The sequence below is a fragment of the Physcomitrium patens genome, chromosome 12 (genome assembly GCF_059467195.1).
Source record: "Physcomitrium patens ecotype Gransden chromosome 12, ASM5946719v1, whole genome shotgun sequence".
NCBI classification, from domain to species: Eukaryota; Viridiplantae; Streptophyta; class Bryopsida; order Funariales; family Funariaceae; genus Physcomitrium; species Physcomitrium patens.
Window position 1 is genome coordinate 17,561,190 of NC_143421.1, and position 71,574 is coordinate 17,632,763.

The 71,574-nt window shown below is 33.9% G+C and overlaps 5 protein-coding genes across 13 annotated transcripts; 3 read left to right on the forward strand and 2 right to left on the reverse strand.

The window, feature by feature from the left end:
* Positions 1 to 2,097: 2,097 nt before the first annotated feature.
* Positions 2,098 to 6,683, forward strand: LOC112289505 (U1 small nuclear ribonucleoprotein C). 3 transcript variants are annotated; one of them, XM_024534754.3, is made up of 7 exons: positions 2,098 to 2,301; positions 2,475 to 2,611; positions 3,063 to 3,105; positions 3,745 to 3,786; positions 3,970 to 4,222; positions 4,537 to 4,661; positions 5,206 to 6,683. In XM_024534754.3, exons 2-7 carry the CDS (start codon positions 2,604 to 2,606, stop codon positions 5,407 to 5,409), a joined length of 675 nt encoding a protein of 224 aa, XP_024390522.1. In that variant the 5' UTR covers positions 2,098 to 2,301; positions 2,475 to 2,603; the 3' UTR covers positions 5,410 to 6,683. The 3 variants fall into 3 exon arrangements, with proteins under 3 accessions (XP_024390522.1, XP_024390521.1, XP_024390520.1); XM_024534753.3 differs by lacking the exon at positions 2,098 to 2,301 and adding an exon at positions 2,305 to 2,337; XM_024534752.3 differs by lacking the exon at positions 2,098 to 2,301 and having other exon boundaries at positions 2,305 to 2,611.
* A 256-nt stretch (positions 6,684 to 6,939) lies between these two features.
* On the reverse strand, positions 6,940 to 10,834 carry LOC112289503 (putative proteasome inhibitor). Of its 4 annotated transcripts, none has more exons than XR_002971892.3 (8): positions 10,188 to 10,834; positions 9,691 to 9,831; positions 9,376 to 9,465; positions 9,139 to 9,216; positions 8,662 to 8,737; positions 8,463 to 8,535; positions 7,905 to 7,979; positions 6,940 to 7,459 (listed from the first exon to the last, which is right to left on the reverse strand). XR_002971892.3 is itself a non-coding variant. In XM_024534751.3 (8 exons), the coding sequence occupies exons 1-8, from the start codon at positions 10,544 to 10,546 to the stop codon at positions 7,402 to 7,404; spliced, it is 909 nt and encodes a 302-aa protein (XP_024390519.1). In that variant the 5' UTR covers positions 10,547 to 10,834; the 3' UTR covers positions 6,940 to 7,401. The 4 variants fall into 4 exon arrangements, 2 of the variants coding, with proteins under 2 accessions (XP_024390519.1, XP_024390518.1); XR_002971891.3 differs by having other exon boundaries at positions 9,139 to 9,219; XM_024534751.3 differs by having other exon boundaries at positions 8,662 to 8,696.
* Positions 10,835 to 22,798: 11,964 nt separating this feature from the next.
* LOC112289822 (VAN3-binding protein) lies at positions 22,799 to 27,266 on the forward strand. Of its 2 annotated transcripts, none has more exons than XM_024535451.3 (7): positions 22,799 to 23,793; positions 24,778 to 24,876; positions 24,980 to 25,093; positions 25,376 to 25,538; positions 25,789 to 25,989; positions 26,325 to 26,432; positions 26,642 to 27,266. In XM_024535451.3, exons 1-7 carry the CDS (start codon positions 23,257 to 23,259, stop codon positions 26,842 to 26,844), a joined length of 1,425 nt encoding a protein of 474 aa, XP_024391219.1. In that variant the 5' UTR covers positions 22,799 to 23,256; the 3' UTR covers positions 26,845 to 27,266. The 2 variants fall into 2 exon arrangements, with proteins under 2 accessions (XP_024391219.1, XP_024391218.1); XM_024535450.3 differs by having other exon boundaries at positions 22,886 to 23,793; positions 25,376 to 25,634.
* Positions 27,267 to 33,432: 6,166 nt separating this feature from the next.
* LOC112289823 (uncharacterized) lies at positions 33,433 to 36,425 on the reverse strand. 2 transcript variants are annotated; one of them, XM_090255067.1, is made up of 9 exons: positions 36,312 to 36,425; positions 35,746 to 35,831; positions 35,492 to 35,539; positions 35,191 to 35,279; positions 34,985 to 35,038; positions 34,724 to 34,791; positions 34,371 to 34,420; positions 33,919 to 34,016; positions 33,433 to 33,704 (listed from the first exon to the last, which is right to left on the reverse strand). In XM_090255067.1, coding segments are annotated over exons 1-9 (630 nt in total). In that variant the 5' UTR covers positions 36,314 to 36,425; the 3' UTR covers positions 33,433 to 33,569. The 2 variants fall into 2 exon arrangements, with proteins under 2 accessions (XP_090111193.1, XP_024391220.1); XM_024535452.3 differs by having other exon boundaries at positions 36,012 to 36,384.
* A 948-nt stretch (positions 36,426 to 37,373) lies between these two features.
* Positions 37,374 to 41,605, forward strand: LOC112289757 (carboxyl-terminal-processing peptidase 3, chloroplastic). Of its 2 annotated transcripts, none has more exons than XM_090255066.1 (10): positions 37,374 to 37,751; positions 37,891 to 37,972; positions 38,167 to 38,297; positions 38,408 to 38,494; positions 39,203 to 39,281; positions 39,431 to 39,522; positions 39,709 to 39,882; positions 40,133 to 40,219; positions 40,366 to 40,623; positions 41,046 to 41,605. In XM_090255066.1, exons 1-10 carry the CDS (start codon positions 37,431 to 37,433, stop codon positions 41,265 to 41,267), a joined length of 1,533 nt encoding a protein of 510 aa, XP_090111192.1. In that variant the 5' UTR covers positions 37,374 to 37,430; the 3' UTR covers positions 41,268 to 41,605. The 2 variants fall into 2 exon arrangements, with proteins under 2 accessions (XP_090111192.1, XP_024391049.1); XM_024535281.3 differs by having other exon boundaries at positions 39,721 to 39,882.
* Positions 41,606 to 71,574: the final 29,969 nt, after the last annotated feature.

Consider the following 71,574-nt stretch of genomic DNA (forward strand, 5'->3'; position numbering starts at 1 on the left):
TAAGACTAGAACATCTCTCATTTTATTTCTATACTTATATTATAGCAATTAGTCTTCATAGGAGTTTCTATATTAGATTCTACAAATTATAAATCATTTAGATAAATACAAGTATAATAAACTTTTAGACATTATTAAAGGTACTAGAACATTATTAAAAAGTGTAGAAGAATATAAAAGATTATTAAAATCTTTTATAAAACTATATAAAATTTTCAAATTTTATAAAAAAATACATTATATTTTGAGGTTTCTAAAAATTCACAAAAAGTAATACAAATTTCTTCAAGAATTTGAAACATTTATGAACATCTTGTAGATTGCTTCAAATTGTGGTTTATTATACATCTATTACAAAACCTATTGAATTTCATTTTTGGACATAGAAAAATAATAATAGACCTAAGAAAAACCTCAAAGTATGTTTTTATATAAATATGTTATATATACAAAATCTATAAGTTATATTAAAGAATTTAAAAAAGATATAAAATTACAAGTTATATAGAATATATGATTAGCTATGATATAAATTTTAATTACATATCAGCCTAGCAATTTTAGTTAAAATTAGATTTTAAAATAAAATATATTTTAAAAATATAGTAAATAATAACTTAAATTATTTTAATACACATAATTGTTTTGATAAAAAAAAATTATTAATTTTAATTATAATATAAACATAAATTTTATGCTGATGCAAGAATTAATTTTATTTAAAAAAGTAAACAAACATCAACACAATCATAGATAATAGCTATGAATCAAAGAATGATCACTGTGTTTTTAAAAATTTGCAAAATATAACATATAATTTTTAAGTATTTATGTTATTTTTAATTATGTCACAAAATTATTATAATAGGATATTGTGATTTAAGTAAAACAGTAGAATTGTAATGTAAGATAATTAGATGCTACAAATTTTAAAGTTAATAAAGAAATTTATTTGATTTTGATGTTTGTACACAAGAACTAAGCTTCTAAAGCATCAATTGTAAATTCCGAAAATTTACAATTGAAAAATTCTATCAACTTTAAATTCCGAAAGTCTTACAGTGATCATTATCAATAAATTCTATTACCAATTATCCAACTTGTACATACTCAAACTCAGATTCGGTAATTATAAACTATTTTACCAAATTTTATTATTTAAAATATTAAAAATAGATGATTTTGTATCAGGACTAGAAAAAATATTTTCAAAAATAATTATTTGTGTTTTTGAATTTTCAAAATTACCACGTTAAATCACAAAATAAATCTACTTCTAAACATGATTTAAAGTTCTCAATTTAGAATAATTTATAAAAATAATTTTCTTAGTACCAAATAATTGCAATAATGGCAGTTGGTTAAATGATTATGTATATCTATTGAATATAAATGAATAGATATCTTCAATATTTTTTATTCTATAAAACTCAATGTTTTAAATAACTCAATAATATATTAAAATTTCTATAGTACATTTAAATTAAGTTTTTTACTAATTCAAAGTCTATTTTTTTAAATTAAAATATGCCTTTAAAAATAAAATGAAAATTTAGATATTTTTATTTACATCTAATTATTTTATTCGTATACATGTGAAAATATATATTAAAAAAAACTTTCACGTATTTAACAATCACATTTGTTTATTACAAACCAAATGACTCTTGTCAATGTATCTGTTTGCAACTTTACATGGTTAATTTAATTTTTCATCCTAAAAGAACATTTTCATGCCCTAATGCCCTAATCCCTTCAGACAGAAGAGGAACAGACAAAATAAAAGAGAATTTAGTGGGGCATCAAAAAATGAGAGCACAATCCGAACAAGTAGACGTAAAAAGAAACCGTGGGGATCGAGAAGAAGGGAAGGAACCCAACAAGAGAAACAGAGAAAGAAAGGAAGAAAGATGAGAGACGAAGAAAGCCCAGGAGCTGCAGAAGAAAGAGGAGGATGAGTTCATCACGTCGTTCACGTTTCAGCAAAACCCAGTAAGTGGACAAGAAGGCCAAACAAACAAAGATGGTGAGCACTGGATGAGGCAAATGCTAGAACAAAGACTGCGCCGCATCCACAAAAATTGCACAAACAAGACAAGACAATACCTCAAGCCAGACAGACAGACGGACAGACAGACTCTAACAGCACCTTATTACCTTATTTATTACAAACAAACCTAGCTCGAGTTCCCTGTTCCACTGCTCCGACATCTGCCTTTTACTTTTCCCGTTAACTTTACCCACCTCCGCAGAGAGAATATGTGCAAGGAGGAGCCTTCTGCCGGAGCTCTCCCTCCGCTGGTCTCTCACTCTCATTTTGCTGCTGCTGCTGCAATAGTGAGTGTCGTTGTGGGTTGTGGGTTGTGCCGGTAGCTAGCATCAGGGCTTCTTCCACTCCGGGACATTCATTGTGTTGCTGCCACACCCGCGTGCGTCGTCATCAGGAATCGTGACTGACTGACTGTTTTCAACAGGTTTGCGGTGTCTGGAATTTCGGGCTTTCTTCTGCGCTATACCTGGAGCGTGGAGACGGTGCTCGACTTGAGGGAAAAAAAGGGTTTTCGAGTGGGTAGGTGATTGCGATTTAGGTGGAAGGTGTCACCATGCCGAGGTTAGTCTTCTCGAGTCTTGTAAGGCCGGTCTTCTGGTGCACCTATCTCAGTTTCAAGGATACCTATTTTGCATATTTATTTATTTATTTATTTATTTTCCTTTTGTTCGTGGATAGACGACCTAACGTGCTATTCGAAGTGGGTTTTAACTTTTGAAGTCCATCAGCGATTGATAGTTGCATGTCGCAAATCAAAATATAAATTTAGGTTTTAATGATCTTAATCATTTATCCTTCATCGGAGCCTGTTAGTTCTTGAGAAAGTGTTACATTCAGGGTTCTGTAAATCTCTGCTTTGAGTGTCTTTACTTTGATTATGGTAGTGTGTTTGTATAGAAAATCGTCCACGGAAGTAAACGGGGACTAATCCGCTGTCTTTCCTCTCTCATTGGCTTCGGGAACATCTTCAACGAGTTGACGCGGGAAGACACTGTTTCTTGATTTTGTGCAGGTACTACTGTGACTACTGCGACACGCATCTAACTCATGACTCTGTGAGTCTCCTCAAACCTTGTGAAAATGTATCAGATAGTAGCATTTTTTAGTCCAAATCACGTTTGCGATTAATTATTTTAGCAGTAAACTTTTAATCAGATGACGCCGTGCTGATTCATCTGTGCTTTGCAATAATGTACTTTATATGTTAAAGTTGTCTATACCTTGCCAAATCCTTGGCCTTGAACGAAAAGTATTTTTAGACTACTATGCAGGAATGTGTTTTATAATTCGAAGTAGCAGTTAGGCATCCACCTATGTTCAGGAGGTAGTAAACCAAGGTTTGTTGCTGGCCTTTCTGACTAAAAATCTCGTCAGTAAACCGCTGCTCGGCATTAACCATACTTGTAGGGGTGTCTTATAAAAATCGATATTACTACTTTTCAGAAGTTCTTTATTTTTTGTTCTCTGGCAAAATAAATAAATAAATAAATCTCTATATCATTTTTCTGAAATAAACGATTTACAGTATGTTCTTCAAAAATATTAATTTTGATGTTTTCAATATTGTCTTTCAAATACAATAGTTCGAGTTCTAGTTCTCAGAGACTCTTCCTGAATGTTGTGATAATCTATGAACATGCATTCATGCTGAGAATGAGTGTTTTTATGGATGTGGCATGTGTACGCAAATGTAGCCTTCGGTGAGAAAACAACATTGTGCAGGATACAAGCACAAGGTGAGATGATTTCTCCCTTTTTAGCGCAAGTTATACGTATGCGGCTGTACTAAGCTGTCTAGCTCTGAATATGTTTTCATAATAGTAGTACCTTACTATGGGCCATTGCTGCTTGTAGTCGGACACACTGGTTGCAGTAGCCTAGCATGGTCAATCATGTTAATGTTTTCATTTATATTTCAGGCAAATGTGCGGCAATACTACCAGCAATTCGAGGAGCAACAGACACAAAGTCTAATTGATCAAAAAGTGAAAGAACATTTAGGGCAGACAGCAGCTGCATTAGCACAACAACAAGTTGGTGGAGCTGTTTATTCACATTTGGCAACTCTAGGAGGCGGTTACAAGCCAATGGCTGCCCCAGGTCTTTTACGACCTCCCGTGTTGGCAGCTGTACGGCCTCCTGTTCTGCCCCCTCCATCTGGACCTTCTTCAGGTATAATTGACCAGCTGTCTTCATACTAAACATGTGGTGTGTCGTGGTTATTAGACGTTTTCAAGAAGTGAAGTAGACACTTCTGTATCCCGACCACATTTTGTTGCATGTGAAGTCTTACCAAAGGCTGCTACACATCGACCATGGGCCTTTTGTGAGTGGTTTTTTTTTTTTTTTTTTTTTTTTTTTTTTTTTTTTCTCGTCGTATACTGAAGAAGCCTATTTGAAATGCTGGGTAACTCTCCATGTATAGTACATGACTGTATGCTCTATGACAACTGTTCATATAATTTTCTTAATTATGTGCATATCAGGCTATGGAAGTGGAGCATTACCTTCGTACAGACCTCCAGTGGTTCCACCCCCTGGTGGTAGCTCCAATCAGTATTATAATAATAATGGCCCCTCACAGTACTCAACCAGCAATGGTGCTCCACAGGTTAATGCAATCCTCTTCTCGCTTTCCGCCACTCTAAGCTAATTTAAGATTCATAAATCAGTCAAACTGGCCAGTCTTTTCGTTTCTTTTCCTTCCTTTTCTTCCCATTCCTTTTCTTTTTGGTGGACTTAATGCTTAAAAAGCGGTTAGCTGCAGTAGAAAATTGGCTGAAGCATTCTCCTGGACTTGGTTTGGCTCTTGTCTGTCAAGTTGGATGGAGCGGACTATAGATAGAGTTAAATACTGTGTTCGATATCACGCATCTGTTAACTCATTTACTTTCTTGTCACATATACTTTCTTCTCTGGCTTTTTCTTTCATTTTGAACCTTTTGTGGTCATAGAATAGGTGATTTATGGCAACTATTCGTGACTGAAAAACTGAAAGATATTTTTCAAAGTGATCCATAAAATATCCGTTTTTTTAAAATTAATTAATTATTTTTATTTATTATTTCTACTTCTTATTGTATTGTATTTCAGAATTCTATGTCTCTTTCATGTTCCCTTTATAGTCAATGTCTCAACCTTCAATATGGCTGCAGTACTCGGTGAACAACAGCTTGGTGCCACAGTCTTACTCTTCAAGTAGCTCGGGTGCTCAGTCTCAGTATATGTCGAGTGCCAATGGAGGGCAGGCTCAGTATCAAACAAGCAGTGGAGGTACCCAGCAGCAGCAGTATTCTAATGGACCAACCAGACCTCCAATTTCATCGACATACAATCAGGGGCCCATGTATCAAAGGTAGAATGGTGTAAGTGAGGTGAGAACCCTCAGTGTAGAATTGGACTGTTATGGTCTAATTAGTAGACATGCATTTGCCTTGGGACTACTTGGGTCAAATGTGCTCAAAATCACATGCAGCGAATGGCATTCCACGATCTTTCTTCAGTGACGATGAGTTCAAGGCGTTCCTGGCGGGAAGATGTGGTGCAGGTAGTGTTGTCTGGTAAAAATGTACTTGCTAAGTTATAGTCAGGTTAATAGTTTTCCTGATGGGCTGACAAACGTTTCATCTTCTTCAAGTCTTAATTGCGTTATGCGGATGTGTTTGTAAGTGATGCCACATTATCGGGTATTGAGTTATTCCTACCAGGAAGGAAAGTTTGTGGTAATCATACTACGTTATAACTCTTGTAGATAGTTTAGTTGAATGTCTGTCTAACTGGAAAGGTGTGGTCGAGGACAATGGTAACAGATTCGGCACGGAGGTATCTTCGCTTGGTTTCTGTTGAACTTATTTCTGATACTAGCATCTTCATATTTCATTTGAGTGTGTCTAGCTCGTTTCAAATTACTTCATGGTATCTGAATCATATACTGCGTCATCAAGGCGCCTTGTGAAGGTTTGTTCACTTTGTGATTATTGAATTTCGTTTGTAAGGTAAGCAAGGATGTCTTGTGTACCTCGTAAGTTTTAGACCGTTCTAAGTTTATTCTCTGCTAACTTTCACCTCATTACAATTATAACTTTCTCTTGTTCTAGTTTGCCCTTCATGGGAAAAATACCACTTACAGTTGGTGATTAAAATTGCATCCGTTTCAGTTCTTTCTGGATTTTGTATTTTCGCGAAATTTCACAGGTGGTGGTTCAGATTCCTAGCCGGTACAGTTGTTCCACTATCCTCTTCCCCTTTAGATGCAGTTTATCTTCTGAAATATGGCTGTTTTTTCTGGGATTGTGTAAAATGTGTTAAAGATAATCTTGTATGTCGAGCAAGAAGGGTCTACCGGCTCGGTATCAATTAAGCCCTGGAGGTTCTCTGCAGCCGTTATTCCGTTGAACCATACGGTGTCTACTCCATCAACATACAACCAAGGACTTGCTTGTTAAAAGAAGACTGGTGTAAGCAGGATGAGAACTTAGTCCTGAAAATTGTGTCGATTGAAAAGGAAAGAACGAAAGTTGGAGTTCGAAGTCGCTAGACTTAACGATTATCCTAGAATATAGGTCTCAGCATGTGTGAATAATCTCTTTTGTAGCTTCCACATCTGTTGACCAATTTGTGACTTCCACAGTTATCTGGTGACTACTTCCTCGCCTGTGAATTTCTTTACATAAGTTCAATGGTCCACACACAGTGAATTCACTTATCGATACATGTTCAATTAAAATGATTGGAACATTACACTCACGTCGGACATTGTACAGAATGATAAACAATTAATGTAGACTTACAGTTGGAACTGCTCTGTTCAGAGCTGTACCCACAGTTAACAGCATAGAAATTTTCCAGTATCCAAGACTGTACAAGCGCCAATTTCCGAACCAACAATGTATGGTGAAATTGTGTAATCATGCCGTCAATTGCCACAAAGTCCTAAACCATACAATCCAATCTGTTTGTAATGCTATTTTGGAACAAAGGACCCTTCTCCCTCATTTGATACGTACATAAAATACTATCACTAAGAATTACTCTAGAAAAGCCAACCCAAAAACACTCGTGATATGAACAAATAATAAAACTAGATAAACGACGATTATCTATGCTACAAAACCATTGTATTCAGATATCTCTAGTATAACCAACTTGATTTAGATAATATGGAAGTTCTAGAGTTCTCATCCAGTCTATTCAAAATCCAAAAGTGCAAAAATGCAAAATATCACATATGTATAACAACGAAAATGAGGACGTCGAATCTCTTAGATTCACAGCATCTTCGGTCACTTTCGATGCATCATCGCCTAAGACGTCTAGGTCAAAAGGGGTTGTTCATGTACAAGTCCTTTCCTCTAAGAGTCGTGGAAGTGTTCCAAATCGGGGTGACCCCCAGGCGGTCTTCTTGGATTCCTGCAGAACCGATATAAATGCAAACGATTGTGTCCAATTATCTGAACTGGTTAATGATTGAAAATAAGGATTGTCGAGATCGACAAATAATTCCTTCACTTCTACACCGCAAAACCAGATATCATGTTTTTCACATGGATGCATATATCGTATGAAGCAACAAATATCCTCCCGAACAAAACCTACCAACTACTACACGGAGTATTCACACCATATAGGCCAGTTTGAGATAAATTTTGAGTTAAAATCTCCAACCTATCTTCAGGGCGAGCTATTGCAAACATTGCATGGTACAGAATAATTTAGACAACATCGCCCGTATTTTGATCAAGTGAATATTTCCAACTAGTAGCTAGTCACCGGACTCCAACATTGGGGAGGTGTCACTTGTTTCAAACCTCTAAAGAAACTCATGCACATGAAGATATAGAAAATTATACATTACCTGGTAAAGCGGTTTGGTTCAAACCCTGGAACTCCTGGAGGTCCATAAGGATCAAACCTGGCACCCGGTGGCACTCTGCGAAGCAGAAATTTCGTACAGATTCAGAATCAGTTCATTGTGCTGTTCAATTCGGCTTACTTTGATAAGCAGACACAATCACAGATAATTCTCCACAGAAAAGTTAGACAGTAGGATTAAATAGAGATGTATATGTAAAGCCCACTGTGATAATACTTATTGCTTGAACACAAATTAATGACTTCAGGTTGCCTCAAACCATTTGCTAAAGTAGTCGAATGTTAACAACTCTCACATCTAATCAGGGCAACCTGATATCTTTTCAGTGACGATGACCAATTAAAGTAGCGAGCCAAACGTTGCTTTAGATTCATTTCGTTTTGAGGATCATGCAGTACTGCTGGCTAACTATGCTGAACGTTAAATCTAAATATGTTCTGACCAAAGATAAATTGACTTCAGTGTAATCAGATACTGATTATGTATACAAATGTATGAAAATATTTTAAGAGGCCATAAAAGGCAAGAAATGATACGTACGAAAAATCACCACCAAAACCAGGTTGCCCTGGTCGAGGTACTCCCACTGGACCCCATCGCGGGTCATTCGGGCCTGCACAGAGGAACGGCCAGAACCTTATTAGATCATGATCCGTTGGTTGATAGTCATAAGGTCCAACTTAACTTTGTACAAGAAAATAACACAAAATAATATTCTGTTGAGGTTAGAAACACATACCAACTAGCATTCCGGGCCCTCCAAAAGGACTCCCGCTGCAATAACCGAGACAATGTTAAAGCGACGGTTAAGATAACTGCAATAAACATACGACCTAAAAGTGAGGTGGATAGTTCAGATATAATGTGCCTAGAGGACACTGAAAACTGCACATAATAAGATTGTGACTGAAAACAACAGACAATATTCGAAACACATTAATCAAGTTGCTATCCTTAACTGCATTGCACCATCAAAACTTCCTTTATACATAGATATAAATAACAAACTCTAGAGGGTTTCTTCGACATAAAAAGTCATTTTTTGGGATGTTGTGCTGTGATATGGAAAAACGTGCATGGTACTAGAAAGGTCCCGCGAAACAAGTTCGCTTACCAAATTTTTGTGTGCATATATTCGCGCGCATGCACAGAAATCCAACTCAGTTTTATAAGAATTTGAAAACTCAGCAGAAGATAAATCAAGAGAGAATCTCACCCGGGAACGAAGATCCCAGCTCCAGGAGATGGGTAAAGATCGCCCCCATCAAATCCAGGTACTTGAGGATACGAAAACCTGCTTTACAACGTGAAAGTACATCTCAAAAGATCCAAATAATGTTTATTGTTTCTTTTGCAAACTTAATAAATACAATAAAAATACCTCTAATAGTTTTCAACCATGACTAAAAGCTAACAGGACGCATTTATTATGTAAACAAGCTGATTTAAATACCTGTGATCACCAGGTCGCTGCCGGTCATCCCTGAGTGAAGTACTCATTTCGGATGACCGTCTATCTCCTGTGGTTGAGTCTGCGCTAACCCTGCCTTCAAAAGGATTTCATATTGATTAACAAGTGCAAACACAACCAGAACTTGAAACACTTTTCGTAAAACGACAACAGGTGTACAAGAATACCACAGTATCACGATAAGGCATACTTGACATGCTAATGCAAAGAAAATCACCTACGAAACAATGTCCACCACTCTCAGTATAGATAATATGCTAAATTTAGTGCGTGAAGTGGTAAAGGGCGGAAACTAACATTCTTGTAGATGTACTCTCTTTCTTGGGAGAAAGTTTACTCGAAATGGACAAGTTAACAAGATTCACCAAGCCTTCAAGGTTTGTGTACTGCTGGTTATAACTGCCTGCTGCATCTCCATCAGCTGCATAGAGGGTTGTCCTGCGATTAAATCGGAAGCACTTGAATTAGAGAGAACGAGCAAATTATAGCTTACCATAAAAATAATAATAACAGAACTGAAAGATGACTAAGGCGAAAGAGACTTCTGAGAGCCACTTGGATAGAGAAGATTGCAGTAGAAGCTACAAACGTGGGGGGTATATCAACGTTCAAATGTTGTTCACTCAGGTGGCTGGACAAGGAGAAGACAAAAATACGAAATTGGCAAGAATCTGTAGAGTTGAATAGCAGAAGGAAAAAAAAAAAAACAAAACAAAACAAAACAAAACAAGACAAAAACGAAAAAAAAAGACGGAACAAAAAACAAAGAGAAGAGGAGGAGGCCAATTGCTAACTTGATCTCGGCATGCACGGGAGTATCCAATCCCGATGACACTGCATCAACCATGAGAAATTCGCCCATAGCAATGCAATTGACGGTAATTGAAGGCAAGAGATCGGGTTGGCCACTTCCAGAATAACGAAATGAATAGGCACCAGGCATCTCATCCCAGCCGTCAATTCCAACCTCGGGCTCGTCCTGCAGGGCGGACAATGGAGCGGAGGAGGGATTAGCCTTGGTGCCGGTGGCAACGAGGGAATAGCCATTGGCTAAGAAAGTGGCGTGCAGGGCAAAAGCAGCGCGATCCAAAGCAGATCGAAGAGTGGGACGCGAGGCGCGAATAACGCCCAAGACGGCCCCAGTCGTAGACATGGTAGACAGACAAAACAGAGGAGAAGAGAAGAGCAGAGTGAGAGGGGCAGAGGAGCTGTGTGCTGTGTTGAGAGGAGGAGCGAGAGCAGGAGGCAGAAGCCAGAAATAGAAGATGAAGATGATGAAGAAGAAGACGGACACCGGGACGGAGAAGCCAGTTGAGGGAGGGTTGAGGAGTGGACGCTGGGGTTGGGATTGAGGCCATCAAACCCACAACATCCTCCCTCCCTCCCTCCCTTCCTTCCTCCCTCCCTCCCTTCCTTCCTCCCTCCTCTTCTTCCCTGCCAAAGCACAGCACAGCAGCGTGTCACACAGACAGATAAGCGAAATGCCCCACCCCTGCTGGTGCTCCACGATGGACAGAGTTTTTAACAGATGTTTATCATCCATCCATGAGGACGTAAGCTTGCTATTTTCACCACTCCAACAATGCACCTCAACACCCACAGCCAGCCGGAGACGGGTGGGCGCGGGAATGCGAGTGCATTTTCATCTTATGGATGGATGTGTATATGCGTGGATGGATGTTGATTCAGGCGACGAATTGGGAAGAGGCTCTGCTACTCGTGCGCAATGGTTGGGAGGGGGGTTTTACAGTTTTTTAGCATATCTCTACACCTGTTTTCAATAACTTTTGAGAGAATTACGAATTGTGATGTGATCTTCACCTGTTATTAGAGAAGAAGAAAGTAAAAATATTACATGAGTGTTATTTACAATGTATGATTGCACAATCAGAATCAATAAATATCTGTTTTGAAAAGTTTATCATTCTTATTCATGTGATTATTGATATTATTTACAGAAGGAGATTTCAGAATCATACGTGAAGAAACTATTCCCACAAACTGCAAGTCTGATCCATCATGTACAAGTTCATTTAACTAAGTGTTTTCACAAATGCAGTTGTTTTTATCATCTGACTGCTTAATAGGTTATTATTAGAATGGTAAACCATTAGAAAAATACAGTCTTAGATGGATAGATATATGTTTAAATATCTGCAGGTTTTCATTTGTATCATGACTTATTTTACAGTTCAATGAGCAGGAATGATTTAATTACAGTACTTGAAGGATGGTTGAAGTATGATTTGGAATTTGGTACCAAACTGGATACACAAACATACTGCATTGGTGCACTTATTCTAAAGAACTGATTCTTTGAATAAAATGTTTTTGAGATACAAGCTAAATCAGTGTATATGACATTTATAACAAGTACAAATTTTTGATAAACTATTAACCAGTTGTATATTATTGTATAAATAAATCACTGTAATATTTAATATTTTTGAACTAGATAAAATATATATAATATTTAATATTATATATGTATATATATATATATATATATATCTATATATTCTATGGCCTTTTAGGTATTATTATTAAAGTAACAATATTTTATTCTTATTTTGATGCAAATGTAGAGTTGGGAATATATTTTAAAACTACAATGTGAGATCTTGACGCCTTTTGTTGCTACAAAAGTTTTTATACTTAAGACATGTTTCAACTAACTCGTTTTAAAATAATTAAGTGTCTATTTGAAATAAAAGTATCGCAATAAATTAGAACTTAGCAAGTAAAGTCATATTCTACCGTCTAAGTGGTGTAAATGAATAATATAAGAAATTCTATAAGTATTTTTGGATGTTTCTTTAGTCACTTTGATAATTAAAAGCTGATTGCTATGAACATTATGTCAATGTTAAAAGAGTAACATAAAGTGTAAAATATAAACAAAGAAATTTTACTTAAAAGTGACATCACTATTGTAAAAAAGACAAGGTAGAAATGTGGTTTAAGGTGATTGCATTAAAAATATACAATTCTGGTTTTAAAATCATATGTTAAAGCAAGTTATTGACATAGAATAAAATATAATATAATAATTTAATATTTTATATATTTAAAATTTATATAAAAATAATTATAATATTACATTATTATATAAAAATAATAATGTAATATTATATATATTTAAAATTATAATTAAATATAATTAAATAAAAACAGCTATGCATATATATATATATATATATATATATATATATATCAAATGGTTCTTTACAAATGTCAATCAAAAAAATCCTAAAATTCCAAAGTAAAGAAATATATCTTAAAAACTTTTACATTTTATTATAGTTGTCTTATATTGTAATATATAATATAATATAATATAATATATATATTATATTAATATATAATATAATATAATATTAATATATAATATAATATAATATATATATTATATTAATATATAATATAATATAATATTAATATATAATATAATATAATATATATATTATATTAATATATAATATAATATAAAATATAAAATATATTAATTTTATTATATTTCTAAAATAAATATACCTTTATAGTTGTAAAACATATTTTTATTTTTATTTTTTCTATTACAAACTATCTTTTTTAATAATCATCCAAAAATAATCAATAATCTTTAAGAATAATCAATATAATTATTTAAAACTATATATTTTTCAAGATTATGCAAAAATAAATAAAATAACTTTGATAATTTTTTTATCTTTCTTAAATTAATATATTTTTAAACTTTTATATGATATAATTATTTTTGATTAAAAAAATTCACAATAAACTTATTTATTATTTTAATTATATATATATATATATACATATTTATAGCAAATTAAATTAAAATCGTAAAAAATAATATATGTATACATATTCCATATGAATTGTAGCACCTTAGATGTAGGTAGAAGGATAAATCTAAGGTTTCATGGCTTCTCTAGGATATCCTTATACACTCCTTTTAAGCCTCAATGAGGCTCAAATTATTTATTTTTTAATTTAGTTATTTTTGAGGTAAAACATATTCACTTAATAATTAATTATTTGTTTTGTATCTTTAAACCTCCATAACATAATCATAATAACTTACATTTGTATATTTTTCCATGTAATTGGAAAGATAAAAAATAATAATTTTTTTTTATTAGATAAATACCTAATAAATAAACCATAATTAGTTTTATAGTGAATAATTGCTTTATTGCAATTCTATTATTTTTTTTGTTTTGTTTTGTCTTTTTGTCTTTTTTTTTTTTTTTTTTCTTATTTTTTTTCTTTAACTTCAAACTATGAATTATAAGTAATTTTTAGTTAATGCTACCTTGTAATTTAGATTGAGTGATAAAATTTATTCTCACAAAGAATACAATATTAAAGACGTCAATCATTACAAAAAAAAAAAAAAAAAAAAAAAAAAAAAAAAAAAAAACTCAATGCATTCTTATGCCATTAGAAAAAAATAGATATTTATTTAAAGAAAGTATAATATTAAGATTAGAATGGCTATTGCCAAAGACCATAAGACTAAAGACTTCATAATCAAGACTAAGAACAATAAAGGTGTTGAAAAGAGTAAGAAAGGCCTCTCTCGTGCCTCCATATGTACTACCTTTCTATCATTTAGCCTTGTTTTTCTATTATATCTTTTTACTAGGCTCTTTAATAATAACATCCATATTTATTTTATTTTTTACCATAAAGTCATATTATCACACGATATCCACCTCTTTTAAATCTTTGCATCCTTTGGTATATGCCAAATAATCCAAAACTTGTTTGATTCATATTATATTCTCTATACCTTCATTCAAATCTTTTTATATTATTTTTGGTATCTAAGTCAAAATCACCTTCTTAACATAGAAGTTTTATTTCTTCTACAAGGTTTAATAAGTCTTTATGAACTAAGAACAAGTATCTTATTTTCCATAATTTACTTGTCATACTAATTAAATCAATAATCTATTATAAATAAATAGCTAAAAAATATGCTTAATATAAGTCATCTTGATATCATATATTAAAATATATTTGATAAGTTTATTACAATTTTATCATGGAAATGAATATTTATTCTAATAATTAACTATATGACGAAATAGAAATAAGTAAACATAGATTAATTTCATAATAACTTTTAGAAAAATTTTCTAGAAGCTTTATAGATGCAGTTTTGACTTTACATGTGTTTGTAATTGATTGGTAGGTTAAAATCTTGGTCAATAAGTTGACCACATACCACACATGTTGGTAGCTTGTAGAACAAGCTAATTATGTAGCACACATATAGAAAATTTCCTTTGCAAGTCAAGTCAACACATGTTGAAAGTCCTATACGACATTGTTACATAACTTTTAGTTAGAGAGTATATATAGAGCCAAGAGTGAAGCCTTCTTCACTCTTCTTAATGCCCTATAAGTTTTTAGTCTTATTTCAAGACTTTTTAGTACTTTGTCTTTATTAATAGCTATTTTAATTTAATATATTACTATCTTTGAATAAATTTTTAATCTTTTTAAGTGACACAAAAGTCAATTGAATTTTCTTTTATTAAGATTCATGTCTTTGATATTTTGAAAAAAGTGCCAACTTCTTATTTTTGTTTTTTTTTAAAAAATGAATAAATTATTCTACTTCTATTATTATAATTTGAAGGTTGCAAATTATCCACTTTTAAACAAATAATTTAATTTTTTAACATTAATTTTTTTCTTAAAGAAAATGGATTATCTTTTTTTGTAGAAATTTTTATTTGATATTAAAGGTTGTAGTTTATCTTCTTCTAATTTAATTTTTAATATTTTTTAATTATCTATAGAAAAAAATTTTAGAACTCCAAAGTCTACACCAAAAAGTTATGCAGTTGAAAGAAGTAAGTAGATCAACTTTACAACTAAATTTAAAAAGTTTTGCTTCTACAAGCACAAGGGAGATAAAGATTAATATGCAAGAGAAGTTTGATGGAACAAAATCAAAATTTTGAAGATTTCTATGACAGATTAAGTTTTTTTTAAAGTTTACATCTTTTCAAATATTATGATGGATTTACACAAGTTGGATTCATAGGTGCACTTCTATTAAGAAGTGCTCTCTTTTTATTTGCATCTTTGACAAAAAAATGTTTACAACTATTCTATAATTTAAATTCATTCTTGGAAGTATATATGGCTATATTTGGAAGAAATGATCAAAAAAAGATAGTAGAGACCAAGCTCATATCACTATAATAAGGATTATGCTCAATCACTATATATATTGTTGAACTCAAAATCTTACTTTTGATGTGGATTAAGATAGCAAAGCCTATATCAATCAAATTTGATATGGATTAAAAAATAATATCAAAAATTAATTATTGATAATGTCAAGAATAGATTCACTGGAGCAATTTATTGTTCAAGCCATTGGATATGACAATTGATTCTTTGAAAGATATCAAAAATAAAGATTTGATTGAAGAAGTACAAGTCAAGCCATAACAACATCTTTTAAGTTTTTGAAAGTTTATTTGTCCAAATTAGAGATATGTAAATTGATACAATATATTTTAAAATTCTTATTTAGTAAGAAAATATTTATTTTTGTCAAGAAGATTTGTGCCTATATTATAGATAATCTAAGAATAATGCTTAATATTATCCTAAGTAGCAACACAATCACAAAATGAGCAACATGGTTTTCAAAGAAGACAACATGTTAAAAAATAAATTTTTCTAGCTAAAATAGAAACTTTGTAATTAAAATCTTCTATAATACCTAATAAAGGTCTTATTCTCTCTTCAGATTCTTCACGTTGTTTCACAATAGAAGTTTATTTAGGATTGAAAAATCACAAAGTCTTAGCCTTGTTAGATTCAAGAGCTTTAGCTTATTATATAAGTAAAGACTTTGTTAAAATAAGAAATATCATTAGTTAATAAAAATAAAATTATACATATAGAAGTCATAGATGATCATTTATTATCTTCTATATATATTATTTATGATATTATGTTTTTAGATGTAGCAATTAAAGATCATAATAGCATAATAATATTTAACATAATAAGATTTTCTTCCAATCTAGTTATTTTAGGATTATTATGGTTAAAAAAGTATAATCTTCAAATAGATTGGATTTCTTGTATCCTTAATTTTTCTTATAGTTTGATCTAAAATTTTATTAGTCAAATAAAAATATATAAGTCTAGTACATCCAAATCCTTACTAATAGATAGAAAGGCTTGTTTATATGTAGCAAAAGAAGGGTCATTTTTTGTTAAATATGACATATCTATTTTTAATAGTAGAAAGACCTCAAGTAGTATATTTAGTAGGTATCAAGATTTTCAAGATTTTTTTTAAATATATATATATATATATATATATATATATATATATATATATATATATATAGTATTGATCCTATGATTATTCAATTGATTTACAAGAAAGAGCTCAACTACCATTTGGATCAATCTACAACTTATTGGAAAATGAATTTGCTATATTAAAAGATATATTGACAAGAACTTGGCTAAGAACTTCATACACCATTCAAAATCTCTAATTAGAGCTCCTATCATATTTGTGAAGAAAAAAGATGGATCTCTATAGATGTACATAGACTATGAAGGACTTATTAAGATCACCATCAAGAATAGGTATCTCCTACTTCTAAATTTAAGACTTCTTGACCAATGCAATCAAGAAAAGATCTACACAAAAATAGATCTACAATGAGCATATAATCTCACCTGCATCGAAAAAAGATATGAATAAAAGATTATTTTTTGAACTAAGTATAGACATTTCAAATATAATGTCATACCTTTTAGACTCATGAACATACCAGTTGCTTCTTAATATCTCATGAATGATATTTTTTGTAAATTTCTTAATAAATTTCTTATTTTTTATTTAGACAATATTCTAATATATTCTAAAAATACACAAGAACATAAACTTTATATTCATGTTGTATAAAAAAAATTTAAAGATGTATGATTATATGCCAAAATAAAAAAGTGTATATTTTATACTACTTAAGTTGATTTCTTAGGTTACATCATTTCTCCTCAAAGTCACTCCAAGTGTCTAAATTATCTCTATGCAAATCCTTCATTTTTTTTTTTTAATTTTAAGAATGCATGCCAGTTGAAAACTAGGGATATGGCAATACTCGAAGACTTGATATACTTCCATTTCTTTAATATATGCTTGAAGAAACTTAGTGATGTTCTTCCCATCAAACCTCTCATACTTATTGACCATGCTTTGCAATGCTTTAGTCACCCTCTTTTTACTTCATTGTACATTTTATTATCTCTCAACAAACATATCCAAAGTTAAAAGCAAATCATTAGCACTTGTTCTTCTAGTGCTACTTGTACTAGTCCCTCCAAAATCATCCATCATCTTCAAATATCAAAAATCTCTCACTTCTTCACTTTTAATTCTTGAATTCCTTCCCAGGGACCATAAATAATCCAAAATAAAGTAAATTAGAAAATTAAATAATTAGGCATATATAGGAAGAAATTAAGAGTAGATTTTAGCAAAATTTATTTTAAGAAGTTAAGAATTGATACTCAAAGAGGACTAATTGTCAATCTTGGTTGAAATTAGACCTTGAGGTATAAAATCACATATCAATGGCAACTTCGGAGTTCTTTGGTAGATTGAAGAGTAGAATTTTATATTAGATTTGAAGAAAAAAATTTGGTCATGGGTTTCTTGAATTTTGTAGTATGTGTAGGGATAAATTTTGGACTAGGTACATTATATCAACCATACTAGGTGGACAAGGTCAAGAACACCAAAATTTTAATGCCACAAAATTAATAAAGGCAACAAGGTAAGATGGCTTGGATTTGAGTTAATGGAGGTGAACTCATTTGGAACATGGAGGTTGCTTGGGAGAAAGTTTGTATTCACTAGAAATGTTAGAATTATTGGATTGGATAGTTATTTGAATTAAGATTGCATGGAATATCAAATTATCATTTAGTTTTATAGCATGAATTAGAAATTCTAAAGAAAGAAAGAAAGAAAGAGGGTTGCAATGTCATATTGTGGTTTAGCTACTATGTAAAAATAATACATATAAATATTTAATATATAATTTATTATACAATGTGGTAAGAGCCACATTATTAGATTTTATTTAGTTAAAAAATAGAGTTAGATTACTACTTTGAAGTAGTTAATTTAAAAGGACTTTTATTGAGATTGATTTTATGTTGATTTTAGTTTTTATATAATTAGAGTCATCTTTATTAGAAATTGGCGACTCTTAAAATCATATTTTATTTTTTTTATTTAGTATTTAGGACAGATATTATATAAATCTTATAAAAAAGACGATTAGAGATGGATTTTGATAGCAAAATGAGTAATTAGGACATGTGTATGGATTAATGGAGATGGATGATGAAAATCTCTATTATTATTGGCCAAAAGGCATACCCAATTGGCTCCAAAGAAGATGCCTAATGCCTTATTAGAGACCACGATTATTCTTTGGATGAAATTCAAATTTAAAAAGTTAGAATCAAAAAGTTTAAGATTTTGGCTATGGTTTTGATACAAATTTTGGATGTTTTGGAGTTTTTATGAGAAAAATATAGGTGCTCAATGTTAGGATGTGGGTTTTATATCTACTATCACGCTTTGGGATATAACTCATGCATTTGAAAAGCAATAAAGGATCGGCAATTAGGATTGAAAAAGAGCATTTTTTTTGCTACACTTTTTGCATACTGCTTGATAAATTCTAAGCTGAGATAAAGGAGTTATAGGAAGTTGAAGTTAACACTTGCAATCTAAGGGCAGTAAAAGACTTGATTTACTAGTGGTTATATTTTGAACCAAATCTTGAGAAATTTGACAAAATTTTGGCCAATTTTTTTGAAAATATGTGTTATCATGTTAATAAATTTATACTTAATTTTTGTGGCATTTGGAGTTTGGATTTTTGAGATATAGAGAAAATAGTGTTTGGATGCTTGTAAATTAGGATTTAAAGCACTTGCTAAGGTTTCTAAGATGCCAAATGCTCTTTAGTAGATTTATAATTTATTTTTTTTATAGTGAAGCTTAAGAATATACCCTATATTTTCTAGAAATTTGAAAAAAAAATTAAATGGTATGATTAAGATATATGAATTTTTAAAGTTTGGAAGAGAAAAAAAAATCTTTGTAGAAGAAAAATATTTTAAAAGGTTTTTGCTATAATTTGGATATTTTATGCAAAATAAAGGGATTTTTAGGAGCCAAGATAGTATGTATATATGTATATATTAGAGATAGAGATATAGAGCTATGAAAAATTATAATATAAAGATGGATATTTATAAGAGAATTATAGATTATCTGTAAGCTTATAAAAAATCAAACTTATCAGCAAATAACTAATTATGATTTGATATAACAAAGGATATATGAACATTTTTAAATCCTTTAGAAAGCCTTATATATAAAGCTTCTTAAATACAAAAGGATTTTATTATTAGAATATCTTTAGATACTATCATATTTCTTTGGCCTTTATAATAAGAAAACATCACTTATTGGAATTTGTCTAATAAATTAAAGCTAAATTCTCTACAACTAGGCATTTGGTGTATTCTTGTATAGAGAATTATACCACATGACAGTGGTGTGAAGAGGTTTTTTGGTCGTGGGGCATAGGAGTAGATCCAGATTAGTGGAGAAGGTTGCTGATCAAGAGAAAGAGGAAGTGTAGATTTTAAAGGAACTTGAGTTGGCTATAAGAAAGGCAACAATAATATTGCATTGAATTGGTGTTGACAATATTGTACTAAAATTATTTATAGTATATAAAAATTAAATAAAATATATAATATATTTATAAATATTGATGTATATTAGAGTAGTTAATAAGATAATTTAAAAAGAGTTGATATAAGAAAATTTCCTTGACTTTGAACAAAAATTATAAAATCAAACCAAATTCTATAAATAAAAAGCCTTATTTTTTTAGAACAAGCTCTAAGCTAGCTCTCCAATCCTAATTGCAAATTTTTAAATGCCTCCCTATTTTGCTCTAGGCAATTGTTTTAGTAGTTAGAGGTCTGATTTTGACCATGTCTCACAAATGGTCGATCCATGAGTATCAATCTAACCTATCCTAGGGATTTTTTAGCCCAATCCTATCTTTAACTTAACCTTAGTATCAACTATGCTAATTATTTATCTCTTTTAATCTAACCTTATGAATTTATAATCTTTCAAAGGTAATAAATGAGTTTCTACAGCCTAGAAGGTAAAATTACTAACCAATCTTTAACCTACTAACTATTAAGGCAAGATAATAAACTAAAAGATTTTTATAAAAGCCATGTTTAAATATCTTAAATTTTTATTGAACCAAGATAATTAGATATTAATTAAAATTTTATTTTTGATTATATTTTTACAATATAGTCATATTACAATATGACAATGGATCTTATTTGTATAGTTGTTTTAGAAGAGACAACAAAGTGAAGGCATTCCTATAGGAAGAGATTTAAGCAGTGGTGTTGTAGGGACATTGTCGTAATACATAAAATCTTACTCAAGAATATATTAGACACCTTGCAGTGAAAGGTAGAACAAAAATTACAACAACAAAATTCCAACTCTAATAGAAGACTAAATAAATTCTAATTAAAATATAATAATATTAAGCAAGCTTTAATCAAATTTAAAAGAGAATTAAAGAAATTATAAATGAAACAATAAGAAATCTTAAAAGAGTTCAAAAGAAATCAACAATAAACTTTAAAAGAATCTTTAAGAAATTCTAAAAAAATCTTAAAATAATCACAAATATATCTTAAATAAATCTCAACTAAATCCTAATTTAATCATAGTTAAAATCCTAATAGACTTGAATCAAATCCTAGGCAAAATCCTAACTACACTCTAAATCGTAAATCAAGCCCTAGACAAATCCTAAACTCTAAACCAAATCCTAATAAAACCCTAGACAAATCTCAAACTCTAATTAAATCCTAAATTCTAAATCAAATTCTAACCAAACCTTAGATCCTAAATCAAACCCTAAACCAAATCCTAACCAAATTCTAAATCCTAAATAAATCCTAATCAAATCCTAAACTCTAAACCAAATCCTAACAAAATCCTAAACCCTAAATCCTAAATCAAATCATAAACCCTAAATCCTAATCAAGTACTAAATCCTAAACCAAATCCTAACCAAATCTTAATCCTAAACCAAACCCTAACTAAATCCTAAACCCTAAACCAAATCCTGAGGTACTTTAAAACCTTGATATCTTTTGATTAAACTGTTGATCTTAATTAAAATTTTAGTCACCTCTCAATTTCTTAGTTACAAACAAGTACAACAAATTTTAACACAATCGCATTTACCAAATGAAAGAAAAACTCTAAAATCTATTCAGATGTTGGTCAGCCTAACAATAGTGAAATGTTTCAGATTACATCCATGAGATAACTTGTTGTGACGATCAAGTTAAAATATCATTATCACAGCTTACTTCCAATAATGCCTAATACAATGTAATAATGGTACATTACATTTCTACATAACTAACATTTGGCCATTATTAGTGTCAAGCCAGTAGTAGGGTTGCTCTGGGTTTGGTTGTTGGTACCAAAGTCTTCAACGCAGGTTCAAGTCAAATTCCCTACAGGTCATGTGTGACTGTTATGCTCTGTGGCGTTAATGTAATGACTTATTCCAAAGGTCCTCCAACCTCTGACTTGGTACACTCAACCATCTCCAGATCATATTCAACCGGCGGTAGCGCCACATATTTGGGCCAAATGTTATCGTAGCCATGGAATGTATCAATAGATTTAGCACAAATTGTGTACGGGTCCAAGTATGAATTACACAGCCGAACGGTTCACTGTGAGACACGAACAGGAGCAGCTTGAGAGTGCAGTACTCAATGTTTTTCAATCCCCGTTAAGTAATAAAGAACATAGCTGCTCCAGCACCACCAACCGAACCGAATATTCTAGGACCAGCAACCTTACAAAGCAGCTCCTTTGGCCTCAGGATTAGGGTATATACATTACAATGCAATATATGTACTTGGAAGATCGAGGCAGCGAATGCAAAAGATCAGGTTAAGGGCTTATCTTGATAACTATGTTGGTGACGATTAGATATCACTTCATGCACCACTTCAAAAGAAAGTAACAAGTTCTGGCCACGCCACTCTCCTCAAGGTCCGATTCAAGTAACATGCTCCCTCAAAGCACGCGGAGAACAATCATGCGTACAGCCTGACAACTGATACGATATACGGGTTTGCTGCAATATCTATACAATACATACAAACGGTAATACAACCATACGGAAGGGTGGACGAGGAGAGAGTGAAGTTAATGACAGACCGTACTGATAGGGCGTCCGCTCCTGCTCTGGAGTCGGGGGTGGCGGCTTCTGCGGATCTGGAGCGTGTGCACCCATCAAATGTGACTCCATTGCCGCTGACTGTTGTTTGCTTGCTTGCTACATGCTATGACTCACGCAGTTGTAGTGCGCTCTGACTTCTAAGTTTAGCTAGCACTCCCACTTTGCTCTGCTCACTCTTCTCTCCAACGTCTTGTTCCCTCCACCGCCGCCTTGCTTGTCTCCCTTGCTTCCTACAGTTCTCTCCTCTCCTCTCCTTTCCTATGAGATGTCAAGCTCTCTTAGATCTTCGGTATTTTTCAATACTTCTTCCACGGCTAACCCCCACCCCTCTTTTACCCTGCCTTTGTCCTTCATGTCTGCCTCCTTGCAATCTCTTCTTCTGTCTCCTTTTGTTTCCTCTCCACATTGCCTGGGTGTGCGCATGGGATGGGTAGTGCCAGCACCACACCCAATGTGATGACTGCTTATGTTTCCTCCTCCTCTTCTTCCTCTTCTGCCGCTCAGGTTAGTCGCTCCCACCGTCCCTTTCTGGATCGTGTTCTCTCCGAGTCCCCTCCACCTTTTCCACCACATGGACTTCTCATCTCTCTCTTCTTCCCGCAATTACGCCCCCTCCACCATGGTCTCAACCACCAAACGAGATCTTGACAACAAAAATGACCTGTACATCTTGCTCGACCCCGAGAAGTTCCCGACTCCCCATCTTGCCAACATTGAGGAGGATTACCCTATGTTCATGCCACCACTTCGGTCTTTTCCCGCCCCTGAGACCCCCTTGGAGCCTATGGAGTTCCTCTCCAGATCCTGGAGTATCTCGTCTGTGGATGTTGCGCGCTCTTTGCAGCTGAAGTCTCAGCACTCGCATGGCTCCCTTAGAGCTTTAGAGCCGGGTTCGCAGCATACGTCGCTGGAGGATCCCACGTTGTGTGCCCCCTTTACATTCGCCTCGACACTTACTTCTCAGATGGTCATGGATCGACTCATGGCACCGGGCTCTAGCTCGGTAAGCCTGTCTGCCTCCCTTGTAATCTTTTGCTTTCACCAGGTAAAGGGTAGATAATGAGATTTGCAAGTATCCTACCCTATTTTGTTATAATTGCTTTGTCCACGCATTCCCACTTTTGCTACATCCTGCGTTACTGCTGCATTCCAAGAATTTCTTCTCTCACACATAAATCTGGTCTAGGTCTGTACTGTAAACTAGCTGTATAGCCAACTTCAGATTCGCTTATAACATTCTATCTTTTTTAGCCACTGTCGATATGCTGTTGCTCTCTGGACACCGAAACTGGAAGCTACCTCCTCATTCGCGCTCACATTCCTGTCGTTGTTTTATTCACGTCACATCGTGGCAGGATTTTAGTGGTGATTGTACTGTAGATGTCAAGATAGTTAATGGTGATTAGTCTCTGATATCTAGCGGATTTAGTGGCACGGGTCTCTATCTTTTTGTCTACCTTAAGAGCGATGTTAGAGTCTCCATGGTCTCGAGAATTCCGTAGTGTTGAACGTCCCGAATTATGGCTTGGTTTTTTCATTGGATTTAACGTTTCACGTGGTGGCATGATTGCTTTTGTTTTGTTTTGTTTTGTTTTTTGTTTTTTTCTGGTGTCATGTTTTGAATAGCACGGAGTGTAATGTAATTCAAGAGTATTTGATCTGCAGCTGGATTTCATTCTGTTTAACGCTGTCTTGTTACCTACATGGTTCTGCTGTTGGATCGGGTTGATGATGTTCCTCTGTGCATACCATATTTTGTCCTGTATATTTATGTGGACTTCGTTCCGAGTATCTTGAAAGTATTGCTATTGGTGTGGAAGGCGTGTATGCCTCTACCATTTCTGTTCACAGATCCTTCTTGACGTCGTTTAAATATTTTTGATTGGAAGATTAAGTGCCCCACTCAATAACATGTCGTAGCGTATTATAGTCAAAATACCGTACCATATGCGACCACCTTCTTTCATCTCACCTGAACACTTTTCAGGAACCATCACCTTTTGTATCGCGGCGGAACTCTTACAGCAGTGGCTCGCTGGCATTGCTGAGCCCTCCGGTGTCTCCACGAACTGTTGAAGATTACAAGGTATCATTGTATATTTTTTGAATGTGAAGTGGAGCTTCCAGACTCAAATTATTTTAACTATCTTATTAATTAAACAACTCATTCTGAATGTATCGGTGTATAGTTTCGAAGAAGCTTCAGCATGATGAAAGCTCCCCTGTCAGGGAGGTCAATGAGCCGGTGGATAAAAGACCTCAAAACAAAGAAAAAAGAGGCGACCAGGTGTCAGAATGCACAGGTAAGTATTGTTCTCATGCACGTGCTTTCGTGTGTTAAGTTTCACATGTATCGATCTTTTGGGAAGCATCCATTTTAATCGATGTCATTGCAAAAAGTTATAATAATAATAATAATAATAATAATCATAAAATTAATGATATCCTTGTCAAACGTTTCAACAAGAAAGCATAGATCATTACAATGTGCAGAAGTTGGGATGTTTTTATACAACTAAAAATATTTTTGGGATTTAGAATTGCTCGCTAGTTCCAGACATTTAGGTTTGTTGTTATGCACGCAGGTTCATGCTGCTGTTTCCGTTGCTGGAGTGGCAGCTGCCATTGCTGCTGTTACAGCTGCAACTGCTGCTTCAGCTCAAGAGGATTCTTCAAAGACTTCCATGGCAGTTGCTTCTGCTGCTGCATTAGTTGCAGCTCAGTGCGTGGAGGTGGCAGAAAGCATAGGTGCTGACCGCGATCACATGGCTTCTATAGTGAGTTCAGCAGTAAATGTTCGTTCTGCTGGGGATATTTTGACTCTTACTGCCTCTGCTGCAACTTGTAAAGTCCTTCACCCTAATATCCGCATTAAGAGATGGAGTCTTTTTTGGTTTGTTTAGTCAAATACGATGTTTGCTTTGTGTGGTTGTTTTCTGATTCAGGATGTTGGATGTATTGACCGGATCCTTTTTGATGGTGGATGCTGTGTTTGAAGCTTTAAGAGGTGCCGCTACTTTAAGAGCAAGGAGGATGAAAGAAGCTCGAAGCCTGGCTGCTGTGACGCCTTACGAGAGAGCAGCAATTTGCCCTTCCATAACTTTCGGCGGTCAAGATACTGAAAATGAAAGTGAGACAGAGTACAACTGCCATGATGTACTCGCGAGAGGTGCTGAGTTTCTGAAGTGGTCGAAGACTGGTAAGTTTCATTCATTTTTATCAGCCAATGTAGAAGCTAGAACTTAGATATTGAGCGACTTCTTTCAGTTGTATCTTTGGAGTTTCTTCCGAAAATGCTTTTGCCATTGCCGTTTGAACACAATCCTTGCCATCTTTTGGTTTTCATGTGTTTACTTGTTACATGAGAAATTTAGGTTTTCACTAATGTTTTAAATATTCGAGCCTCGTGCTTTGGTACTAGTACATATCACTGAATCTCTCCTGGTGGCCGTATGAATGTTACGTTCACCTTATATTGTACCAAACTTAAAACCTGTGCCCTAATCTTTGGTCCTCATGCTGTTGGCGTTTCAGGTGATTTGCATTGGAGAAATGTTTTTATATACCTTAACAAAGTTGGTCAGGTTACTGTAAGGCTTCAAAGCAAACATATGAGGGGCGCACTCACGAAGAACAAAAAGAGTAAGTTTAGAGCTACACATCTCTTATGTCTTTCATTTCTTTCAGATATTCTGGAATCTCACTTGAGTTTTATTTTTTCTACCTTTAATATCATTGCAAAATCTTCGTACTTCTCGTCTAAGATGTTCACTGTCAGTTTCCATTTCTGTTTGTTTTTATTTACGAACAGGGTTATTGAAGGTGAATTGATTTTTTATGTTTCTTTGAAGGTATTATATTTCAAGTCTTTTCCAATATTCGAGCTTGGCCAGGTAGGAACATTTTGGAGGGCAGCGAAAATCGCCGATACTTTGCTCTCAGGACTTCTAGTGGAGACATGGAATTTGAGTGTCGGAACAAGGAGGAACATCAAGTCTGGACAGAGGGCATATCACGCCTCTTGTACATCTCAAGCCAATGCCGTCGAAGATAATGAAAAAAGGAGTGTTGTCTCTGCTGTAGTCAGGTTGGAACCTGTGCTGTTTCATGTGGCTAGTGTTTATATCTATCTTGCACAAGGTTGGTGCTTATGGTCATTTTCTCCTGGTCTTTTCTCCACCTCTGGATTCTTGGACAATTTGAAGGATAAGCGTTGAGGTTGGCACCAGGGATGTATATAACAGCATTCAAATTGATACATCTCCGAAGGACAATGAGCGAAAAGTTTTGAAGGAAAACGTAGAGAATTTCAGAGCGTTAGTAGGTTTCAGTCATTTTTCACCCCGTATTTGTGACTCGGGAAGCCATTGTAATTCTTGCAGCTGGCATTTCCTTCTGCTGCGGGGATTTTATGGTCATTTGTAACTTAACAAATGCAAGATTTTTTAATTTCATGCAAGTTTGAAGTTCAAAACATTTGCTTCCCTCAGCGGGGTTTGCATAATTTCATGAGAGTAGATAGGGATGCTTTTGCATATCAGGAAGGTAGAGGACTTCAACTGAACTTGCACTTGAATTCCGAGATGTCGGAGTTAAGGGTAAACTTCACAAAAGAGTAACTACAATTTTCGTTCTACTTATCAAGCTCCTAAATCCTGATTACCTAGAGTAATGTTTCCTTGACAGAATTCCAGGTTCACAAATGGGGCAAAAACATCTACCAAGGGGTAGGTTCAGGTTTAGGGTGTACCAAACCGAGATGACCTACTTTCCCATATTAATAGTTGTTGACCTCCGAATTATTGAATCTCCTGTCTTGGGAGAGATTGTAGTGAAATTATGTTTGGATTTTGTCCTTGTTTTTTTGCCTCTAGTTTAGGATAAATGAAATCAAGTTTGGATAATGTTTGACTGGATCAACTAATTTGTATTTTGTTAACACAAACAATTGATTTAATAAAGCGCTGGTCTCAATATAATTTTTTTTTGATAATGCAATGACCGATCTGAAATAAAAAGGTCACTTGAATATGTTGCTATTATTGTAATAGTTCTTATTACAACGAGAGACACGCCCCTCGGTAAACACATGCAAAAGCTCAATATTCACATTCTGAGGGATTAAAGCAAGGTGCTTCTATGCACAATTGCTTAACTTTTTGCAAACCTAGGCAAAATACAGTGAGTTCTATTTGCAATTAACGTGACACATTAAATATTTCTATTTTTGGATAATTCTTCCAAAACAATAATATCAAATCTAATCTTAATGCAATATCTTTCTTACTAAATTGTAATATTGTAACATCTTTTCAGTGATGTTTGTTTTTTGTTTTGTTTTGTTTTGATTTGTTTTTGTTTTTGTTTTGTTTTTCCTCTTTTTTTGTTGGTTTTTTAATCTTTCATTTGTCCATTTCTTTAAATTTTCTCAATACTTTTACAATTTTTTTCAAAACCTATTTAGTTTTTAATACTTTGTTTCACTAAGTACCACTCTCAACTTGACTAGTTGAATCAATTTACTTATGAATTCAATTCATGATTACATAATAAAGTCAAAATTACAACAAAAAAATAAAAAATAAAATTCTATCAACTAGTTAAAATTTGGGTTCATTAATTTCATTTGGATTGTTGCACTTTAGAAGTAGATATGAAGATAAATCTTAAGCCTCAACATCCTTCTAGAACACTTTTTACACCACTTCTGAACATTAGTGAAGCTTAAACCATTGATTGCATAATTAAATTATCTTTATAGTAGATTCTATTTTTCTAACTTATTTTATTTTATTTTTTTTATAATTCAATATAGTTTTTTATAGTAATTATAAATTACTTATTTTTGGTATAATTATAAAAATAAAAGAATTATCTTTATAAAATCATATTTTTATTTTTATCTCTTATTAATAATTAGATGAATATTTAGTAGATAGAATGTTCCTAATTTTGAATGTGCATTTCTCTTGTCATTCTTCATTTCATTATTCTTCTTAAAATATGATTTAGTAGAACTTTTTAATCATATAACTAATTTTTAGCAATTGTTAAGTAAGAGAACCTTAAAACTATTATTAATTTGACTTTAAAGTTCAATCACAATGGTTGTGAAGATGCTACCTTCAAATATCTTTATAGATGCTTGCCACACCAATTACATCAATTATTAGTCAAAGTTTAGATCCACAATATATCACAAATTCTTACAATATTTTTTGTTGCAATTATCATATTTTTAGAAATTAGCTATGTAATAACACTTTCCATTGTCTCAATATCTATTGTCAATAGTACTAATTGTCTTTAATTAATAATAACTTTGATCTCATCAATAACAAAACCTATCTTACTAACAATATGTCAAACCAACATTACATTTATTGGACACATTCTCGAGATTTCAACATTGATTTTCACAAGCAACTTTGTGCTAAGCTTTTGGTTGTTGTTATTTTTGTTTTGTTTTGTTTTGTTTTGTTTTTTTTGCATCTATTTCAAGTTAATTTCTAAATTATTATTATTTTTTTTATCATTTAACATCATAAAATTAAGCACCAATACAAGGTTTTCAATGAAAAAAAATCAATACTTATTAATAAAAAATAAACACCACAAACTATGGTGCTTAAAAATTATAAAAATAAAATATGGCATGGTAAAAATGTTTCTCTGAGTATAATAGTAAAAATTGTAATAAAAGATCCTTTAAACCTCTTAGAAGTTAGTAAATATATATATTTTTATATATCCAAATATTTCATCAATTGCTTATCTACTTTGTAATAAAATTTTGTCTTTGTTAAATCACAATACTTTAAGGTTTTTATTCTTATTTTTTATGTGATGCTTCTAGACACCTTATCTTTTTAGTATGGCTTTTCTTACAAACTACCAACTTTTAAAAATATTCGTGGTGGCTTAAAAATCCAAATTCTAAACCACCAAAAATAAAATTTACATATCATCTATATAAACTTACAAAGTTTTCTACAAAAAAAACGACTTCTTTTTTAGAATGGTTTTGTGTTTTTTCTTATAAAAATTAAATTACTCATATTTAGAAAAAAAACTAACATAAGGAATAAAACAAAAAATAATAGAGAATTTTTTTTCTTAAATTTCAATAAAACAACTATATTTGTTGTAATTATTTCTTTTCTAATTCTAATCCAAATTAATATCCTAATAGATTATTTGATTTATACCTTAGAAATATCAAATTGATATTATAAAATCCTCTAATAGATGCCTTAAAATATCTAATTTAATTCTTTAAAATGTCTCAATTAATGTTACAAAAGCTCTAATTTAATATAGTAGATTTTTAAAATTTATTCTTTAAAAATTCTTATTTGATACCTCAAAAATGTTTTTTTATAATTATTTTTAGTTAATTAATTTTAATCCCTTTTCATACTATTCTTTTATAAATTAATCTATTTTAATTCTTTGCTTATATTATTTATCTATTAAATAATAATAATTTTTTATTAATTTTTATTACATATAATATTATTATAATATTCATATATTTACTTTTAAATAGTAAAACTTATTATTTTTAACTAAATATTTATTTTTTTGATTTCTTATATAACAAAATATTTATATTATAATATTAATTTCTTCCAAACTTGTACATTCTTTGGTATGCATTATAATTTTGAACTTCTTCATCCTTAATGTCTAAATCAAGGTAATTATTCAAGTCTTCTTTTGCTTCTTATCAAACTATTAAGATTAAGAAGGATGAAATTCTTCAAAAGATAGTTATCAATCTCATTGTTTAAATATTTTTATAAGTTTTTTTACTACCAAAATCTTTAATTGAATACTATTCAACTCTTAAAGTAAATAAGTTGTGCTTTTATGCACACTTACTATGATATATGACCCAAATCATAATTTTTCAAACTTTTGCAATATCTATGTTAATGTTCTAAATTATTATCATACATCAACGTCAAATCTACTTTTTAAATCAATATTGGCATTGATGGTTAACTTCTATCAAATTTTATTTATTTATTTATTTATTTATTTATTTTGTTTGTTATTGTAACCTTATAATTTTTAATCTTTCAAAATCATCTTATTGGATTTTTGATACTATATCAAATTCTTTCATACAAAGATTTTTTTTAATATATATATATATATATATATATATATATATATATTTAAATTAAAAATAATATAGCATAAAGAGTTTCATCTAAAGACATCAATGGTTTTTATGTCAACATGAATTCTATTGACTTATATCATATTACTATGCTTTAGGTTATTTTATAAGTCCTTAATGCAAAAAAAAAGTTAACTTAATATTTACTTAAAATATTTTTATGTAAAAGAATGGGCTATAAAGTATGTATGTGATAAGGCAAGTCAAACAAGAATAAATTTTTTATATATATGGCTCAAGCTACATACACACCTCAAATTATTGTATATATAATCAAAAAAATAAAGACCTCTAATTTGTTACTTATTATTGTGTCAAGCTCAACACCAACAATTACAAGGTCAATGGAGCAACCTCCTTATTAGCAATTGGGATTTGATCAAGAGACAACATCAATGTAGGGGTTTCTTGGATAGAATATTCAAAAGAAAAATATTGATTTGAACTTTGTCTTGCTGCAAGTGCTAGTTTTGCTATTACTTATTTAAACTATAACTACAAGTAAAATCACCATCAAACATACCACAATTGTCAACTAGAATAAAAAAATCAATTGTAGGAATTTGTAGCAATTCATTGTAGCTGTCAACTAGGATAAAAAAAATTGATTGTAGGAATTTGTAGTAGCTCATTAATTCCTACCATTACTTTTAGCCTCTTGATTTTTACAAAAAGATCCTTACAAAGACAACATGCATGTTACACACAAGACAACCTAGATACAAGGTGAATACATAGATTGATATCATCACTATTTTTTTCATATAAAAATGCTAATTGGCCTCAAACTATGCAAGAATCAAAAGTTGATTGTTAATCCATGTCTCAATTGCAAAGAAGTTTGGTATCAATACATGCCAATAAATTCATCCTTCAACCTAGTACCATCAATTCAAATAGTTGGTTGGACTCTTCTATCTCAAAGACTAGCCTTACATGATATAACAGATGTTACCCTTCTTCAAATAACTTGATAAATTAAATTCCAAACCAACAAATAGTAAGGCCATTAGATTATGAACTATTGTTCATCAAATTGACCAACTAAGTATTCGATCAAAAAGTAACAATTAAATGGAAAGATGGACATGGAAAATAGAGTCAATTTGAGAATATGATGGAATGTGAGACATATTCATAATGTGCATGCATCTGGGTGATGTCTCCAAACTATTGACTTATACATTGGAGAGAAAAAGGCTTGCAGAATGCATGTCGCTTCAATAATGTTACAATGCCTACTTTGTTGGTGTTATACTAAGCTAGTTGTGGTAATCTATTGATATTGGTTGCCAATACTAAAATCACCAATACAACCATCCAATGTACATGTATCTCAAATAAAGTCTTCATTGAAAGTTGATCACTATTGCAAACATCTACCACTAAGTAGTCTCCTATTATAACATATCTATTATCTTATAAGTATAGTAAAAAACTCAACTTTACTAATATATTAGTGTCATGTAATAAAGTATGATGCTTTCAATAACCATAGCAAACAAGTTTGCAATAATAAGTATTAAGAAAAATTAGTTATAATTAGTGTGCACAAGCATCCATATTTCTACTATAGCTGTGAATTTAGTTTTTGTTATACCTTACAATTTATCATATTTGTCACCATTGCAAGATATTTTTTCTTACTAGATAGATGTATAAACTTATAGGCATCTACAATTTGGATAGGCAACATCAACACCAGAACTCGCCTAAGGACAAAATTCAAATCATTTTTTTCTTTTTCTTTTCCAAGGCTCTATCTTTAAAAATCCCCATAAGGATGGTACTCCTTGATCTTGCCCCTTAATTGGCCAGTAGAACAATCTCTTTCTTTGACCCTATAGTTGTCTAATTCTATACAACAACTAGAGCCAATTTGAAGTTTTTTCATTGGGTGTTAATATAGCAATTTGGAATGTATACATATCTATTCAATGTACATGTAATATATATATATATATATATATATATATAAAGTTATTTATTTTTTATTAATAAATAATTAATTATTATAAATAATTGCATATATTTTAGATTTATGGTACATTTTCTTCTTTAATTTAGGTATTTGATTTATTCATTAAATGAAAATATTTGATTTGTAGATATTTGATTTACTTCCTTAATTGTAAGTATTTGATTTGTAGATAAGTAATCTTGGTTTGCCCAAACAAGCTTTTTGTTTGTAACCTTAAAATATTTAGTGAAAAATAGCTTAAAAATATTGCATTTTAAGATATCCATAATGCAATCTTGAATCAACATGTATTGAAATATCATCCAAGACTGCTACCTGCATATCTGAGCTGATTTCTACATAAGAACCAGATTTTAGTGCTTAGAGTTTAATAATGAGCAGTAAACAAGCATGTTCTTTTCCTTGAACCACAATCCGGATTTCAAGGTCTAAGTAGGGTTTGCAAAAGAAATCCAAAAGCTCAAGGACAGACATTCACAAGCAACAGATTCATGGTTAGGATCAATACAATTGAACTCCAACTCCACCTCTTCATTTTTTTTTTTTTTTTTTTTTTTTTTTTTTTGAGAAAAACAGATAAAAGAACAACATGCAGGAAAATCCAGCACATCTAGTCGATTCGCTTAGATATAGCAGTTTGGTGCCTGTTACTGCCGCTCCCTCTCTTTGTCAGTTTGGATCTACGCTGCCGGAACATGTGGAGGTACAGCAGCAACCATAGGAAAGGATACATGATCATAACCCACTGAAGCATCGATACATGCAGAGAGGACATAGGCTCGTGCCATTAGAAATGTCCACAGCAGTGGTCAACAAAGTCATATTAAAGGTTAAAACTAAGCTCCAGTTTCAATAAATGCAACATTACTGTTTTGGGAAACCCAACGCTTCGTGGCTCATGACTTAGACTGTAGCGTTAACCAATAAGAAGTATTGAAAAGAAAAGAAAGAGAACTTACCACAACAAAGAAGTGATAATCAAAGGGAAGCCACTTGAAGCTGCTTGCATAGAGGTTCCGATCCTTGATGAAATCCAATGATAAATACATCGCTAGCACTGCATAACTTACACTTGGTCACTAACTTTAATTCCTCACTCTAAACCTGATCCCAATTCCACAACTCAACATGCTATCCAACACAAGCTTATGGTTTTAGTTCACTCCAAACAATTGACTAAAGAGATAAGGCACTATACGCTCCTTATAAATTTCTTAACATTTTGAAAATTAGATGCACAAAAACGTGTTCCAGAGAACCTGCGGATGGAAGATTCAAGTGTTTTAAACAATGGACATTGAGAGGCTCTCCATTTTGAAGCTGAACAAGAGATAAGACACCCTGTGAAATGGGAGACTACACACAGTAAAAGCACAATGTAAACTGTTTACGGTACCAACATATCACTCACTTTCTCCATAAAGCGCCCCAATTGGATAAAGAACGATGAATGCTGTGTACCTGCAAAGACTCATCAAGAGTTTATCGGTTATCCTCAATATCCAAAGCAGAAATTCATGAAACAATCAGAAGCTGAAATGAGATGTAATAACTAAAGGTGAATCCCAAATTCACCACCACTTGTCTTAAAGAGGAAAAGTTCATGAACAAAACGATAATACTCATCTAGGTTGATGTTTTAGCAAACTATTCGTTGAGAAACAAAAATATTCCGTAAGATTTAAACAGCATAAAAAATAATATAATTCAAACTGAAAATTTGGAAATTTAGCTTAGTGAAACAGAAATACTCGAGCCACGCACCTTAGCCAGGTCAACCAGTGAGGACAAAGACCCAGGAGGCCAAGTGTATAATGTGGGTATCGTATGACCTATTAAATCAAAGGGAACAATTTGAGAGACGACACAGCATGGATGACAAGAAAACGTTATCGCGGGTTGCAGCTAAAGCCGTAAGACCCTAATGGGATGACATGAAGACAATGAAGCGTACGCATAGAGAAAGCATCCATATCAAGCGGTATCAAATAAGAAAAAATAATAATGATTGGTTAGAATGAAAACCTCGGCTGCGGACCATGCTAAGAAGGTGATCATAATAGGGGGCTGCTCTTGCACCTGCACGAATAAACAGGTTGTTTTGTGAGCTGCCACCACCAACTACTCTGTCACTTAGAATAAATATGAAAAACTGACATCAATAAACCACTTCTCACAACAGGAAGTACAGCATTGATGTGAGATGAGCTCAACGTCCACCAAAGCTTTACCTCAGGTATCTTGGCAACGATTGCGAAAAGGACATGACTCCGCCCCAACCATTGCATAAATGCAAAGAGGATGCCCGTAGGCACCAAACCTTGAAATCAAAAGCACTGAGTACGTCTCAATTAACAAAACCAGTAAAATGACAGGACCGTCTCATCAGCTTCTCTTGACGTTCCGATGCAGGGTAATGGTTTACGGAAGTTGGCTTCCTCCTCGAATTCGTGATTTTCCGGGAACATGCATAGATTTACTTACACTGCTACATAAATTCGATGTTTACATGCAGGAAAGGAATGTGCATACCTAGAGCAGAGTGTAAGATTTCTAGGAAGGCCGCCAACTGGAGAAAACCTGGCCAAATTCATCACTGACAGACTCAGTAAAAAAAAAAAAAATCAACTCAACATGATCAGCCGAACCAACAACCGGAAGGAAGGAAAGAATTAGCTCGTTTTCCGACTGAAGGTGAGCACACACGAGTTTGTGAACCACTCACTGTAGAGCAAGAGGTGTGAGGAAGTAATGCAAAGTAGAGACCCTAGTTGGAAATTCCTTACATACGACGTTGCCGGCCGCTGAGAATCCTCCCCGCAACGACTTAGTCTCGACGATATCATTAACCAGGCGTAGAAGCACGAGTGCCCTGCGCAGACCAACCAAATTCAAGGACATAAGATATCAGTGTATTGTGTATATATCTGAACAAGGATGGTTAAGAACAATTTCGATTGGCAACTGCACTAAACGCAGTATTTAACAAGTAAACGATCATGTATTAATGTTGTAAAAGAAGCACTGCAGGTGAGAGACAACAAAAGCAAACCAGCCAAGCGATTGAAGCGAATTGTAGCAGGTAAGATAGGCGTTGCGTGCGACGGAGGCGGTGGCCATTGCGACAGGAAAGTGGAAGGCCAGGGAGCGAGAAGAGATTGAGAAGAGGGGTGGAGTTACTGAAGTCGATAATTCAAGAACTAAATCCAAACAACAAGAACCAGGGGGTGGAAAGCAAGGAAGAAAGACAGAAAACGTTGCAGCGGTAATTCCCAACGCCAAATCTTAGCGGCATGCGTGCAAACCTCCTCTAGAAGATTGATCGGACACAACCACACTAAATCAGAAATACATTGAGCTCAACTGCTGTATGTCCAACTTCTCGTCTTATCCCCAGAGTCACGTGGTAGAACATTCACAGAGGGGGCGAGAGATCCACCCCAGCCTCGACAACAGAGGAAGCCGATTTTCTGAACCCTTCATCTCTGACAGGCCAGAACTACTTTTTAACTGGGCAGACTTTGAAAATATTAGTGTGCTGGACTGGCAGTGAACGAATGTCAAAATGCGGCTCAGGGCTCAGGGGAGGAGGGTAGGGTGGTTCTGTAGGTGTTGTCCAGGTGAGAGAGCCCAGGGTAAATACATGAGCAAAAACACATTTGCATAATTCATGTCAGTAAAAGTACATTCGTTGATGCAGGATCCCAAGACACATGTATTTATCATCAATCACCCAATCTTCTGCATTTAGTCCCTCCACTGCTTCAGATAGATGAAAAACAAAGTTTATTTAAATAAAGAAATCCTTTGCCTTTCCCACCCGCTACCCCAGGGCATCGGACGGGCAGCGGGCTAGGCAGGGATCGAAAGGACTGCACATGACGGTCGATGCAAGGATCTGTGGCGGTCGTCAATCAGAATCCAACAACATCTTGCGAGCCCAGGAGTCACGCAAATACTTTTGGAGGATGCAAGTGGGGAAGAAGGTTGGTTTCCTCACCACTCACAAAGCAGATCCAACCCTACCACGGCACTAGCATTGCCTACACATTCTGGGGCCAGTAAACAACGAGCCGCTTTTCTTCGCGAATCAGAAGGGAAGGCCCTCTCATCACGCTCCCGCATTTATCTCTCTGTCTCGCAAGGTACCTTTCTTTTTAAGTGAATCTTACAAATCAACAACAGCGTTGTCTTTGTCGTCTCCCCGCTCCTAACTCCGCTGTTTCTACTTCTTCTTGCTCACACGCTTCCTCGCACGCTCACCACTTGCATCCCATTGCGTGTTCTGCTTCTCGTCGTAGTCATGGCATCGCCCCTGCGATCCTCATCGTGATGATTCTCTGCCTCCATCCTCGGATCCCTGTCTGCATTTATATATCTTCGCAATTTCTCTCTGCACCCTGCTCTCCCTCATTTTCTCACTTCCATCCATTCCCTCCTCGTTTTCTTCCGGGTGTGTTCTCCTAGTCCAATGGGAGTCCTTGTGGCAGCTGGTTCTCTCCGCTGCATCCCCGCTCTTCTCCGATCCCGCCACTCTTCCATCGTAGGCCTTGCCCTCCCTTCCGTGTCCCTGCCATACAGGCACGCACCCTCATGGCCGGCCCCTCTTGTTACCATGGCCAAGTCCAATTGGGCTCACCATGCTTACCACCACGTCCAATGCACTATTGACAAAACACCCGCAGTGATGCTGGCATCTGGCGCAGCTGCTCTTGTCTTGATTCACTCCTCGTCTGCGTCTGCAGTGTCAGAGACCTTCACGATCACTTTTCCAGGATCACAAATTGGAGAGGTGCCAAACCAGCGCTTTGGTTTTGTGTTTTGTTTTGTTTTGTTTTTTGAAGTTCGGTTTCTAACTTTCGTCTTGCTTTTGTAGAGAGGTTAAAACTCTGTATTTATTCTTTGTGATCTCAAGTACGGGTGTGCCTCAGGTGAATGCGGTCCAGAAGACCTTGGTTGAGGCCTGGGGAATTGTGCGGGAAACATATGTGGATCCTACTTTTAACGATCAAGGTAAGTTTCCTGTGTGTGGAGAGTTTCTGTAGGTTCTTTTTCTACTTCTTCTCATCTACGAGGTCTGGATCACGTATGCCTCAAAAGCGGAAGCCTCTGATCTCTCAACAGTTTTGTGGCTGGGTTGATGTTTGTCGAGGGCTGAGGATTATGTTTATTATGTGAGTACTTCTGCTCATTCCTATCCTGGGCAGATTGGGATCTCAAGCTGCAAGAGGCGTTAGGGGAGACGCTCAGTGCAAAGACCTCAGAAGCTGCATACGCTAAAATTCGAAGTATGCTTGCCACTTTGGGGGACCCTTTCACTAGAATAGTCAACCCTCAGGTACAGTGGAGCTTGTACTTCTTTGTAATAACACAGCTGTGATTCCGGTTGAGTTTTTCTTGGATTGAGATCAGAACGCAAGGATTTGAAATTAGAGGGACTTTGTGCAGGAATATGCTAGTTTTCGTATCAACAACGACGGTGCACTGGAGGGTGTAGGCCTGCTCATTGGGTCTGACCGAGATTCTGGCCGACTGGTTAGTGATCCTCTTTGCTAATAATTGTAGGCTCTTATGTAGTTTTCACTCATGCTCGTCCATGAAACGTCCACATGTTCGAAGTCTGCCATGAAGAAGAATCCTCTATGTCTTAAACCTGGAAACTTAAAGACTCGCCAACTTTAACATACTGTGCCAGATCGTCAAGCTACTTCTTGTACTGTATGATTCTAATCAGTCTTGAATCTTGGACTGGGATAGATCATTTTTTGTGTTGTGAGTACCCAACCTTTATTTTCTACGTGATAACTTCGTTTTCTGTAGAACATGCTTGTCCTTGGTAATCAAGTATCTCGGCATTGCACACTGCCGGCTTGGCAGGCATGTGGGTCAAGGGGACTACATTGTCAAACACAGGAATCTGTACCCAATTTCGGTTATCTGGCTGACAAAATAACTTTTTAAGAGAATGTTGTGCTCTTGGAGTTGATGTAGTTAATTTTGTACATGCTATTTACTTTGTTCTGCATACTCCTGGGTAGATGTTAGTAGCACCTTCTGTAGTGTACTCGTCATTGTTACTATATGTACTTTTCAATATACAAAGTTAATATGCTATGAAATTTCAACATTACTTACAGACTCCTCACAAATTTAGTTTTGCTATCTCATCATTGATTCTTCTCATTCCTCCTTGAACTTTCACCACGTGATACTGTAAGTGACAACGAAACGCATGATTTGCAGGTTGTGTTGTCTCCTATTGAGGGTGGTCCTGCTCAGCGAGCTGGGATTGTCACTGGCGATGAATTAGTTCAAATCGATGGTAAGGCTGTTCATGATTAGTGAACTGAGTGTACCACATTCTTGTTTTCAAACCCTCTTCTTTCTTTCCAAGTATCTTTTGTGCGCATGCAACTGCCTAATTTGTACAGATAATTCTGGAAACTTTGAAAGACTTGTGCTGTATTGCAGATGTAAAACTTGTAGGTATGAACAATGAGGAAGTGGCTACAAGGCTGCGGGGCCGTGCCGGTACATTAGTTACTTTGAAAGTGCGCAGAGCTGTAAGTATGTAGCACCAATTTTTCTTTTTAAGAACTCAAAACCTGAAACTATCTTTTGATTATTCCATTTTGTAAATGGTTTGGTGTTAATTTACGGTGGTTAAGAATTGCTAATGGAGATCAGCGGATTCATGAAAGTTTAACAAGCCTGCAGCATGGAGAGGAAAGCCTGAGTTCAGTGGGAAGTATTTTTGGCAGGGAAATGGGTCAGCTATATCGACTGCTTCGGAGATAACTCAGTTTACGCTGAAGCGCGAAACAATACTGCTGTCCCCTGTATACTCCGCGGTGATTCATCATGTTGCGCTTAACGGTCAGGAGATGAAGACAGGTTACGTTCGTCTATCTTCCTTTTCGCAGGTTTGTATTGGAATGTCTCACACAGTCTCACCCTCACCTTAATCCTATCTGCAGAGCGGTGAGGATTTCGCAATTTCTTTAAGCTTTGAGAAGGATGGTACTAGAGAGCTGTTCTGAAGTAGGTGGACGTGCATTTCATGTCGAAAAGGATATATGTTTGCTGACTGGATTTTTCTAATGGGCCATAACTGACACTGGCCATGTATTTGAGGTCTGGCGATTGATGACTGATTTCATTTTGGGGTTTCAGAATGCTGCAGTTGACATGGAAAAAGCGGTCTCGGAATTGGAGGAGTCCGGAGTAGATTCGTACATCCTTGACTTACGTAACAATCCTGTATGTGTACGATTTTTCTTTGCATCTCTAGATTGCCTAGTAGAGGAATGAAGCGGAACCTGCGTCCTGACATACATGTTGAATTACGCGTTGTTCTCGCTTACAAGAAACATATCGATTCTTCAATAATGGTGGTGGATGTGCAGGGTGGATTAGTGAAAGCAGGCCTTGATGTTGCTCAGATGTGGCTAGATGGAAACGAGACTCTGGTGAATACCATAGACCGGAACGGATTCACACAGCCCATTAATTTAGTGAATGGTCATGCACTTACTCATGATCCCTTGGTAGTTTTGGTCAACGAAGGGAGTGCAAGTGCAAGTGAGATACTAGCAGGAGCATTACATGACAATGGGCGTGCAGTGCTTGTTGGAACAAATACTTTTGGAAAGGGGAAAATACAGGTGAGTTTCTTTTTCTCATTCAGCTGAATCAAAAGTTGACATGTATCTCGAATAGTGAACGAGTCCAGCTTGAACTTGCTGTTGATTATTTGTGCGGGCTCTTTAATTACATGTGCTCCATCTACAGATACATAAACAAACATAAACAAACATGTTTTCTTTTAGATTCGGATTATGCAGCTGGCCAGAATATTAGGATCGAGCACTGATTCCTGGATAACACTTTCTTAATTCGCCTAGTGAGGGAAGTGATCATTGATCTGTCCTGTGAAAGTTGAATTTCAATTTAATCTATGTTTTCTGTGTGAGATTTAGATGATCCAAATTCTTATAGATCTGTACACATAGCAGATAGTTTAAGATTCACTACGTCAAATATTTCTTGAATGATGTTTCTAATGCTGCCGACGTAATTGATGCAGAGTGTTACAGAATTACAAGATGGATCAGCACTATTTGTTACAGTGGCCAAATATTTGTCACCTGCACTTCACCAAATTGATCACATTGGTATTGCCCCAGATGTGAAGTGCTTGCCGGATGAAGTTTTACCAATTTCATCATCGGGGGTTGGGACGTCTGTAGACCCCCTGGACAGTGACTCGTGTATTTTAACGGCAGAACACCAATTAGATCTCCATTGAGATTCCATTTATTTGCTGACGTCACACCAACACTGTAAAGGTATACGAAGGAGCTCATGACAATGTCCAATACTCAGCAGATTCTTTTTTCACAATGGTGAGAAGATTATTTTGTCATGCAATTGATCAGATTGCTTTCTGGTAGAATCATGCAATAATGCATTTGTACATAGTCATTCATTTATTTTAGTGGAATTGAATCAATACCTTTCATCTAGTGTGTCCACTCAGATTTACTACTTTTCATTACTTATTACCAGACCTTGATGCAATGCTCATTCCAGCCTCACATGGCTTGTAATCTAGATAATTCAAATCAAATATACATTGCACGTTCACTGCTGGCTTCACACAGTGTTGTGTTGGAAGTCTAATTTTAACTAAAGTGACAGTGAATGGTGTACATGTATTGTTCACACCTTGACTTGTGGACATAGATGTAGGTCTTTTTACCAAAGAATAGACCGGGAAAATAATATATAATAAAAGGAAAAATCAGCTTAAATTGTTTGTTCTGAACAAAACTTGAATGTTCAACAATACTATCACAATGGCTGACAAAATAGTTTCATTTTGTATTCACGGTAGTCATGTGATATAGAATTCATGTTGTTTTCACATCCACCTTTGATTTCCATGTGCTACGACTTTTTGTGCCTTTCAAAATCAGAACTAATTCTCATGTAGTTGTTTTCCTGGATTTCTTTGTATATTGTTGGATTTTTGTTTTCTGTACCACAAGTTACAAAAAAGTTTTGTTTCATGGAAGGAAGGAATAACATCCTGTAATAGTAATAGGTGTTTACACTTATTAATAGTTGGATTTTTCTTGTCATCCAAAATTTCATGCATGAAGAATTTGAATGTGCCACACTTAAAAACCATGGTTCATTTACTTGTGCCGAACATTGACTCAGAGTGGTCTGTGCGCAAGTATCCTATCAGAGGGTACGCTTCTGGCTTCCAAGGGTGGGGAGGGTGGGCCGATAAGAGGGACCAGAACCTTTGCCCATCTTTTTCCTCCATGTACAGCACTTCACCGTAATTAGACACTAGGGAAGTATTTGAAGCAGCAACTGGGCGTGTACTGGTGGGCACATTCAAGCCCTCTTGCTAAGTCTTTGTTCATGATTCTACCAGGTTGAGATCACTAGCATGTCACATATTAAATCATTCCGGGGTGTTGAGGGAGTTTCAGAGAATTGTTCAAATTTTTGAGAGTTTAACTTGTGTCTGAATATTGGTGTTATCTTTTGCTTAACAAGGTTAGCTTAGGTTATGAGAAATAATGGACAGTATGAAAGTCTCTCAACTATGTTTAGCCCGGTTGAAAGACAAATCAGCCTCCAGCTGGTGTACAATTATAAAGGTGTAAGTAGGTCATGTGTAGACAGTTGATTCTGCGAAATTCAATATCAACTGTTACAGATGCTTGATTTCTGAACGCAATGGCATCATTATGACCATTCATGTCGGTGGCTTGTCCGCAATTCCCTTTCAACTGATCGTCTGCTCAAGGCATATTTAAGAGATTTTCTATTAGTCAAGCACTTTGAATTCATTGGAGACCTGTACATGCTGTGGTTTCGTAGTATATTTCGGTTGTTCAGGAGGGGAATACCGCATGTAGTCGTCCTCGGTCTCTTGAAGGGCATGAGTCCAACAAGTGGATATATGCGGCCACTGCACAGAACTTGTATTTGCATATTTTGCATTACAGCAGGCTTGGGAGCCTAAAATAGTTTGTTAGTAATGAGCCTGAGTATGCTCAGAATAAATTAGTGTCCGATTTTTTTTGATGTGGTCGGATGTATTATTCTAAAATTTAGTTGAAGAACTTACCCTCTGTTTGCATGTTCGCAATACTAATGGCTAGGAAAGTTGTGTATTGAAGTTCTGAAATGTTCATGGCTTGTGTTTATTGTCATTCCTACCTGATATGATTCTTACGTCTAACATATATGACAAGGCGTGTGGGTCACAGGTCCATAACTCAACGATATTTTGGGGAAAGACACATCCATCTGCAAGGTAAAGTTAGGGGATTTTCTGGTCACGGGGGATTTAATGACTTCCGAGATCACGAGCATTGCCTTGCTGTTGCCACCATGTATCTATCGAAATTTTAATACATCAAGCTTACGAAAGAATAGAGTTTTCTCCAAGCAGTTGGTGAAATAACATGCACTGTGAGCATTCTTTCACAGTACCATTCTATCAATTATCACCATAGGGACTGTCCCCGCAGTATGTGCAGCAAATCCATCAATTTTACTTCTCTCCTTACTCATGAATAATGTTCACAGTGTATTGAGAAAGCAAGGAGCATGTAGATCAATTTTCGAAGATTTCCAGGAAGTATTTGCGGCCGAGAGGAAAATTCTCCCTTCTGTACAGAGGTGCGATATTTCCTTCATCACATTAAGCAGATAGCTATCGCTGCAAATCATTGGTTGCAGATATAAATTCTCCTCAACAGGACACACGTCTAACGACGAATTGAACGCCAACCTAGTTAATTCTCTCGAAAGAAAACAATGTGCAGAACGGATTCTGCAAGTGACCACTGATTGAAACCAGACTGGTTTGGTACTGCACAGAGACTTGCAGGTTGAATGATGAGCTTCAAAATCATTTCAGTATAATGGTGGCAAAATCTCTCTAGTGTTCAGAAGATTGCTTGAAGTATTCTTACACTTCTGAGTATCAAGTTTAGCCTCCAAACTAGAATCTCGTATCCTCCAAGTCGCAAAAGAACATAAAAATGACTCTCAAAGACATGCTCATCCATTTTGAACTGGATTACACAGCCAAGCAACATCGAGGGAAAATTCAAGGTATGACATTTCAACAGCATGCCTTGCTTTCTATCAGACCCTTAAGATGCTTTATCACCAAATTTGGAAACACCTTTAATATATAATGTCAGAAGTGTACAGGATGTGTGTGTTTTTCCTACCTATAGCAATCAGCATCCCAAATTTCCATTCGTTCGCAGAGAAATTAGAATCAAGTTGTTAAAATTACAGGATTGACACTCTGGTACCACCTTCTGAGCCTACATGGGTCCAGCAGAAAAATGTAGGGTGGTAATTTTCTAATCGAGCAGTGTGGATGCTCTATGGTGCTGAAAGTATGCGTCCCTCTATTTAATTTTCCAAAATTATTCTTGTTTTCATGAAATCATGTTTTTTCCAAAAAAAACTCTTAGAAATCACCAACTTAGTCACAATAGACTTCATCCAAGGTCACAACTACATAAAAGACACATGAAGAGTTAAGCCCCACTCCATAAAACAGCACACTTTCATAATTCACCAAAGGTTGGATGTAATCTAACCTTTGCTTGAGCAATGTCAAGTACCTAAAGGCAGATGTCCTCTAAACTTGCAACAATTCCAATGACAAGTCTCTCTACTTGCATTCATATTTGTATCCTCTAAAGTTGCCTTTTACAAATGTGACACTAATAATAGTGTGAACTAATCAGAGTGTGAACTATTAATAATAGTTCAAATGACACTAATAATAGTGTGAACTAAAACATTGAGCATTGCAAAATGGCAACTAAATGACAATAGTATTGCAACACATTCACATGCAATGTGTCTTCTTTATATGGTATGGTTTGTTTAGGTGTCAATTGCGCTAAAAGACAACTAAGTTCATAACAACAATGTGTGTTGGTGTGTAAAAGTGGTTGTTGAAATAAGTTCAATGAACAGACATAGTTGGAAATAGTTGCAATATTAAAAGACGGGTTAGAGAATTTAGAGCTTGAATGTAGATAAATGTAAGGAGAGGATGTCTTAGTAGTTTTCTTGTTTTAATCCAATTGATAATTTAAGCTTAATTGTTACAAACTTCAAATTTTAAGATTTTTTTTAAAAAAAGAAACAATAAGAAAGTAACATTTTATTGTGATCATTACAAGACATGTGTTTTACAAATATATTTCACAATATATATATATATATATATATATATATATATATAATTTTCATGCATTTAAGATTTTAAATCCACTCTAAATTATTGATTTATCTAACAATAAATTCTGATATATCTTTTTAAACTTATATTTTGCTGTTAATCAAAATATCAAAATTTGTACAAAATCAACTTCTAAAAATATACAAAAATATATTATTAAATTAAAATAATAAAAATATATAGCTTTAGAAAAAATAATGTTTAGAGATTTTAAACACATTTCATATGACATATGTATATATATATATATATATATATATACATAGATAATATTTAAAATAAAACTTGCTAAATTATAATAACAAATAACCAAATATATTAAAAATTGATATCGAACCTCAAATATTTTTTTTTATCAATGTATATCTTAAGTCATTGAGAATTATAATAGTGCATGTTTAAGTCACAATTTGTGTTATATATTATGTTTATTAATAGAATAAAATAATTCATATTAAAGCCTTGTCTAAAATGCACTTATCTAGTATCAAAAAAAAAAAAAAAAAAAAAAAAAAAACAAAAACAAAAAAAATGAATATAATCAGAAATATATATTTTATATATATAAATAGAGCAAATGCATAGTTAAGCAATAAAATCAATTTTTCTACTTGAAAGTATTTTTTCAATGAATTTTATTTAAATTAGTCATTAAATCTTCTTGTTCTGGATGATAAAAGTATTATTCTTATTTATTCTAGAAAATTTGGTTTTTAAAAAAACTTATTTTATTATGAATTCAAGAATAGAGATTATGATGTCCCATTGTCTGATTTTACACTAGTCACAGATGCAACAGTGGTCTGCTTGACTCAATTGAAACTCTGATATTTTTCTCTCCAAAAAGTGGCAAGTTCTTTGGATCTGAAATGCTAGCTCATGCATTGCAATTTAAATTACACAAGTGACTTGAGCAATATACTTTGTCATTACATGTTTGAAATGAACCAATCAAACAAGCTTTGAGATTTTGAAACATACAAAGAGAATCCAACAGACCCTTATGCACATGGAACTTGGGGGCAGCTAATTTAAAAACTACCAGGCACTTGCAAACACTTTGTGAAGAGGAAGGTATGGTTTTGGAGCAATAAAGCAGTACTATAAATACTTAGTACTTGGTAGCTGCAATAGTAGTTGTTGAAGTTAACATGCATACTCCTACCACTCTATGACTCACATTATTTGAAGTGTGTACACACAACAAATTTAATCTAATTTTCAACCATGTAATTGCTCCACACCAAAAAAACAAAGTTGAAAAAAGACATTAACATAACTGAGAAGCCTAACTTCATATAGATGTAGATTACGATACACACCATTTATTTAAGATTAATTATTTATTAACTTATTTTTGTCTATTCCAAAGTTCTCACATAAGTGTGTTGACACATGTGAAACAATTGTTCTGTTTGACAAGTGTCTATTGTAATTGGTATACTGGACTCTACACACAATTTTTGTATTTGAGTTTATTTTTTGTTTATGGGTAAGTATTAGTTTCATAAAATTAAAAAAAAAATGGTTTTCTAACTTATATTACATCCATGTCTATTATTTCTAGAACTATAAAAATTAGTAAATAATGACCAAAACTTTAGAGATACATTTTTTGAATAAGTACTAAGTGAAGTTCAAAGATAACAGTAATTTATCTTCTTACTCAAGCATATTTTTTTGACATCAAAAGATAAATTAACGAATCTATTTATTTTAAATGTAAAAATTGATTATTTTATTTTTAAAAAACTTATAATTTATATAAATTTATGTATTATTTCAAGCTTTGACATATTTCTAATCCATTGGTGTTTAAAATATATTTCTAAGTTTTATTTGAAACATAACACATGAATCAAATTGTCCCCCATACAATGGAGATTTGGTCCTTCATTACAACAATCATTTACACAAATTCTTTGAGAAATTTATGCCTCAATTTTTAAGACCCTTCATTATTAATCACCTCTTTCTCAATGGGTCCATTGTATTTTGCATTTTCTAAGACAAAGTCATCCCCGTGCAAGTCAATAGTTCCAAGTTACAATCCTACAACCTGCATTTTGTACTTCATGCACCATTTACTTCACTCTTCTGTAAAAGTGGCCAAATGGTATACTTTATCTCTGTCAATTAAGCCCAAAATGTTCTTTGCACATCCTCAGGTAAGATTATGACCTCATAAGAAAGTATCTTTGAAATTAAAATCAATTTTAGACAAGAAAAGAATCTCTACAAAGAGCAAGCAATCAAATAGGAGGTCGTTTGAAGATGATTGTTTAGCATGCCATGGGACGTATCCTACAATATTATTGATTATACATACATTTGCAAGAATTGTGAAGTATCAATGTGAAGACCATGTCATTGTTCAAAGACAATAATTTTCATCCAATTAGATATTATTGTGATTATGCTAGAATGATTCTTGAAATATTTATCAAACCCTCATTCTAGTGCCAAAGAATGCAATTCCCAAGATCCTCAATAATTTTAGATATAAGAGCTCAAAGCCATGGTCAAGAATGAGACAAAAATTACTAAAGTAATAGTGTTAAGAATTCAGTACAAAGAAGTTGGACAAAAATGAATGTTGGAGTTTGACAAACCCTTTAGTAAGGAATGAATTTATGTGATGGATGAACAACTTTAAATTAGACAAATTTTGATAAATGAAATCATAGTATTGATGATATAAGTTTAATTTTTGTTGATTGAATTAAATTAAAGGAATTAGAATGATAATTTAGATGGACTTCTAGTTATAAACGTAATTGATTAAAATACTTAAATCTTGGTAAATTCTTGTATGAGGTTTAATAAGCTATTAACTATTAGAAGTTTATTTTAGCTCACAAAACTTATAGTAAAAACATGAATGAACAATAAAGAATTTAAAGATGTCTTTGAAAAAAATAATGTTGATATATTACCAAAAATTTGATCTTATTGTTGTATAATCAATCTTTAAGAAGAAAAAGTATACAATTATAAAATTGATTCAATCATAAATTTTCATTAACCATATTATTATTTATATATAATCATAATTTATTATATTTTTTCTTACATAACTCCAATAATCTGTTATATCTATATATTATTTAGTAATCATATAGATTTAACTAATTAAATGATTAAAAAGTTATAGCCTTTTGTCTCTTTCTTTACAAATAATACCCCTTAAGTTGGTTTTTCTTGGGAGTGGCATTGTTCTAGGAAAATAAGGAACTTGGATTTTGTATTGAGATAGTGTTACAATCTGTTTTGAAATCAATTAAAATTTTATAATCTTACTATAATTAAAACTAGAAATAAAAATAAGAATAGATATCATAGCTTTTTGTTAATATTCATATATATTGTCAATATTTTATTGAATTAAAAAATAGATAACATTAATTCACATCCTTTTAATATATAAAAGAACTTTTTGGTTTTTAAACTTTCCATCAAACAAATTTTATCATCTTTCTATATAAAATAGAGAGACCTATACTCAAACTAATCTAGTATCATTTTTTATTTTTATTTTTACTTATTGAGTAATCCAATACCATCCTTGGAATACGTACATGTAATATTTTAATAAAACAATGGTCAACTCTTGAAAAATTATTTAATTTTGGTTATTTTTTTTGGGCTGAGATTGACTAAAAATTGCTGAAAAGAGTTTGAAATAGCAAAAAATGACCAAAAAATACTTCATTCAATTGCATTTTTCAGTCTTTGCAGTTTGCCATTTTTTTTCTATTGGTAGAATTATTTTTCTGGTGAAATTGGCATCAAGGCATAGAAGACACATCAAACCATCTTTTACAAAAAAAAGAAAAGAAAACGTTGAACACATTACAATTAGTTGATGCGGTTTTAACAGTTGTCTCTATCACAAGATGTACCATTGGAATAGATGATGTTCCATAAGATCTACTATTTCTTCAACATTTACTTTCTGTTTCATTCATTGTCTGATTTCGGATCCAAATTTCTGTACTAAGGTGGAGACGCTTGCAGCATCTTTGAGAGGTCGGCCCATTTGCACAAATGAGTCGGGGTTGTTGAGAATGTTTAGAAAGACATAAGAGTAATAGTAAGTCATACACACACATAAGAGTAGTAGTAAGTCATACACATATAAGAATAGTAGTAAGTCATACACACAAGAGAATTTCTAAGGAGAGAGAGCTTCATATACACAAATCTATTGATTTGGTTGTGTGTCATATACAAGAAGAGAGAAGATAAGAGGATGAATAGTACTTCTTCACTAGACTCTAAATACTGTAGCAATAGTAATTACTGTAGTCTACAGTAAATATTATGGAGAGCGTCAACTACATTTAATGATCTCAACACTCTTCCTTGCTCATCACAATATACATATTAATTAGATTCTAAGAGTGAATCCTTTACAACACTCGTGGTTGCATGTCTAATTTTCTTTGTTGATGAACACCTAAACCTTTGTGCACTAAGAAATCACATTTAGAAATATCAATGACCATACCCTCTCTATTACTCGACAAATTTTTATAGATAGATCAAAAATTATATTTTAGAATAATGAGCCTAAAAATTTGTAATTTATTATATATCAGATTTTACTTATTTATTTATATTTTGAAAAATTTACTATATTTATTCTGAATACAAATTATATGTATGAAGATTTTAAAAATGTAAATTCAAAAAGATGAATATATGCATCTTACTTTGGAAATTGGAAGTAAAATGAATACTTGAAGTTGAAGCCAAAATTATGAGGTTTAATGAAGTATTAATCCAAAACCAATATTCCACCTATCTAAAGCAGAATGTTAAGGACATGAATCTCAAAGAAAGAGAATCCTCAATACACTCTTCTATCACTAGAGAGAACTAGAAAGTCACTCAAAAGGTAATGTAATATTAACTATAATGGCTATTGCGAAAAACAAGAAAGACTAGAAAGACTTGAAACAAGACTAAGACTAAAAAAGCATTGACAAGAATGAAGAAGGCTTCACTCTTGCCTCCATATATACTATCTAACTAAGAGCTACATGGTGATGTCTTATAGGACCTCCAATATGTGTTAACTTTGCTAGCCACATGTCTTATCTTGCAAGGCAATTTATCTATGTATGCGCCATGTAATTGGCTTGTTCCAAAAGCTATTACATAGAGTTAACTTATTCTACAAGCTATCAATACATGGTTAGCTTTTTGGCCAAGTTTCTAACCTACAAACACATCTAAAGTCAAAACCGCGTCTATGAAGCTTCTAGGGAGCTTTTCTAGAAGACTTTATGAAATTATTCTATATTTATATACTTCTACTTAATCATATAAGTAACTATTGAGGTAAATATATATGTCCGTGATATTACCCTTCTTTTTAGGAACGAGTTCCACGAGGAGTAGTCTTCATATGTTGAGGAAGTCTAAGATACAACGAATTATATTTGCTACATACTCCGATCTTTGCTCTCTTTGAAGATGGTTGATAGGTCCTCTCAACCTACTATAGTTCCTATACTAGAGTGAGAAGACCACCCTGTTACTTGGTCAATTTTGAGGCCTTTATAACTTCCTTCAAATAAAACATTTGAAATACCGTTAGGAGTTATTCCTACCTCTAATAAAATGACTAAACATCGAGAGTCTCTTCGAAGGTCGTGATATCAAACATGTTGTATCTTACCATCTATTCAAGGAAGGACATGTTGTTTTTGAGGATCTTCACTTCGATTCCGTTGTCTTGTAGGTTGTGACAATTGCAATGTCTCATCTGGTAAGTCCACAAATAAAAGCTCTTGAGTTGAATTTGCTGGTTGTTGGTACTCCATTTCATTACAAATATATAGAAGCTACAATAAAAATTAGAAGATAGAATGTTATGTTCCTTTGATCTTATTTTTTTTATAGCAAAGATTTGCTATTCTTCATCTTGGTTTTGATAGATGTCGTTGATGAAAGTCTTCAACTTTCTTTGCTGCATTTTTAAGATTCTTTGATGGTTCTTAAATGCATTCACTAATATCATATCCATGCCAATGAACAAGATATTCCAACCTATTTCGGCACCACCTTGAGTCTAAGACTTCTTCCACCTCAAACTCTTAGTTATTATCCACTTCTATAGGAGGAGGTGGCATTTGTCTTTTTTCCAAGATTTTTACTGTCTTATACGGCTCCAGAAGAGATCCATGAAATATAGGGTGGATCTTCATAGACTCCGATAGATGTAATCGATAGACAACATGATTGATTTGTTCACAAATAGAAAAGGTCCTAGCCTACAATAATCTAATTTATCACAAAGACGAGTAGTCTTGATATTACGATGAAGTAACCATACCTTGTTATCCATATTATATTGTGGTTGCTTCTTGCGATAGGCATCCGCATAGGTCTTTTGTTGTTCTTGAGCTTCCTTTAATTGTATCTTCATTGTTGTATGTAGCTTTGACAAGCGATTTACTAAATCTTTCGTTGCAGAATTATCAACTTTTAAAAAGTCAAAAGTATCAAGATATAGATAGTAACCATAATTGGCAAAGAAAGGTGTTTGTTGAGTGGAAGAATGTATCAAATTATTATATGAAAACTCTGCCAATGGTAAAAGAGTTGTCCAATCATCTTGATGATAGTTGATGGTATATCTCAAATACTGCTCTAGAACTTGATTTACTTGTTCTATTTGTCCATCAATTTGAGGATAAAAAGCAAAAGAAAGTTTTATATGTACTTTTATAATCTTGAATAGGGTTCTCCAAAATCTTGATACAAATTGAGTCCTTCTATTCCATTTAATATCCTTTGGTAATCCATGATAGCAATAGATATTGTCAATGAAAAGTTTGGCTATTTCTTCACCTGTGATAGATTTTGTATATTATACAAAATATGCTATCTTGGTAAAATGATCTATTATCAAAAATATAGAGTCATAAGAATCTGAGATTGGAAGATCCGTGATGAAATCTATAGAAACAGAAGACCATAGTTGTTCTAAAATGGATAACGGCTGAAGAAGTCCATAAAGTCAATGACGAGGAGTTTTCGATTTTGAGCAAACATCACAAGATTGTACAAAATCTTTGACTGCCTTTTACATTCGTAGCCACCAAAAATCTCTGGATATTAGTTCCAAAGTTTTATTAGATTCAAAATATCTTGCTGCTCGAAAGCCATGATAAGCTTGAAGAATACGTAATCAAGCTTCACCTTCTAGAATATATAGACATCCTTCAAAATATAATAGATTATTCTTGAATTCAAACTTGGAAGTATCATGAGACTTAGAAGAAGTATCCTTCATATCCTGAACAAGAGGATCAGAGGACATGTTTGATTGAATTTGCTTCAAAAATATTGAATCAAAAGTCAATGTTGATTTTATAGCTCGAAGATGAAAATGCTTGGGCTTCAAGAGAATTGATCTTTGTTGATCAAAAGATACATCTCCTTCTTTTGGTACAAGATAAGAATGTCTAGAAAGAGCATCCCATAGACCTTATTATTTTTTGGGTCTATAAGTGATCTTGAAATTGAATTTAAATAAAGACATGCTCTAATGGACTTGACGACGATTCAAGACACGTGTTGACATGAAGTACTCAAGGTTCTTATGGTCTATATACATGATAATTAAACTAAAGATGCCTTCTAGATAATGATGCCATTCTTGAAATGAATCCATGATTCCAAGGAGCTCTTTGTCATGGATCTCATCATTAATTTCGGCTGCTGGAAATTTCTTCAAATGGAAAGCTATTAGGTGGAGTTTGTTATCTATTCTCATTTGTGACAATACGGCACCTATAGCAAAATCTGATGTGTCTGTTTTCATAAAAAATGCTTTAAAAAAGTCAACTCAATATAAGATTGGTGCAAAAATAAATTCTTTCTTTAAAGTATCAAATGATGCTTCTGCTTCTTTATTCCACTTAAGTTTGTCTTTACAAGTCAAATATGTAAGTGGAGCTGTAATTTGAGAAAAATTCTTGATGAAGATTTTATAGTAATTAGCAAAGCCCAAAAAGTACATCACATCTTGTACAGTTCTTGAAATCTTCTAATCTATGATAGTTTGAACCTTCTTGGGATCCATCATAAGACCTTTGTTGGAAATGACGTATCCTAAAAAGTCAACTTGAGTAGTGTAGAATATACACTTTTTCATCTTGGTATATAATCCTGCATCTCTAAGTTTCTGTAATTGTCAAGGACAAGAACTCGATGAAGAAGCAATTCAAACAAGTGAGCCTTCATTCAAAAAAAGGTAACAAAATATAAATAAACAAGTATGTATATTGAAAGAGAAACTCGAATGACTATTGCAAAAAGACAAAAAAACTAGAGATCCTTGAAACTAGACTGGAAGCAAGAAAGGAGTTGACAAGAGTGAAGAAGGCTTCACTCTTATCTCTATATATACTATCTAATTAGAGGTTACATGGCGACGTTCTATAGGACCTCCAATAAGTGTTGACTTTATAGTAGACATGCCTTGACTTACAAGGTAAGTTTTTCTATATGTAGGCCACATTGTTAGCTTGGTCTTCAAGCTAACAACATGTGTGGCACATGGCCAACTTGTTGACCACGTTTCTAATCCAAAAGTCAATTAAAAATACCTATAAAGTCAAAGCAGCTTCTATGAAGCCTCTAGGAAGCTTTTATATCAAATACTATAGAATTAACTTACTTTTATCTACTTTTACTTACTTCTATCTATTTATATATGTAATTATGAGTATGTCCGTGACACTACCCCTCCTTCTAGGCACGAGTTCCATGAGGAGCGGTCATCATATGTTGAAGAAATTTATGATGCGACGAATTGTATTCACCACATACTCTGATCTTTATTCTCTTCGAAGATGATTGATGGGGCCTCTCAACCATCAGTAGTGTCCCATACCAGGGCGGAAAGACCACCCAGTTATTTGATCATTGTTGAGGCCTTCATAACTTCTTTCGAATAGAACATTTGAAACACCATCAAGAGTTGTTCCTACTTCTAGTAAAATTACCAAACATTAGGAGTCCCTTCGCAAGTTGTGATATCAAAAGCGTTGTATCTCATCATCTATTTGAAGAAGAACATGTTGTTCTTGAAGATCTTCATCTCGATTACATCATCTTGAAGGTTGTGACAATCATAATGTCTCATCCGGCAAGTTAGTAAATGAAGGCTCTTGAGTCGAATCTGCTGGTTGTTAGTTCTCCATCTCTTGAGCATTACAACTACAAAGAAGCTACAAAGAAGGATTGAAAATAGAATGTTATCTTGCCTAGATGTTGTTTCTTTTATAAAGAAGGTTTTTATTTTGATTTTGATGGATGTCGTCAATGAAAAGCCTCCACCACCTTTGCTACATTTGTAAGATTCTTTACTTGCTTCCATGCATGTTCATTAATATCATATCTGTGCCAATGGACAAGATATTCCAATTTATTTCGACATCGCCTTGAATCTAAGACTTCTTCTACTTCAAACTCTTCATTATTATCCACTTCTATAGGAGGAGGTGGAGCTTGTCATCTTTTTGGTATGTCTACTATCTTGTATGGTTCAAGAAGAGAGATGTGGAATACTGGATGGATTTTTATTGACTCCAATAGATATAAATGATGTGCAACTAAATTGATTTTTATAGAAGTAGAAAATGGTCCCAGCCTTCGATAGTCTAACTTCTCATAAAGACGAGTGGTCTTAATATTATGATGAAGTAGCCATACCTTATCACCCAAGTAGAATGGTGGTTTTCCTTTCGATAGACATCCGCATTGACTTTTTGTTGTTCTTGAGCTTCTTTTAACTACGCCTTCATCGTTGCATGTAGCTCTGATAAATGAATCGCCAAATCTTTTGCAGTAAGATTATCAACTTTTGAAAAGTCAAAAGTATCAAGTCGTGGATGATAACCATAATTAGCAAAGAAAGGTGTTTGTTTTATAGAAGAATGTATTATGTTATTGTAAGCAAACTCTATCAATGGCAAAAGAGTTGTCCAATCATGTTATTGGTAGTTAATGGTACATCTTAAATATTGCTCCAAAACTTGATTAACATGCTCCATTTGTCCATTAGTTTGAGGATAAAATATTAAAGATAGTTTTATATCCACTTTTAGAATCTTGAAAAGAGTATGCCAAAATCTTCATACAAATTGAGTTCTCTTATTTGATATAATATCCTTGGGTAATCCATGATAGCAATAGATATTGTCAAGAAAGAGCTTAGCTATTTCTTCACCTGTGATAGATTTTGTACATGGTACAAAATGTGCCATCTTGGTAAAATGATCTACTATCACGAATATAGAGTCATAAGAACCTGAGATTTGAAGATGCGTGATGAAGTCCATAGAAATAGAAGACCATGGTTGTTCTGGAATGGATAATGGCTCAAGAAGTCCAAAAGGCCGATGACGAGGAGTTTTTGATCTTGAACAAATATTACATGATTGTACAAAATCTTTGATTGCCTTCTATATTTGAGGCCACCAAAAATCACTAGATATCAGCTCCAAAGTCTTATTGTGTCCAAAATGTCATGCTATTGGGAAGTCGTGATGAGCTTGAAGAATACATAAATGTGCTTCTCCTTTTGAAACATATAGGCGTCTTTCAAAATAGAGTAGATTATTCTTGAACTCGAATTTAGAGAGATCATGAGATTTAGAAGAATTATTCTTGATATCATGAATAAGAGGGTCTGAAGACATACTTAACTGGACTTGCTTGAGAAAAGTTAAATCAACAGTCAATGTTGATTTTATTGCTCAAAGATGAAATTACTCTGACTTCAAGAGAACCATTCTTTATTGCTCAAAAGCTGCATCTCCTTCTTTTGGTGCAAGATAAGAACGTCTAGACAAGGCATCGGACAAACCTTGTTTTCTTGGCCGATAAGTGATGATGAACTCGAATCTTGATAAAGACATGCTCCAACAAGCTTGACGACAATTTAATACTTGTGTTGACATAAAATACTCCAAGTTCTTGTGATCCATATACACGGTGACTGGATTGGAAGTGCCTTCTAGATAATGATGCTATTCTTGAAAAGAATCCACAATTGCAAGAAGTTCTTTGTCGTGGATCTCATAATTGATTTTTGCTGCTGAGAATTTTCTTGAATGAAAGGCTACTAGATGAAGTTTGTCATCTGTTCCCATTTGTGACAAAACCACACCCAGAGCAAAGTCTAATGCATCTGTTCCTATAAAGAACGCTTTAGAAAAAATCAACACGATACAAGATTGGTGCAGAAACAAATGTTGTCTTCAAAGATTCAAAAGCAACTTCTGCTTCTTGATTCCATTGGAATTTTTCTTTTTAAGTCAAACGTGTAAGTGGAGCTACAACTCGAGAGAAGTCTTTGATGAAGATCCGATAATAGTTGGCAAATCCCAAAAAGCATTGGACATCTCTTACCATTTTTGAGAACTTCCAATCTATAATAGTTTGAACTTTTTTAGGATCCATCATAAGTCCATCATTTGAAATGATGTAACCTAAGAAATCGACTTGAGTAGTATAGAATATATACTTTTTTATCTTGGCATAGAGTCCTGCATCTCTTAATTTTTGTAACACATGACAAACATAAAGTTCATATTCTTCTGGATTCTGAGAATAGATCAAGATGTCATCTAGATAACAGACCACAAAATCGTCCAAAAACTCTTGAAAAATATCATTCATTAGATGTTGAAAAGCTACTAGTACATTTGTAAGTCCAAAAGGCATGATGTTGTATTCAAAATATCCATACCTAGTTCGAAACATAGTCTTTCATTCATCTCTTTCTTTGATGCGTACTAGATTGTATGCTCCCCGGAGATCTATTTTTGTATAGATCTTAGTTTGATTCAGCTGATCAAGAAGTCCGGATATTAAAGGTAGTGGATACTTATTTTTGATGGTAATCTTGTTGAGTCATCGATAATCAACACACATCCACAATGATCCATCTTTTTTCTTCACAAATAGAATTGGAGGTCCTGCTGGAGATTTAGAATGGCATATGAAATTCTTGGCTAGATTTTCTTCAATATAATCCTTGAATTCAATCAACTCATTTTGTAATAAACTATAGATTGATCCGAATGGCGGTTGTACTCCTTCTTGAAGGTCAATTGAGCAATCATAGGGACAATATTCTAGGAGTGTATCCGCATTCTTTTTGTCAAGTATATCTTAAAATTCTTGATATTGGCTTGGAATGCCACATGAAGTCTTTACTCCATTAAAAACAAGTGTGGCATAAATAATATATGGTGATTCTTTCATATTAGCATGCAAGAAAGCTTTTGTACCTATAAATATGGGTTTAATTGAACTGGACTTATGACTCTCTACTTCATTAACTACACTGTTAGTTTTAGAAAAAGTAAGAATTTAGAAAATCCAATCTATTTGAGGGTTGTATTTTTTTAACCACGATAAACCTAAAATGACTGGATTAGAGGGAGATCTAATGATATTAAATACTACAAAGCTATTATGATCATTGATTATTACTTCTATAAGAAGGGTTTCATGAGTAATATGTCCAGAAGACAATGGACGACCATTTATGACTTCTACATGAACAAGTTTAGTTTTCTTTACTAAAGATATGCTATGTCTTTTAGTAAATTCTTCATCTAAGAAACATGCTGAGGCTCTTGAATCTAACAAGGCAGAGGCTTTGTAATATTTAGGTCCTAAAATAACATTTAATGTAAAACAAAGAGAGGGCTCTAAGGAGAGAATAGGACCTTTACTAGATGTTGTGCAAGGTTCCAGCTGCACGGTCTCTATTGTGGCTAGATAAACTTATTTTTTGATGTATTGTCTTCTTTGACAGTCATACTCCTCATTTTGTAGTTGCGTCGTTTCTTTGAACAATGTTGAGCAGTGTGTTTTGGTTCTCCACAATATAAACATAATCCTTCTTGACAACGACGAGTCTTTTCTTGCTCAGTAAGAGGTTTAAAACGTATTGCATTAATTTACATATCCTCTACTTTTGAATGTATGTGTTGAAGAGGTGTTGGTATTGCCATTGAATTATAGTAACATTGAGGTCCACTTGTACAGTTCTCAGATCGAAATTCAAAAAGGCGATTGTCGCACTTCACAACAAAGTCAATTGCTTGATTCAATGTTTGAAGATCAGGTAAGTTGAGCATTAATTTTTTTACCTCATATTGTAATCTGTAGAAAAATTGGCTAATAAGTGCAGCATCATTCCACTTGATATCACTTGCAAGTTGTCAAAATTATGAAGCATACAACGTTATTGATCGATTGTCTTATCGTAAAATATGGATCTTATTGGTTGCAACACGAATTGCATCATGTTCTCCATACATGGATCGAAACTCCACCAAAAAAGCCTCTAGATTATCCAATATTGGATCTTGTTGTTTAAGAAAAGATGAAAACTACGATATTGCTGAACCTGAAAGAAGCATACTAATGAATCTAACTTGCGATCCTAGAGTTGGATAGCTTTGGGATTGAAGTTCAATCACAAGTTGCACTTGATTGATAAATCCACGAAACTTGGATCTGATGCCATCAAACTTCTCGGATAGGATAATTCTTGGTTCTCTAATACTAGAAGGGCGTTCTACTATAGGAAAAAAGACATGATTTGGTGCAGATGTTGAAGCAACTCCAACCATTTCTATATCTTCACTTCCTGCCAATCTTGTTGCTCATTATGGTGGTAAATTGAATTGATGCATCGTAAGCATTAACTCCCTCAATTGCTCTTGCATTTGTGCCATTGCACTCTTCATTTCAATAAGTTCTGCCATGATAACATTTAAAAAAGAGAAGATGTCTAATATCGCTCAAGACAAATAGAAGAGAGGACTTGAGAACAAAGAAAATACTAAGGACAATATCAGTTTAGAAGAGGGTAATCCGCAACTTCTAATATGCTTATATCTTATTAAAAAAAAAAGGTAATCCACTCTTAATCAAGATTAGACAAAGCTCTGATATTGTAGGTGTACTCTTATCAATCTGTCAAGGACAAGAACTCTATGAAAAAGTAATTCAGACAAGTGAACCTTCACTCAAAGAAAGATAATAAAATATAAATAAATAAGTATGTATATTGAAAGAGAAACTGAAATGGCTATTGCCAAAAGACAAGAAAACTAAAGACCCTTGAAATTAGACTGGAAGCCATGATAATCCTATAATAACCGGATCAGAGGAAGATTTTATTACATTAAATACTACTACACTGTTATGATCTTTAATTGCTATATCTAAAGGAATAGTTTCATGGGTAACATTTCCAAAAGACAACGAACGACCATCTATGACTTCTACATGTACAGATTTAATTTTCTTCACTAAACATATTTTTTTAATTTTTGGCAAAATCTTCGTCTATAAAACATGCTGAGGCTCCTGAATCTAACAAGGTAAAGACTTTGTAATTATTAGATCCTAAATATATTTCTATTATAAAATAAGGTGAGAGGTCTAAGAAGAGGATACGACCTTTACTAGGTATTGCACATGATTCCAGCCGCACGATTCCTATTGTAGCTGGAGATACTCGTTTTTTGACACATTATCTTCTTTGCTAATTATGCTTGTTATTTTGTAATTGTATTACTTCTTTGGATAATACTGAGTAGTGTGCTTAGCTTCTCCACAATATAAACACAGCCCCTCTTGGCAATTTTGAGTCTTTTCCTGCTTTGTGAAAGGTTTAAAATGTATCATATCAATTTATATTGGTTCTGACTTTGATGAATACGTTTCAGGAAACTTGGGAGCTGCCGCCATTACTTGACTTGTGTCATGGACATACATTGGAAGATTCTTCAAATATTCTTCTAGAATATTCTCTAAAGATTCTCTAAAGATTCCTTTAGAAGGTTCTAGAAGATTCTTAGAATATTCCCTAAAGATTCTCTTAGAAGGTTCTAAAATATTCTTAGAAGGTTCTAGAATATTCTGATAGATTCTAGGAAGTTGCTTGAGAAGTTTCCTAATTAGTAGAAGTTGTTGGAGAAGCGTCCTAGTTAGCGGAAGTAGCTCGAGAAGCTTCCTATTCAGTAGTATATATAGGAGTCGAGGCTGAAGGGTTCTTCAGTCTCGACAACACATCTCTTGGAGTTCTAGCTCACCTTTCTGGTGTTGTTCTTGTACTCATCTGTTTAATCTAGTTTTGCCACTTCTTCTTGAACTTCTTCTTAGATTTCAAGTCTCTATTTTGTGTCCGTGACAGTTTGTCGAGACTACATTTTCACTGGTATCAGAGCTAGTTCCTTCTTGTTAGAGAGTGGATTACCCCTCTTCTTGAAGGTGTGCTAGTGTTTTAGAGGTTGCGGATTATCCTCCTCTAAACCGATATCTCTTCTTTCTCAATATTGGAGCCTTATTCTTCTTGGAGAGAGTGGATTACCCCTCATCTTGGAGTCTTAAGGCGTTTTAGAGGTTGCGGAGTACCCTCCTCTGAACCAATATTGTCCTCTTGTCAAAACTCTTTTTTCTTCTTTCTGAAGGTTAGCCGAAGGTTAAGACGTTAAAATGGCTGAAAGTTTGGAATCCAAACTAGACGCCATCATAAATGCTCTTGCCTCGTTGTCACATAGGACAACAGAGATCGAAGGAGTCATGGTAGGACTCCATAACAATGGAGCATCTGGGATAGCGCCATCTAAAGTATATCAGTCTCAAACTTCTGCGCCAGAAGAAGCAGTTCTACCTCCATTTCAACAAGATCGAGTAGTCCTACAACGAAAGGAGCCTCGAGTTAGTCTTCCGGATAAGTTTGATGGAACTCGTTCCAAGTTTCGAGGTTTTGTCAACCAAATCAGGTTGATAACAATTTTACAGCCCGAACGTTATCCGACGGAGGAAGCGCGTGTTGGGCTTGTTGGAACCTTGCTTACAGCACAAGCTCTGTCTTGATTTACTCCCTTGTTTGAGAAGCGATCGCCAATCCTGAGCAACTTTGAAACGTTCTTGGAGGCGTTTGCAGAAGCATTTGGCGAGCATGATAAAGTTCGATGGGCTACAACAAAGATCCGATCGCTACGACAAGGAACACGCTCTGCATCAGTCTATGCCTCGGATTTCAGACAATTGGCAAGTGACATTAATTGGGGTGAAGAGGCGTTGGTGAGTCAGTTTTATTGGGGCTTGAAGGATGATGTGAAGGACTTGCTGTTATCTCTTCCTGATCCTCAAACGCTCAACGAAGCTATTAGCCAAGCTGTAAAGTGTGACAACCGCCTATTCCAGCGTCGCCAAGACCAACGTCCAAGACACCAAATGACTCGTTACGACGTGACTATGTCTGCAAATAGCTTAAACTCACATTCGGAGGCAACAGACATACAAATCGATACGGCGCGTGTCCGATCTCTTACTCCAACAGAGAAGAAACGGCGTATGGAGGAAGGGTTATGTTTGTATTGTGGAGAAGAAGGTCACAAGGTTGGAAATTGCCCAAAGAAGCAAAATTGGCACCCTGTCAAGACTAGAAGTGCGATGATTCCGGAAAACGACGATGCCCAGCCACAGTAGGAACCGTGCGGCTGGACAATCTAATATCACGACAACAATCAGGTTCCTCCTTCTCTGTCCAACCTGCCCGTTGTTTTACAATTCTTTTGTTTTTAGGCCCTCAAAAACAAAAAACTTTAGCTTTATTGGATTCAGGGGCATCTACTTGTTTTTTAGATGAAGAGTTTGCTAAACGCCACAAGATCCGTTTAGTACAGAAGTCCAAACCTGTTCACGTAGAGGTGATAGATGGACGACCCTTATTGTCAGGCAACGTTACCCACGAATCAGAACCTATAGAAGTGGTGTTTAAGGACCATAGTAGTCACGTTATTTTTAATATTATTAGAACCCCATCAAGCCCTGTTATCCTTGGTCTTTCTTGGTTAGAAGATCATAATCCGTCCATTGATTGGAGGCTACGAAGGATAACATTTCCTGAAAAAAATAATAATAAACCTGTTGGTAGAACCTACATGAAGAAATCCATGTTTATTGGAGCGAGAGCGTTCCTAATATCGTCCAAGGAAGGCGCACCATTTGTCATTTATGCAGCTCCAACTAGCGGCGAGAATATCTCAACATCGAATATACCAGAGCAATATAGGGATTTTGAAGACGTGTTTCAGAAGAAGAACGCCGATATACTGCCGGAACATCGACCATATGATTGCGCCATAGACTTAGAGGAAGGAGCGCAACCACCTTTTGGTCCAATATACAACCTATCGCAGACGGAGTTGGCAGAATTGCGGAAGTACATCGATGAGAATCTAGCCAAGAATTTTATTCGACATTCAAAGTCGCCAGCTGGAGCACCAATCCTATTCGTGAAGAAAAAGGATGGCTCACTGCGGATGTGCGTGGACTACCGAGGACTCAACAAGGTGACCAAGAAAAATCGCTATCCCTTACCTTTGATCTCCGGCCTCTTAGATCAACTTGGACGTGCAAGAATTTTTACAAAGATTGATTTAAGAGGAGCCTACAACCTTGTGCGAATCAAAGAAGGAGATGAATGGAAGACAGCCTTTCGTACAAGGTATGGCCATTTTGAGTACAATGTCATGCCTTTTGGTCTTACCAATGCTCCAGCGGTCTTTCAGCATATGATGGACGACATCTTTCGGGAGTACCTCGATGACTTTGTTGTCATCTATCTGGATGATATTTTGATATTTTCCAAGAATGAAGAAGAACATGAGAAGCACGTTTGTTTGGTTCTTGAAAAACTACGCGAACGAGGACTCTACGCCAAGTTGGAGAAGTGTCAATTTCACCAGAATGAGATGGAATTTTTGGGCTTCATTGCGACTACAGAGGGCTTGAAGATGGATCCAAAAAAGGTAGAAGCAATTATATCTTGGGAAGTTTCGAAGACGGTTAGAGATGTTCAGTGTTTTCTTGGATTTGCTAACTTCTATCGGATCTTCATCAAGAATTATTCTCAAGTTGCTGCACCACTCACGCGTCTAACAAGCAAAGACAAGCTCGAATGGGGATCACAAGCAGCAAAAGCATTTCAAGATCTCAAGACGGCATTCACTACGGCTCCAATCTTGGTACACCCTGACTTTGCAAAGGCTTTCTATTTAGAGACCGATGCTTCAGATTTTGCTTTGGGAGCTGTGCTCTCACAGATGGGCATAGACAAGAAGCTTCACCCAGTTGCGTTCTATTCACGAAAGTTCTCTGCTGCTGAGATCAACTACGAGATCCACGACAAAGAGCTGCTTGCTATAGTGGATGCCTTCCAAGAGTGGCGTCACTTCCTCGAAGGAGCTGCACATCCAGTGACTGTTTATACGGACCACAAGAATTTGGAGTACTTCATGACAGCTCGAATTTTGAATCGTCGTCAAGCTCGATGGAATATGTCTCTATCACGATTTGACTTTATTATCACCTACCGCCCTGGAAAACAACAAGGATTATCTGACGCATTTTCGAGGAGATCGTATCTTGCGCCAAAGGCTGGAGAAGCAGCGTTTGATCAACAATGTACAACATTGTTGAAACCAGAAAAATTCAGGATTTTTGCTACTGTTGCAACTATCGATGACGGCTTCCTCAGCGAGGTACGTACTGCGACCATTGAGGATTCTATAGCTCTTGACATCAAACAACGTGTCGATAATGACAAGTTTAAGGTGGAAGGAGATCTTCTGTATTTTGAGGAGCGGTTGTATATCCCAAAAGGACCAACTCGACTCCGAGTACTTCAATCTCGGCACGACTTTCCAGCTGCGGGACATTTTGGATTCAACAAGACTTTGGAGCTTATTTCACGAGATTTTTGGTGGCCCCAAATGTGGAAGGATGTGAAGGAATTTGTCCTTTCTCGTGATGTTTGTTCAAGATCCAAGATCCCTCGACATCGTCCATATGGACTTCTCCAGCCATTGCCTATTCCGCACCGACCATGGTCTTCAGTTTCTATGGACTTCATTACGGACCTACCGCCATCGAATTCATTTGACAGCATCTTTGTTGTGGTGGATCGATTTACAAAGATGGCGCATTTCGTGCCTTGCAAGAAAACATCGTCAAGTGAAGACACCGCAAGACTCTTTCTTGATAACATATATCGTTATCATGGCCTACCAGATGATATCGTGTCGGATCGAGGTACTCAGTTTGTATCCAAGTTTTGGAGGTCCCTCTTTGAGATATTGAAGGTAGATATTAAGCTCTCTTCGGCTTTTCATCCTCAAACTGATGGTCAAACGGAGCGGGTGAATCAAGTTTTGGAGCAATATTTACGATGCACCATCAACTATCAACAAGATGATTGGACTGCATATCTACCACTTGCTGAGTTCGCATACAACAACACTCTTCATGCGTCAACTCAACAAACACCATTCTTCTCCAACTACGGATACCACCCCAAGCTCGATTTATTGAGTTCTTCAGCAAATAACAACCCAGCAGCTGAAGGATTTGTGAAGCAACTATCGGAGCTTCAAGCGATGTTGAAGCTTCAATTGCAATCTGCCCAAGAGAGTTACAAGGCATCTGCAGATAAATATCGAAATGAGGCGCCTACTTTTAAAGTTGGAAGTAAAGTATGGCTTCTTCGACGGAATATCAAGACCAAGCGGCCATGTGACAAATTGGACTATCGGAGATTAGGACCATTTTTTATCGAGAAGCAGATCAATCCGGTGGCATATCGTCTGGAGTTACCAGCTACTATGAAGGTACATCCAGTCTTTCACGTGTCTTTGTTGGAACCTTATCGAGAGTCAGCTTTTCCCCAAAGAGTACAAAGTCCGCCACCAAGTATCGAAATTGAAAACCATGAGGAATACGAGGTGGAAAAGGTACTAGATTCACGGCGTAATAGAAGAAAATTGGAGTATTTAGTGCATTGGAGTGGATACGACATCAATGAACGAACGTGGGAGCGTGCCGAAAATCTTGCCAATGCGCCAAAAAAGGTACAAGAATTTCATCAACGATATCCTCATAAACCTAAGCCGATTCAACGATAGCTTCTTGCTGAAGGTTGCTCATCAAGTAGCATAAAAAGGGAGGAGGGCATCTCCAAAACCCATAGTTCGATAGTGTAGAACTTTGTTAGCAACTATAGTTTGCTCTCATCATTTTAGCCTTTAGACATGGATAGTCAAGATACTACACTTGTTATGTCATCTCAAGCGACTAGCTCACGAAGACGACCGCGAGATGAAGAACCGCCTACACCACGACGACGTCGGAGGATACCGAGCAACAGATCACTAGTAATTGTATTTGAGGTCGAGCCTGCCTACGACGGTCAGCCAGAAGGTGTGTTTGGAGGACAGTTTCACAATGAAGACACAGAAGTCCACGCTTGGTCAGAGGTTGAAGGTGTTGGTCACTACCGTTGGCTCTAAGGGCCGATGAATCATTTGCCTCGCGAACAACAATTGGAATTCATAGCGGATGTGATGCGACAGATTTTCATTTTCTTGCGTTGGTATTGACTGATAACAACATTGCTTCTCGGAGACCTCGAAGCTAGAAGAGGAGGTGATGTCATGGACATACATTGGAAGATTCTTCAAATATTCTTCTAGAATATTATCTAAAGATTCTCTAAAGATTCCTTTAGAAGGTTCTAGAAGATTCTTAGAATATTCCCTAAAGATTCTCTTAGAAGGTTCTAAAATATTCTTAGAAGGTTCTAGAATATTCTGATAGATTCTAGGAAGTTGCTCGAGAAGTTTTCTAATTAGTAGAAGTTGTTGGAGAAGCGTCCTAGTTAGCGGAAGTAGCTCGAGAAGCTTCCTATTCAGTAGTATATATAGGAGTCGAGGCTGAAGGGTTCTTCAGTCTCGACAACACATCTCTTGGAGTTCTAGCTCACCTTTCTGGTGTTGTTCTTGTACTCATTTGTTTAATCTAGTTTTGCCACTTCTTCTTGAACTTCTTCTTAGATTTCAAGTCTCTATTTTGTGTCCGTGACAACTTGTTCCTCTCCAACCAAATCTTTGTTCTTAATATCTTTCAAATAAATAATTATCACATGCAATAGCTTGAAGAATAAATTATTCTAAAGATTCTATTTTTGGTATTGTTAATAAAAAAATCTTTGATATTATCCTTCAATTGATATTAAAATTGGTTGATAAGTGCTTTGTCATTCCAGTCTATGTCGCAAGCAAGGTTTTGGAATTTAGTAGCATGTGTAGTGGTTGATCGTGATCCTTATTGTAAGGATAAATGCTTGGTCTCTGTTACTCGTTCTTGATCACTTTCTTTGAATGTGGCCGTAAACACTTCTAGGAATGAATCCAAATCATAAAAGAGTCATGAATCTTTTTCTATTAAAGGTGCAAACTAAGAGAGAGCACTTCTTGATAGTAGTGCACTTATAAATCTGACTTGGATAAATCCATCATGATATTGGAAAAGATGCAACCTTAGATAGAGCTTGACTTGTTATAAAAATCTTCAAAATTTTGATCTTATTCCATCAAACTTCTCAAGTATACTAATCCTTGTCCCTGTTATACTTGTAGAAGCAAAATTCTCTAGATTTGATTGTGATATTGATCTTGTTGCTTCTTTCAACTACACAACTTATTGTCGCAGACTTTTAACTTCTTCCATAGGCATAGGCATAGTACTTCTATGATTTATATTAAAAATACATGAGATTTCCACTCTTAGAATGTTGACAAGCTTATGAAGATCTGCCATAGTTGCAAATCTATTCTCCTTTCTATTGAGAGTAGCATCGATAATCTTTCTTTCCATAGACAACTCAAACAAATTCAAAAGTTAAATTAGAGGAGGGTAATCCACAACCTCTAAAAACAAATCTGACAAAGATGAGCAATCCACTTTCTTTATGGAAAAGATCCGTGTTAGAAAATAAGATTTTTTATTTAAAGGTGGGTAGTCTGCAACCTTCAAAATACAACAATAGAAGTGGAGTATTTCACTCACTCCTAAAACAAGACAGAAACAATATCTTAGCATCCTTATCAAACTGTCAAGGACATGAATCTTGAAGAAAGAGAATCCTCAATACACTCTTCTATCACTAGAGAGAATTAAAAAGTCACTCAAAAGGTGATGTAATATTAACTGTAATGGCTATTGCCAAAAACAAGAAAGACTAGAAAGTCTTGAAATAAGTCTAAGACTAAAAAAACATTGACAAGAGTGAAGAAGGCTTCACTCTTGCCTTCATATACACTATCTAACTAAGAGCTATGTGGCGATGTCCTATAGAACCTCCAACATGTATTGACTTTGTTAGCCACATGTCTTATCTTGTAAGGCAAGTTATCTATATATGCGCCATGTAGGTTGCTTGTTCCATAAGCTACCAATACATGGTTAGCTTTTTAGCCAAGTTTCTAACCTACAAACACATCTAAAGTCAAAATCGTGTCTATGAAGCTTCTAGGAAGCTTTTCTAGAAGACTTTATGAAATTATTCTATATTTACTTACTTCTACTTAATCATATAAGTAACTATTGAAGTAAATATATATATTTGTGACATGGAACCTAGAACTCCAATTTTAAAGTTTAGGATTGATAGTTATGAGAGTGTCCTTGGATTTTGGACATCAATATTTTTAGATTTTAATTTGACCTATTCCCTCATTTATGATATCTAAGATTTCAATGATATAATTATTTTCCTATATAGTTTCATTATTTTAAAAATAAAACTACTTTGATTTAGAATTTAAGGTTTTGACTTTTATCATGTAAGGATTTTTAAATTTTTTGAAAAGTCCATTAGATCCATTTGAAGGTTGCCTATTCTAAACATGTGCTTGAAGTTTTCTAAAAGTACATATATTTGTAGAAATTAAATATTTGATCATTTTAACTTTTAAATTGATTTTGCACATGAATAAGAATTTTTAAGTTTTGATTTGACCTACCTCCCTATTTTAAGGATCTAGAAATCTAGTGGTAGATTTGAAATCTTTTACATATTTTTTAAAGTTGAGATATAAGGTATTTGACTTGAATCAATTCTTTATTGATTTCTTTTCTATTTCATCTTTTTGATATTTTGATTTGATCTATCTTCCTATTTGTGATACTTTTGATTGTAATGGTATGTTTGAAATCTTGAATAAGTTTATAAATTAGAAGATATGAGGTTTAGGATTTAGAATTTTAGAATTTATGAGTTAGAAGTTAAAATTAGGAATTAGATATTTAGAATTTAGGATTTAGGATTTAGGGTTATATGTGTGTTTCTAAAAAATTGGCATATTTTTTTTGAGATTTTGAGTTGACTTATCTCTCCATTTTCAAAGATTGTGGTTTCAATGATGAAATTATCTTTACTTATGCTTCTTTTATTTGGTAGATATAGATACTTTGATTTTTAGATGTAGAATTAATTTTTTTATTGGCAAGAGATTTTAATATTTTAAAAAGATCTATCTTCTTATTTTAAAATATCATAAAACTAATGGTGTATTTAGTTTTTTAGAATATAGATTTTTAGGATTTTAGGATTTAGGATTTAAAGTCACAAAGGTGTCGTATAAGTTTTTGACCGTCAATTTGTTAGGATTTTATTGTATTTTTTTCCAAATTGAGACTTTTTTATAGCATATATACTTATAAAGACCTATATAAATGCTTCAATTTTTTTAAATTATGTATTAAATTTTTTAGAATTTAGGGTTTAGATACCTTAATTAAGATTTAGGATTTAGGATTACAAGGGTATGCCCGATTTTTGAGCGTCAATATTTTTAGATTTTGACTTGATCTACTCTCTTATTTATGATATCTAAGATTGCAATGGTATAATTATTTTCCTATATATGTTCATAGTTTAGAAGATATAGCTACTTTGATTTGGACTTTAGGATTTTGACTTTTGACATATAAGGATTTTTGAAATTTTTGAAAAGGTCATTGGATCCATTTGAAGGTTGCCTATTCTAAATATATATTTGAAGTTTTTTAAAAGTGCATACATTTGTAGGTATTAAGTGTTTGACCATTTTGACTTTTGAGTTGACTTTACATATGAATAAGAATTTTTAAGTTTTGATTTGACCTACCTTCGTATTTTAAGGATCTAAAAATCTAGTGGTAGATTTGAAATTCCATAGACGTTTTTCAATTTTGAGATATAAGGCATTTGACTTGATACAATTTTTTGTTGATTTTTTTTATACTTTGTCTTTTTGATGTTTTGATTTTACCTATCTCCTTATTTTTGATGCCTTTGATTCTAATGGTATATTTGAAATCTTGAGAAAGTTTATAATTTAGGAGATGTGAGGTTTTCAAAATAGCTAAAATTACCTTTTATTAATATATAAAAAAAGAAATTAAAAAAATATATAATAAATAAATTAAGGCTTTAGATATTATAATAATATATTAAATAGAATATATGGGTATATATCTTTTTTTATTTTAAAATATTATATTTATACTAATTTTTGAATATATTAGAATTTAGATTTTAGAATTTAGATTTTAGAATTTAAGGATTTAGGATTTAGGATTATATATATTCCCAAAAAAGTGGCATGTTTTTTTTTGGAATTTTGAGTTGACGTATCTCTCCATTTTCAAGGATTGTGGTTTCAATGGTGCAATTATCTTTAATTATGCTTCTTGTATTTGATAGATATAGATACTTTGATTTTTAGATATAGAATTGAATTTTTTACTAGTGAAGAATTTCAACGTTTTGAGAAGACCTACCTTCTTATTTTGGAATGTTATAAATCTAATGGTATATTTAGTTTTTTCAAAAAATTCATGATTTGGATGATATAGAGGTTTTAAAAATAAACTATAAGATTGATAAATTCTTATATTTTTAGAATTTTAGAATTTTGAATTGACTTATCCTCTCTATTATCAAGAATTGTGATTCCAACGAAATAAAAATATTTACTTATGCTATTTCTATTTAAAAGATATAAAAGATTTGATTATTTAGAATTAAGAGTTGACTTTGGAATCTTAGGATTTAAGGTTTAGAATTTAAGATTTAGGGTTTAGAGTTTAGAGTTAGGATTTAGGATTTAGGGTTTAGGATTGTAAGGATGTCTTATAGATTTTTGATCCTAAATATCTCATAATTTATTATATTTTTATTGGTTTTGAAATTTTTTCAAGGCATATATTGTCACAAAGACCTATATAATTGCTTTTATTCTTCAAAATTATGTGTTTAATTTTTTAGAATTTAGGATTTAAAATACCTCATTAAAATTTTAAGATCCTAATTAAGAGTTTGGATTGCAGATTTGTTAGCATGTGAGATTTATGCATAGAGCTGATGGAGGCGTATCTTGATTGTTTTGTCCAAAATATTGTTCTTTCTAAGCTTCACTATCTTGGTTATATTAGATCCTTCCTTTGTACTTGCTACCTTGCTCTTTCATTTGGCTTTATCGTTGTTCTTGAAAAGAATGCATCTTTTTGTAATTCTACTAGTCTACTCACTTCAGTGATATGATGTATTATATTGTTTGTATTCAAGCCTTGCCCCCATCCCTATTAACTTTGCTTAATGTACTTTCTTGCCTACACAAGTTTGAGTGGAGTAAGGTGAGGCAATGGAGGTTTAAGAAACTTCTTTCTTCTTTTTCTTCTTTCTTCTTGTGAATGTCACCTTGAGAAACAAAAATCTTTGCAGCAATACAAAGAAAGCAAAAAAGTATATTCTTCTTTCATCTTCTATATTGTTCTCGGGAATGTTGGTGCTTGTTTGTGCAAGTTGAGATTTTGGAGGTAAAGTCGACTTTTCAATGCTTTGTATGTATAAATTTATAACCCTAATATGATTTTTATTTTTATTTCTATTGTTATTTTATTTTCTTTCAAATGACTACTAACTAATATTGTACCAAGTCTCAACTATCAATGTAAGGATATAAGTTCCAATCTTGGTACATTTTCCACTCTGGCTCCAAGTCCCTATGCCAGTTCCTTACCTTGGTATCCTATTCTTTCCTTCTACTATACACCATTTGAATTTTTCTCCCATCACATTCTTCTTTTTAATATTTTTTTTTATTTTATTATTATTATTATTATTATTATTATATTTTATATGTGTTATTTTATTTTAAATGAGAAGAAATAATTGCTATGGCTTCTATTTTTTTCCTTTCATAATTTCTTAAAATAATAAAAGTTGTGATAAATTATGTTTTTTGTGCATGTTCACATATTTTTTTCTTCTCTATTCTCTCTCTTTAATTTGCTATGTTACTATTTGATTATGTTGGTTGAAACAAGACCAAGTTTAAAAGAGGGCAAGAAGATTGACATGTGGAGATTG

Excerpts from the sequence above, each read along its gene's own strand:
- LOC112289505 (XM_024534754.3), top strand. Across the intron at positions 3,106-3,744 it reads CGCATCTAACTCATGACTCT|CCTTCGGTGAGAAAACAACA; the intron begins GTGAGTCTCCTC and ends ACGCAAATGTAG. Across the intron at positions 4,662-5,205 it reads CCAGCAATGGTGCTCCACAG|TACTCGGTGAACAACAGCTT; the intron begins GTTAATGCAATC and ends ATATGGCTGCAG.
- LOC112289503 (XM_024534750.3), bottom strand. The coding sequence starts at position 10,546 with ATGTCTACGACTGGGGCCGTCTTGGGCGTTATTCGCGCCTCGCGTCCC. Across the intron at positions 9,832-10,187 it reads CCCGTGCATGCCGAGATCAA|GACAACCCTCTATGCAGCTG; the intron begins GTTAGCAATTGG and ends ATTTAATCGCAG. Across the intron at positions 8,697-9,138 it reads GCTGGGATCTTCGTTCCCGG|CGGGAGTCCTTTTGGAGGGC; the intron begins GTGAGATTCTCT and ends CGGTTATTGCAG.
- LOC112289822 (XM_024535450.3), top strand. The coding sequence starts at position 23,257 with ATGTTTCCTCCTCCTCTTCTTCCTCTTCTGCCGCTCAGGTTAGTCGCT. Across the intron at positions 25,635-25,788 it reads TACTGCCTCTGCTGCAACTT|CTTTAAGAGGTGCCGCTACT; the intron begins GTAAAGTCCTTC and ends CTGTGTTTGAAG. Across the intron at positions 25,990-26,324 it reads TCTGAAGTGGTCGAAGACTG|GTGATTTGCATTGGAGAAAT; the intron begins GTAAGTTTCATT and ends TTGGCGTTTCAG.
- LOC112289823 (XM_024535452.3), bottom strand. The coding sequence starts at position 36,079 with ATGGCCACCGCCTCCGTCGCACGCAACGCCTATCTTACCTGCTACAAT. Across the intron at positions 35,540-35,745 it reads AGCGGCCGGCAACGTCGTAT|GTTTTCTCCAGTTGGCGGCC; the intron begins GTAAGGAATTTC and ends GAATTTGGCCAG. Across the intron at positions 33,705-33,918 it reads ATTATCACTTCTTTGTTGTG|TGGGTTATGATCATGTATCC; the intron begins GTAAGTTCTCTT and ends TCGATGCTTCAG.
- LOC112289757 (XM_090255066.1), top strand. The coding sequence starts at position 37,431 with ATGGGAGTCCTTGTGGCAGCTGGTTCTCTCCGCTGCATCCCCGCTCTT. Across the intron at positions 39,523-39,708 it reads CTTTGAAAGTGCGCAGAGCT|TATTTTTGGCAGGGAAATGG; the intron begins GTAAGTATGTAG and ends TTCAGTGGGAAG. Across the intron at positions 39,883-40,132 it reads GTCTATCTTCCTTTTCGCAG|AATGCTGCAGTTGACATGGA; the intron begins GTTTGTATTGGA and ends TTGGGGTTTCAG.